This window comes from Colobus angolensis, unplaced genomic scaffold (genome assembly GCF_000951035.1).
Source record: "Colobus angolensis palliatus isolate OR3802 unplaced genomic scaffold, Cang.pa_1.0 Scaffold85, whole genome shotgun sequence".
Taxonomy (NCBI): domain Eukaryota; kingdom Metazoa; phylum Chordata; class Mammalia; order Primates; family Cercopithecidae; genus Colobus; species Colobus angolensis.
In genome coordinates this window covers 3,278,105-3,350,193 of record NW_012122376.1, presented here as the reverse complement: position 1 = coordinate 3,350,193, position 72,089 = coordinate 3,278,105, and positions in this window count along the sequence as shown.

Here is a 72,089-nt window from a genome sequence, read left to right as displayed (position 1 = left end):
CCAGGTCTCCACACAGCTGGAAGCCACACAGCTGGGGCCACTGAGCCGAGTGTGTGTGTACTGGGGGCTGGAGCGGGGGGCAGTCAGAGAAACTGAGACAATTGGGACACATTGGGGAGGCTCTGAGGGGACACCCCATTTTGTCTGTGATGGGCTTGCCCTGGCCTCACCCCTCACACAATGCTGGACATTTTGGACACTGAGGTGGGATGACCAACAAGAAAATGAGGCAAATTCTTCTCTCAAAATCTGTCAGTGAGATACTCAGAGCATTTGGGGAAAATTAACAAAAAACTGCACTTGAAGAAAATGTAGCTGTTTACCCTTTGTGAGCTTCATAGAATTTTTAGTTTACATAGTTGGGGGCAGTTTCTTCAAGAAGAATCTGGAAGATAACACATGTCCAGGCTTGAATAGGCTTGTAAGTTATTTGCATGAATGCACAGAAAGGCACAGCCTGGAGGACCCAAGTGGGTTCGAGGGGGGCACAGTGCAAGACCCTGCTCACTGCCGGCATACGACCTCAGCACATTGCACATGACACTATGTGCCACCCTCGGGGAAGCCACACGTGGTACTCTCTCTTGTTCTTCTCTCATGTGGACATCAGCTGAGGCCATGACTCAGGACTAGTTATAGACAGGGCTCAGACGCAAGACTGCACAAGGCAAAGCCAACTCTCAACTGTCCATACCGCCCAGCCTGTGCATAGAGCAAGTAAGATGGGAATATTAATGACAGGTGGTCTTCCCCTGCTCATGGGGTTCTGTGACAACTGGAGAAGTAGCTGAGTGTAATGTGTGAAGCTACTGAGATGACTTTAGGTTGCACAGAGATAAGCCCTGGCTACTGATGGACTCACATAGTGGGGAAAATTAGTCCCTCTCCAATCCCCTTCAAATAATTCTGACTCCAGCCAGGACCAAAGTCCCAGTTGGGTATTAGCCTTTGACACCCATCTAATGCCATCCTCTGGCTCAGAGCCTTCTGCAAAGGACAGCATCAAGCTAGCTGTTAATAACATTGTCTTGTGTCCACTGTATTTGTTTTTATAGATTTTTTTTCTTATTTTGATCAGGCAATACTTATTCTCCATTTACAGAGTGACATGAAACTTAAAAATCAATGTATTGTTTTATGAAGGGTAATCAATTGAAAGAAAAAGATTAACTAATTAATTGGATAGGTGGTGCACAAAATTCACAAAGGTTTGGAAAACACTGATACAAGACTGACGGTGCAGATTTGGCTCTGAACCCTGGCTCTGCCATTTCCTAATGATATAGTCTTGTACAGGCCATTTAATGATTAGTAATTACATGAGGTAAGAGATATGTGAGTTCTCCTTGATCTGTAAGATAATAGTCAGTGATTCTTTATTGTTACTTAATGTCATTGAATCATTCTATTAAATAGAAAATACCAAATCTCAGTCACACTTGAGTTTTCCTTGTTGCTATGACCACTATGGGTAGACAGGGCATGTGCAGACAGCTACCAGCACCCACACACCGAAGGATCAGACTCGGGGAGGAGTTTTGGATGGAGACCAGAGCAGAGGGGGAAAGGCTGATGGTCCTGCCCTGGGGCAGGAATTTCGGAGCTCTCATCACACTAATAGTTTCTTGATGGTGTCACAAAGACAACTGGTTGTCAGCAGGGCCAGGGCACAAGCTGCTGGTCTTCCACCAAGGAGGGGATGAAACCATCACCACAGTCAACACAATGAACACAAACACTTCCTCCCAACCCTCACTACACCCTCCTCATCTCCAGACAGATCTGCTTTCTGTCATGATAGATGAATATACATTACGTGGGATTTTGTATAAACAGATGCACGCGGTATGTACTTTTTGTCTTGCTTCTTTCACTCAACATAGTTATTTTGAGATTCATCTGTGTTGCTGTGTGTATCAGTAGATGATTCCATTGTAGTGCTGAGTCCATCACACAGATATACCACAATTTGTTTATACATCCACCTGTTGATGGATATTTGTATTTTTGTCTAACTTTTGGTTATTACAAGCAAAGCTGCTATAAGCATTCATGTACAGTCTTTTTATGACCATAGGCTTTCATTTCTTATGAATAAATACTACAAACGTAATGGCTGGGTCATATGGTAGATCTTTGTTTCACTTTTTAAGGAACTGACAGGCTGGGTGCGGTGGCTCACGCCTGCAATCCTAGCACTTTGGGAGGCCAAGGTGGGTGGATCACGAGGTCAGCAGTTCAAGACCAGCCTGGCCAAAATGGTGAAACCTTGTCTTTACTGAAAATACTAAAATCAGCTGGGTGCAGTGGCAGGCACCTGTAAACCCAGCTACTCAGGAGGCTGAGGCAGGAGAATCATGGAACCGGAGGGGCGGAGGCTGCAGTGAGCCAAGATCACACCACTGCACTCCAGTCTGGGAGACAGAGTGAGACTCTGTCTCAAAAAAAAAAGAAAGAAAAAGATAAAAGAAAAAAACTGACAAAATGTTTTCAAAAATAGTTGTATCATCTTACATCCCAACTACCGGCACGTGAGGATTCATTCCAGTGCCTCCAAATCCTCACCAGCCTTTGGTATGGTCAGTCTGTTTCATTTTAGCCATTCTGATGACGTATAGTGACATCACATTGTGGTTTTCCTCTGTCTTTCCCTAATTGAGTAATGTTAAGCACTTTTTCTGTGCTTCTTGCCGTAGCATATCTTCTTTGGTAAAGTGTCTGTTTAAATATTTTTCCCGTTTTTAAATTGGGTTGTGTGTCCTCTTATTATTCAGTTATAAAAGTTCTCTCTATATTCTAGGAACAAGTTCTTTGTCAGATAAATTTTTACAAATATTTTCTTCCAGTCTGTGACTTGCCTTTTTGTTTTCAAAACAGTGTCTTTTGAAGAAGAAAAATTTTTTAATTTTAATTTTATTTTACTATTATTTTATCTTATTAAAAAAACGAGATGAGGGTCTTAACGTGTTGGCCAGGTTGGTCTTGAATTTCTGGCCTCAAATCATCCTCCTATATCAGTTTCTCAAAGTGCTGGGATTATAGGTGTGAGCCACCACAGCTGGTCATAGAATTTTAAATTTTAATGAAGTCAATGTACTAATTTTTTATTTTATAGCTTGTGCTTTTTAAAATTTATTTTTGTTGTATTGAAGACATCTTTGCTATACATATGTCATTAGGATTTTCACCTATGTTTTCTGTGGAAGTATTATAATTTTTTTTACCTCTTACATTCAGACAAATGATCCATTTCATGTTAGTTCTTGTATATGCTATGAGGTAAAGGTTGAGGTTTTTTTTTTTTCTTTTGCATATGGAAATTCATTTATTCCAATGCCTTTTACTGAAAATATTGTCTCTTTCCCAGTAAGTTGGCTTGGCACTCTATGGGCTGATTTCTGGACTCTATTCTGTTCCACTGATCTCTGTGTCTGTCTTCATGGCAATATCATACCGTCTTGATGGCTGTGGCTTTTTAATAAGTCTTGTCACCAGACAGTGTAGACCCTCCAACTCTCTTCTTCTTTTTCAAAGTTGCTTTGGGTGTTCTAGGTCCCTTGCATTTTCATATAAATTTTGGAGTCAGCTTTCTTGTTCCCACTTGCCTTCCTGCATGATGAGGGGTCGAGGCATTTTCTGGTTTAGTTGGGCATCTCAGGAAGGTGGTGAGTACAGCCCCTCTACTATGTAAAACAACAGGCAAGGGAAGATGACTTGTGTCTGTTTCTCTCTCTCTTTTCCTATACTCTTTCCCCCTCACTTGTATAATTACTCAAGGAATACTTCTGGCAATGAAAATTCTTGTTATATAATCATAGTCTATGTCAAGCATGTCTTCATGGTGAATCTCTTTCTCTCATCTAGATGCCAGCAATCAGGATTTGCAGTACAGATGAAGACTGTGGAACACTTATTTTAATGGGCTAGAAGACTTCCTGGCATGTTTTGAGTAAATTGTGCTACTGTCATGTAGAACTGGATTAATGTCTGTCTTATAAATAAGACCCACATGGTATCACTCTGTTTTCAAAGTGTAGCAGCCAGTGTCACTGGTTATATCTCCGTCTGCTGTGTCAGGAAGCATTCTTGTCCTGTTTTATTTTTCCCTCAGAAGCACAGAAAAAGGACCTCATATGAATGGGTCCAAGAAAGCTTTGCCTTATAGCCTGGAGCTGATGTACATAGAATCCAACCCCACCACCCATTCCAGGACACAGAACAGGACAAGGGTGAGAGGTATGAGGTGTGTAAAGGACAATAATAGCCAGTAAATGGCCCTAAGAATGAAGTGTCACATTAATCTTTTTTTTTTTTGGACAGAGTCTTGCTGTGTCACCTAGACTAGAGTGCAGTGGTACCACCTCAGCTCACTGTAACCTCCGCTTCCCAGGTTCAAGCAATTCTACTGCCTCAGCCTCCTGAGTAGCTGAGATTACAGGTACCCGCCACCATGCCCAGCTAATTTTTGTATTTTTAGTAGAGACGGGGTTTTGCCATGTTGGCCAGGCTGGTCTCGAACTCCTGACCTCAAGTGATCCACCCACCTCGGTCTCCTACAGTACTGGGATTACAGGCATGAGCCACCATGCCCGGCCTACATTACATTTTGTCTCCTAGGTGCCTTATGCTCTTCTCCCTAGCATAAGGTGGCCAGGTACAGTTGGCAGCAGGATGTTTAAAAAACTGCATTGCTTCTTAGTCCTTAAGAGCTCTCATTTTCAACCTAGAGTCATGCATTCCCTACATTCTTAAGCATTGACTTAAAAAAATTATCTTGGCCTTCCTATGCTACTCTCATCCCCAAAGAAAACTAAAGAATAATAATAATTTTTAAAAACCTTCATTTCCTGAATTGAGGTCACATAGTGGGTTTTAATAATTTATTTTTTCATAAATGAAACTTTTCTTTTGTGGGGTACCTACTCTGTGCCAGGCACTGGACCATGACAGGGGAACGAGGCCTTACAAAGAGAGGGATAAGCTCATAAATCATTAAAGTCAAAAGGAAGCTGGAAGATGCTTTGTGAGAAGGGCAGGGAGAGACCACGTGGAGCTGCAGGGAGGGCATCATGGAAGAGGAGGCATTTGAGCTGGGTCACTAGGTCATCAGCCATAAATCTTTATCAATCTGTTATGGCAAACAATGACAATCCCACCACATCACGGGCAGGGGACACTTTATGGGGGCCAGGCAGGCACCCAGTGCGTATCCTTACAACAAGAAGTGTTTGTATATCGTGTCTGTATTGCCTATGTCTACTGCCCCCATTTCACAGGTAAGAAAGCCAAGGATTAGGGAGAGGCTCAGTAACTTGGCTGAGGTCGTGCAGCTAATAAGTTTAAGAGCCAGGATCTGAAACAAGGCAGTCTCATTGCATAGTCCAGATATTAGCAGAGAAAATCTTTTCTTTAAGTCAAAGGGACTCATGTTAAACATTTAAGTGGAAGTATTTCAGAGCCTTCAGGATAAGCTTTTTTTTTTTTTGCCTAGAATGTTCAATATTTAAGTTTAAGAGTTTTGAGAAGGCACAGCTCAGCATGCATTTCCTATCAAAAGTGTGTGTGCCTTGGCGACTGTGAAGCCCCTGCCCGCACACAGGCGTGGCGAGGACGGCCGCGCAGCCCTTCTGCCCTCACAGGCATTCAGGAAGCTAAATAAGACTTCACTGGCTACAATAACACCCGTCAGTTATCTGTGCTGTAGTGTGAACAACGAAATTCTTATTATGTACTCAGAATCCACAAAGCCATTACCATGGTAACTCTGTTTTCATGTCATATCTTTAATGAATAGGTAATGAAAGAAATTCTACATTTACAACTTCATTACCAGTTTTTTTTTTTTTTTTTTTTTTAAAGAAGACCACATACACACACACACATACACACCCCTATCTGTAATTTTGCATTATGGGCGTTGTCATGTTTTAGCACATGGTGACCGTCGCAGAGGAATTTTCAAGGCTGTCATTTGGATTGAATGAATGGAAGGAAGACAAAAAAAATATTGCCAAACTCGACCCACCATGCCAAAGACTCTGCTAGTTTCACTTTTTGTCTCGTTATGATTTTAATAATTTTGGCTCAAAATAACTCTTCACCCTTAGAAACAAGCAAGCATGTTCGGGAGTGGAGAAGGGAAATTTAAAACTAACTGTTGGTCTCCTTCAGGCATTCCTGGGCTGAGCTGCCCTTTTTTTTTTTTTTTTCTCAGAGAGGTATGTTAAAAATGGTTGTCTTCCTTAAGACTTTCTTATCACAAGAAGGTTGATGAGATAGGGATCTGATTTGCTGTTTAAGGATTGCTCTAATGTAACATAAAAGACCATCTAATCACGGCATCTAATTTCTGAGAGGAATCAATTCTTGCAACATCAGTGCAAGTGTCTTAAAAAGAACTTTTACAAGAATTATTAACAAACTACTATGTAGCCTCCATCCTGACAGTATGATCAAAATGTGTGCACAGGTCTAAAAGGACAGCAGGAGAGCCATAGAGCTACAGGGAAGAAGGAAGAGGCTTTGATGCTCTCCCAACACACTCCCATACACACGTGTACACACACACATCCATGTACACACATGCACACACACAAGTGTATGGACATGTACACACACATGCACGCACACACGCAAACATGCATGTACACACACGTGCATATATGCACATGTATGCACACACGCACATGTGCACACATATGCATGGACACACGCACATGTACACGCATGCACATATGCACACATATGCATGTACACACATGTACGTACAGCATACGTGCACACCATCACCAACTTCTGGAACATTCCCCTGTAGACTCTGTGTTGCTGCTGCCATTCCCCTCTTCACCCCATGCTGTTGATGGAATGTCTGGGTGGGGTAAAAGCAAAGCTGCAGTTTGATCTGCACAGGAGGAAAAAGTAAAACCTTACCCACCTTCTGCCAATCAGTCCTGTCTCCCCATCTCTACCCTGGTCAAGTTCCTGATTGCTTGGGAAATGCCACAGATTTTCCTGCATAGTTATTTGTCATCATGCCACCGAGCAGTGAAAGCCAGTTAGTTTGTTGGGCAGCAGATCGTCAGTCACGAGATCCCATCATCTGGGGTTTGTGATAATCTCAACAGTGACCAGGTGGAAACTCACTGTGGTCCATTCCTGGAGAGAGTGTGCTAACAAAATTCAGAGGAAAAGGAAGATAGGAGAGAAGACATGTACATTACTTTCAAGTGCCCTTGGAAGAACAGGCTTGTTTGTCTATAAAACATGTCTATTCATAAAAGTCCTTTCTTTAAGAGCTTTGGACAGGGGATTTTTTTTCCATGTAACTCTAAGTGCTTGAAAATAATAAAGCTGCATCTCTCTAATAATCCTGTGTAGATGAGAGGCTGTATGCTACTATGGAGGAAAATATTGCCTGGGCTTCCTTACTAACTTGCTGTGTGGTCTTGGGAAAGTCACTTCTCTGAACATGGTTTCATTTTCTATACCAGGAGTCCCAAACGCCCGGGCCATGGACCAGTACTGGTCCGTGGCCTGTTAGGAACTGAACCGCGCTGCACAGCAGGAGGTGAGCAGTGGGTGAGCAAGCATTGCCGCCTGAGCCCCACCTCCTGTCAGATCATCAGGCATTCGATTCTCGTTAGAGCGTGAACCTTATTGCGAACAGCACATGTGAGGGATCCAGGCTGCAAGCTCCTTATGAGAATCTAATGCCTGATGACCTGAGGTGGAACAGATTCACCTGAAAACCAAAACCATCATACCCTGGGACCCCTTGCTGTGGAAAAACTGAATTCCATGAAACTGGTCCCTGTTGCCAAAAAGATTGGGGGCTGCAGTTCTATGCGTTGAAATGGGTAGGACGAGATGCCCTCTGAGCTCCTTCCAGCTTTACTGTTTTATGAATGCACAGCTTTTCACTGAAACACAGCCTAAGACCCCACCTCATCAGGCAGAAGCACAGAGTGGCCTGAGAGAGAAGCACTTGGGCTCATGTGAATGCTGCCACTAGAAGTGTCCTCAAGACTTCTGACTTGACTTCAGCCCTGTTTGTCATCTCTGTCCGTGGCATCCTTGGTGTACTCAAGGTTCATCTCTGCAGAGGGCGGTCTCTGGTCAGGTCCCAGCTTCAGCTTTCTGGAGGATGCCAGACTGTGTCTTTGAGGTGCCCTTGATGTGAACTTGTGTGAACTCCATTGCCAGTATTCTACATCAGCCTACCTCTAACACACCCTCCGACTCTGAAGCCCAGCCAGCCATTTTTGTGAGACATGGTAACAAACACAGAAATGCAGCTGAGCACCGACTGTGCAGGGCGGGGCTGGCACAGGGCCATGGCACTGGGTTCGGAGTCAGAGCTTCCGGATTTGGGGTCTGGCTGTGTGATCCTGGGCACATTGCTCCCAGCTTCAGTCTGCAAGTGAGAACACGAATGTCCCACCCCCCAAAAATCTCATGGGGGCCAGGGTCACGTCTGAGAACTACCCAAGATAATACGGAGGAATTGATTTGTAAACTATAGCATGCAATAAAAAAGTGGAAGCTTGTGGTTCCAGGAAAACTAGAGAATTCACGATGATCTCCCTGGAAGGCTACCCAGCCTCTAGAAGCCACTTGCAACCTGTCGATCCCTTCAGCATGTACAATAGACACGTTAGGCAGTGGTTCTGTTCTGCCACATGTCTCTGCACTGTTTTCCCTACAGAGTAGCCTTTGCTGCCTCTGACGGCAGAAGCCACTCTTCCTGTCCCTTCTTGCTGCCCACAGCACCTGGTGGGACAAAGGATTCTCTACCACTGCATATACACCAGCATCATTTAATAACGAACAATTACAGACAAAGTGGTTTTCCCCTAAAGAACAAAAAGCCCTTTTGACTAATATATTTATTTCTGGAACTCATTCCTAAGGACACAATCTGAAATAGATGAAAAGTGTTGTATGTAGAGATGTTTGCTGCTAAGTTATTTTTCAGAGGAAAATGTCTTAATTAACTTAAATGTCCACAATAGAAAAAGGGTTAAATAGATTTTAGTGTCTCAACTACATGGACCATCTTAGTCTGTTTGGACAGCTATAACAAAATACCATAATTTGGATGGCTGACAAACAACAGAAATTTATTTCTCGTAGTTCTGGAGGCTGGAAGTCTGCGGTCAGGATGTCAGCATGGTCAGGTTCTGGTGAGGGTATTCTTCCGGGTTGCAGAATGCCGACTTCTCACTGTGTCCTCACATGGTAGAATGGGGGCAAGAGAGCTCTCAGGAGTCCCATTTATGAGGGCACTAATCTCAATCATAATGGCTTCACCCTCATGACCTAATCACCTCTCAAAGACCCCATCATCTAATGCCACCACTTTGGGGGTTAGGATTTCAACATAAGAATTTTAGGGGACACTCACATCCAGACCTTAGCATAGACTACAATCCAGCCCTTGGAAACAATATTTGAAAGAGTGGAAGTGGTTCAGCATCACATTTAGCGAGAAAAAAAAAGAATAGAGTATAAAATAATACATGCACCATTCATTCATTTATTCAACAAATGTTTCTTGAGCACCTACCACGTACCAGGCATTCTCACAGGCCCAGGAAATGGAGTTGTGCCCATGGCAGGTGCACTCCAAGCTCCAGTGGGACGCAGCCATCAGTGGGGAAGTGGGATGGGGGTAGACTGGCTATAAGCAAGCAAATGAGTCAGCAGGAGAAATGCCCGGTGGTGCAAAAGCTCCACAGAGGTGATGGTGGAGAACAGCCCCCGCCCGCCATGAGACAGCCTCCATAGAGTGACCTTTACGCCAAAGTTGTATTTGCCAGATGGGAACACCTGTGGGAATGCCAGTGGGAGAAGCACTCCAGACAGAGGGAAGAGTTGGAGCAGATGTTCTAGGGTGGGGACAAGGGGGGCTCGCTCAAGGAGGAGAGAGAGGGCAGTGTGGTTTCTGTCCTGGAGGCAGCAGGACAGGAGTGAGGGGGGTGGGAAGGAGAGCAGGGGCCAGATTCTGAGGTCTGATGGAAGGGGAGGCACAGAGTGGGCTGAAACTTAGATGGAAATGAAGGAGGATGCAGCAGTGAGCTGGATGCTGGGCGGCCAGGAGACAAGGGAGGCGCGAAGACAGAAGTACTGGCCTTCTCAACATGGGGACGAGGGGCAGGCACCTCCTGACGGCAAATCAGGAGCCTGGCTGGAGCAGGCTAGGAAACAGAGGCAGTGGCTGGAGTCAGTTCCATAAAGGAATCCTGTTGATGAGGGGAGTGGAGAAAAGGGGTGATGCCTAAAGAGGGCCGTGGGGTCTAGGGAGGCCTTTGTACCCCAAGTGAAGATCTAGGGTGGCCTTTTTCTGCTGTTGGGAGTGAATGGGGAGACGTGGATGGTTCAGGAGGCAGGAGGAGGAACAAGTTCCTGAGAAAGCAAGAGAGGACAGAATCCAGAGAGCAGTGGGGTGACGGTGCTCCCCCGGGAGAAGGGTGCTCCCTCCACAGGCCACACAGGGACACAGAGGGCATGGGGCGGGAGCCGCTGGGCTGGGGACATTGGTCACGGGAAGATGAGAATGTTTCTCAGATCACTTCTGTTCTGCCACTGAGGTATGAGTACAGGTGAGACTGGAGAGCTCATGCGGGCCTGTATGTGGGTTTGGGGACAGGGAGAGGAAGGTGATTTCAGTGGGGAGGAGAGGTCATGGGCAGGGAAGTGCTGGGTGCCCACTAAGACTGACGACTGGGAGTTTTAAGTTGCCCTCCACCAGCATGAATGTGAGTTTCTAGATAACTAGAATGTGATAACTACATAATCAGGACACAGGATGACCGCATACTGCATACTGTGTGTATACATAAAACCAAACTTTAAGAAATGGAGGGGAGATACACCAAAATACACATGGAGAGGGGTTTTGAAGTGGCGGGACCACACGTGATATATTTTTCTGTCCTTTCAATATTATATGTCTTCCAAATGTCCTATACTGAGCTTTTATCGTAGTGGAAAAATTAATCACAGCCTTTTAAAAGAAAAAATATGGAAGCAAAGGCGAGGGTAGACACAGCTCCCTATATATCAGATATTTTTATCTGCCAGGGTTTCTCAGTGATACTCCAGCAACATATTCAAATCAGCTGGAAAGTATTTCCACTTAGCTTTTTTTTTAAAGATAAACTTTAAATTTGGATACTTTGCAAGGAAAAGAAAAGTTGTAAGCACGGTGCAGAGAGTTTCCGTACACTGCTCATCCAGGTTCCCCTATTGTCAACATCTCACAGAAATGCGTTCCGTTAGTCAGAATTAAGAAATTACCCTTAGTCCATTACTATGAACCAAGTCACAGACTTTAATTGGATTTTGCCAGTTTTCCCACTAATATCTCTTTTTTTTCTTCCAGCATCCAATCTGATATACCACATTGCATTCAGCCAAATAGCTCTAAAAGATTCCTTGGCCCATATGCAAGAATTGTTTAGTTTTTAATCTATCCCCTAGGGTTACTGTGAGAATTAACTGAAATAATCCATAGGGAAAAGCTTTGTAAACCATAAAGTGCTACATGATATTGGATGAGGTTGACGATCGGTTAGACTCATGGGCTGAAATTGAAGGAAAAAGAGGCTAATAAAAACTTGCATTTGTATATTATCATGTACTATCATCATGTACTTCTTAAAATGCTTGAGGCCTTCGTCTACTAATAAAAAGCTATCACTTATTAAGTGCTTGCTGTACACATCAGGCACTATGTTAAATGGGCTTTACCTCTATTAGTTTCCTAGGACTGCTACACCAAAGTGCCACGAACTGGGTGCCTTAAACCAACAGACACGTATTATTTCACATTCTGGAGGGCAGCAGTGCAAAACCGAGGTGTCAGTGGGGTTGGTTTGTTCTTGGAGGCCCTGAGGGAGACTGTATTCCGTGCCTATTCCTAGCTTCTCGTGGTTGCCAGTAGTCCCTGGCGTTCCATGGACTGTGGAAGCTCCATCCAATCCTTCCTGTCTCATCACATGGTATTCTCCCTGTGTGTGTGTGTTTCTGCATCTGTGTCAAAGTTTCCCACTTCTTACAAAGACACCAGTCATTAGCATACCCTAATCCAGCATGATCTCATCTTAACTTGATTATACCTGTTAAGACCTTATTGCCAAAAAAGGTCACATTCACAAGTTTTGGGTGGAATGGATTTTGGGGGGAACACTCTTCAACCCACTGTGTGTTCCAGTTTATTAACTCATTTACTGTGGCTCATCAACCTTACGAGGTGATGCTTTTATCATTCCCAATTTACAGACAGAAAAACTAACGCTTAGGGCCGGGTGGGTGGGTCACGCCTGTAATCCCAGCACTTTGGGAGGCCAAGGCGGGTGGATCACTTGAGGTCAGGAGTTTGAGACCAGCCTGGCCAACATGGCGAAACCCCATCTCTACTAAAAATACAAAAATTAGCCGGCTATGGTGCTGGGTGCCTCTAATCCCAGCTACTTGGGAGGCTGAGGCAGGAGAATCATTGGAACCCAGGAGGCAGAGGTTGCAGTGAGCCAAGATTGTGCCACTGTACTCCAGCCTGGGCAACAGATCAAGACCCTGTCTCAAAAAAAAAGGAAAACTGAGGCTCAGGAAGGTAAATAACTCGCCCAAGGCTCAAGAGCTTTAAGTGGTTGTGCTCAAACTCCGGCCTCTCAAGCTCCATCTTCTTTTTTTTATTATTATTTTTTTGAGACAGAGTTGCCCAGGCTGAAGTGCAGTGGCGTGATCTCAGCTCACTGCAATCTCCTCCTCCTGGGTTCAAGCAATTCTCCTGCCTCAGCCTCCCTGGTAGCTGGGATTACTGGGACACACCACCACGCCTGACTAATTTTTTTGTATTTTTAGTAGAGATGGGGTTTCACCGTGTTAGCCAAGAAGGTCTCTATCTCCTGACCTTGTGATCCGCCCACCTCGGCCTCCCAAAGTGCTGGGATTACAGGCGTGAGCCACCGCGCCCAGCCAAGCTCCATCATGTTCACCACTTTCCCAGTGTTTTCCAAACTGGGGTTCAAGGATGTGTCTTGGAACTCCTCTATGTCTCAACAATACGTTTTAAATCTCGTTCTTTTATTCTGACAATACTCTTCTAAAGATCATTGTCAGCATATTGTGGAACCTTTCCCCGTAACCAAATATTGAGATGTGACATCCTTGTAATGTGGCTAGAATTGTGTTGATTTCTGGGTAAACCACAAGCAAACAGCAGAGGACTGTCCATGTAAAGTACGCCTCTTGCAAGAAACCCCAAATGACGCCTCTTGCAAGAAACCCCAAATGATGCCAGGGAATGCCGGACAAACACAGCAGTCTGGGAGTTAAGCTGTGGTTGAGAAGGGTGAGGTCCGGGTTTCACCATGAGACACTCAAGAGCACACACTCAGGGAACTCCAGGGATGTGAACGGGACCAGCGGGCACGAGAGTCACATTGCATGAGGATGTTTTAGTTCTGGCACAGCATTATCTGTTACATTAAATTCCTGCTTTTAACTGAGCTCTTATAGGTTTTATGGCTTTGTATTGAATCTTTAAGTTTCTCTTGGTTTTTATAGATATATGAGAACTATCAGCATAAGGAAGTTATACCTAATTTATAGTTTGCACATATTTGAGTAATACTATTATAAGAAGAATTAAGCTGAACACCTCATGAGGATTTGTTCTAATTGGAGAAAAACTACCTTCTGCTCTCTTGCCTTTGGATTTCACTCCTGCGAGCAGCCAGCAGAGTGGGGTGTGCTGTCACCCTGCACTGGAGGGGGGCAGAGTGGGGCACCTAGTCTCAGAGAAGGCAAGCCACTTTCCAAGTGTTGTCACCGGAGTGGTTCATGGAAGAGTGGAAGAGCTAAGAAGACCCACCAGCCGGTCAAGACTCCAAGCTGTAACACACAGAAAACGCAACTCAAACTGCTCTCAAACTTAAAGGGAATCTATTGGTGCATGTTACTAAACAGGTCAGTGGTGAAACTTATTTTAGGCTGCTTTTGATCTGGGGTCCAGGTTTGTGACCAGGACCTGGTTGATATCTTCCTTTTCTCCTCCGCTCTGTCTCTCATAGGTGAGGACTCTGAGGTTAACTCCTCGAGGGTCCTCAGGGGCAGCTGGCAGGTCCCAGGACTTCGTGCTTCTCCTTTCAAGTCTAAGGGGACAAAACAGTCTAGAGGAAGCCCACAAGTGTCCTGTTGGCACCAACTGAGCCCTATTCTCAGAGGGATCCCTGGACCTAGGGAAGAGGTGAGCTAGTCGACTTAATTCTAGGTTATGTGCTCACGCCAGAGCTGGGGGCTGCAGCCAGAAGTTCATAGACTGGGCATGGCAGAGGTGGCATCCCCCAGAAGGGAGGAACCTTCCCCCAGAAGGGTGAGGTTCCTGGGCACAGAGTAAATAGGTGATGGACACAGAGTAACAGATGGCTAGGAGACAAAACCCAGTGGCTTCGATGGCAAGCTCTCCCCTGAATTTTCATCCCAGCTCACCACTTTCCTCACTGAGTGACCTTGAACGAATTGCTTAAACTCTCAGTTTCCCAAATGGGGATCATGATAATAATATCTACATCATAAGGGTGTTTTTGTAAACATTAAATGAGATAACACATTTAAAGTGATTAGCCCAGCGTCTGGGACAGAAGTCCTCACCAAATGTTAGCTGTTATTAATAGTAGTTTTTAATTTGATCTCCAAACAGAAGCAAATAATGAAGAAAGGGATGTCCAGGGTCAGGGCTGATGGGGACTATTCTGGGGCTTGACCAGGTAAAGAGCCTATACTTGTTTGGGATAAATATCCCTGGCCCATCCCTCAGTCACAAAACCTCTTAGAAATGGGGTTAGTGGGCTGGATGTGGTGGTGCACACCTGTAATTCCAGCACTTTGGGAGGCCGAGGCAGGAGGATCACTTGAGCTGAGGAGTTCGAGACCAGGCTGGGCAACACCACAAATTCCCATCTTTACCAAAAATTGAAAAAATAAACCAGGCGTGATGATGGCACACACCTGTGGTCCCAGCTACTTGGGAGGCTGAGGTAGGAGGATTGCTGGAGCCCAGGAGACTGAGGCTGCAGTCAGTGAGCTGTGATCATGCCATCGCACTCCAGCCTGGGTGACAGAGCAAGACCTTGTCTCAAAGAAAAGAAAAAAAGAAGAAGAAAGGAAATGGGTTAGGGGTCGATGGCCAGGTTTCCTTAAGGGTGAAAAAGTTCCACTTCAAGGATGTCCAGTGTCAACAAAGACCTGTGAGCACCTGTGTTGGCTGTATGTGTGAGTGTGTGCATGTGGGGACATGTATGTGCATGTGTGGGACATGTGTGTGATTACGTATGACTGCGTGGACACATGTGTATGTGTGTGTATGTATGTGGGGGATGTGTGTGGGCATGTGTGTATGTGTGCACATGTGTGTGCGTGTGTGTGCACTCGCACATGTATGGGGATCTAGAAGAGTGACTTGAGTTCTTCTAACCAAGCTGAGTTTTGGAGCCATACAGGGAAGAGGACACAAAAGGTCAGGGTGGCCCAGGGGGATGAGGGCCCATGAACCGTGACACCTGCCAGAGGCCGAGACACAGCTTAGGGTTCCCCAAGCCTCACCCTTCCCCTTCCCAATGAGGCTGTGCCCTTGCCACTGCTGACTTTGGTTTGAGAACCAGGAGGACCCCAGGTGTGTGACACTCCCTGAAATCGAACTGCATGGAGATAACGTGTAATTTCTCTCCATACGTGGTGGGAACCTGCGTACGAGAAGACAGAAGAGTAGCAGGAATTCCTCTATTTTCCCTGCAACTCTGGCAGGATCCAGCTGTGCCATGCAGGAAATGAGGCAAAAAAGAAAAGCCAAAAACCCAAAACAAACACAAGCAAACAAACAAACAAGGAAACAAAATACTTGCTGTGCATGGTGCACCTGCTTCTGCTCCACGGAGCCGTGCATCCTCATGGAGTTCTGAATTCTTGGTCAGTGCCTTGGAACTCATTTGAGGGGTGTATGTGTGTATGTGTCGGGGGTATCTTCTTGCTGTTCTTTAATCTACCTGCCACACCGCCATGGAAGTGTAAGCATCTTATGTGTGTGTGTGTGTGGGTGCCCAGCTAGGATCTGTCCCCTCCTTCCCTGTCTGGTACCAAAACAATAAACAGCCTACAGATGGGCATCGGGCAGCAGTAGGGGTGTGCCCGTGGTAGAACCTGTGTACAAGAAGGCAGAAGAGTAGCAGGAATTCCTCTATTTTCCCTGAGTCAGGGTCACAAAGAGGAACAGAGCCCTTGGATGCTCTAACCCCTCCAATTGATCAGAAATTTACAAAGGAGATTTAGATGCTCCAACATTCTTTTTTTTTTTTTTTTTTTGACAGGGTCTTGCTCTGTCACCCAGGCTGGAGTGCAGTGGTGTGATCTCAACTCACTGCAACCTCCACCTACCAGGTTTAAGCTATTCTCAGCCTCCCAAATAGCTGGGACCACAGGTGCGTGCCACCACATCTGGCTCATTTTAGGCATTTTTAATAGAGACAGGATTTCACTACCTTGGCCAGGCTGGTCTCAAACTTCTGGCCTCAAGCGATCCGCCTGCCTCAGCCTCCCAGTAACGCTTGCTGGGATTACAAGCATGTGGTACCTCACCCGGCCAAGATGCCCCCACATTCTTTTCAAAGTTTTGGTTTTCTGTATAAGGTTCTAATTCAAGTTCATGTTGAAAATTTAATTAAGAACCATGAAAAGGAAATGCAAGGAGTAAATCAGTGAGGGTGCCACTGGTGTGAGCACATTGTCTCTGTTAGAACGGCAGGGTCTCTCTCTGACATGCAGTCTGAGGATTTGTGGCATGAAGGATTGACAATCATTTTTGAAGATGAAACTGCAAAAAAAAAAATGTGTAGTGATGCCTCCTCAGAACCATCTGATTCATAACCAGGATGAAAATGGAAGGATAGAATTAATGATACACGCCAAGATTTATGTACAGGGGTGTTTATCGCTGTGCATTCACAGTGCCCCAAATTTGGAAACAGTCTGACTTCCTCAAATAGGGACATGCTTAAATCATGTCACTTTCACATGCTGGACTTGCACGTAGTTATTAAAAATCAAAACTCTCACATTGCCTAACAGAGAGAGACTCTGCCGTTTTAAAAGCAAAGGACGTACTCACATGCACCCACCCTCACATGCTCCCCACATTCGCTTTTTATGGTTTTTATTTAAATGTTCAAAAGTATTTAACAACAGGAAATACCTATCACTCAAGGCTCAGCTTAAGAAAGCAGAATTCAAAACTCTATATATTGCATGATCCCAGTTTTGTGTTAAAAGTACAAAGAGAAAAAGACCAGAAGAAAATCCTCCCATATGGTAACAATGAAAATTATGTCTTCGCCACTGAGTCATGAGATTGGTGGTGGATTTTATTTTCTTCTCTACATTTTCTTTACCAACCTTTTGCAAATGTATATATATATATTCCATTTTTTCTTAGCGATTTTAAGGACTTTTAAAATCACAGGAAATAACATGGGGACACATCAAGGCCTCGGTACATATTGCCAGGAGATTAAAAGCCTGGAAAGTTATCTTGAGAATCCTCACTGAGTTGCAAGAAAATAAAAAGACCAAAACTTCCCTACACTAAAAAATCTTTCCTCCACTATGCTTCTCCCTGATGACTCCAAACTCTTGTCTTCCTCCTTCCTTTGCCATCTAGCCTGCTTGAGTTTTCTCTGTGCCATCTCTCTGTGCACCTCCATTCCTCCCCTCAGCAACATGGACACTGGCTATCTTTAGATCACTGGCCACCTCCTGATATTTAAATCCAGAAGCCCAGACTAATTGCCATCTGTCTTAATCACCTCAGGCTGCAATAAGAATAGCACGGACTGGCTTAAATGACAGACATCTATTTTCTCATCATTCTGAAGGCTGGAAGGTGATGGTGAGTTTGGTTTCTGGTGAGGGCTCTCTTCCTGGCTTGCAGACAGCCACTTCCTTGCTGTGTGTTCACATGGCCTTTCCTATGTGCATGAACACGCTCGGTGTCTGTTCTTCTTCCTATAAGGGCACCAGTCCACTGGATTAGGGCCCTATTCCTAGGACCCCATTTGACCTTAAAGGCCCTATCTCCAAACAGAGTCACATTGGGGGTGAGGGCTTCAGCATATGGGCTTGAAGGGACACAATTCAGTCCATGGCCCCACTCCTGCCTTATTGACAACTCCATGACCACCAGCTCCCATTCAGCTTCCAGGCACCATGCTCCTCTGGTTCTATGCCTGCCTCTCTGATATTTCTTCTCTAGCCCACTCACTGGTACACCTTTTTAACTTCCTTCTTAAATGTTCAGGCGCACAGGAGTCTCCTTTGCTTGCCTTATCCTGAGTGACCTGGTCCATCTCCAGTGACGTGTGTGCTGACGGTGCCCAAATCTCCACCTGTCATCCTCAACCTTCCACCTGGAATTCAGTCCTGTACTTCTTTACTGGGGGTGATTCTACCTCCCAAGGGACATTTGTCAATGTCTGATTATTTCTGGTCATCACAACAGGGATTGAGGAATTCTCCTGGCATTCTGTGGTTGCTGCTACACATCCCACAGTGCCAAGACAGACCCACAGCGCACAATTACCCAGCCCCGAAAGTCAGTAGTGCTGAGGCTGGGAATCCCTGGCTGTATCTTGACTAAAGGTGTCCCCATTTCCTCTGCTTCCCAAGCAAGACCCATCCTCCTCTTTTGTCCCCCTCACACCTGGCTCATCCAAAGAGATCCCCAGCCCCTCACCCTTTACACTCCCATGGCTGTGGCTGAGGCCGTCCTCAGGTCTGCCTGCCACTTGCCTCTTTCACTCCTGACCGTGTGCCACTGCGTCGGAACTTCCTTTCTACAATGTGCATATGACCATTTTGCTCCTCCCAGTTTAGATGCCTGTTGGCTTCAGGACATCATTTCTGACCACATCCCACCATGCAGCCTGGGCTCCTGGAATGAGCCTCTCATCACGACATGCCATACCACATGCCGCCTCTGGCCCACCTGCTGCCTCTAGGCCTGTTGTGCCCTCCCCTTCTACTCTCATGTGACGAGGTCTAACTCATCTCAAAAGTCCACTTAAAACATTGTGTCCTCAGTGGAGCTCTTCATCTGCCCTGACAGGTGGACAGACCATCTTCCTGACACAGCCCTACTTCCCCTCTGTTACACATGTGAACGTGGATTGTCTACCTCCCTGGGAAGGCTGGTACTGGGAACTCTGGAAGGCAGGGGCCAACTCTCCAAGACTCAGATGTCCCACAGTGGGGTTCTGCTCATCACAGACACTTAAAGAAGGCATGTTGAAGAAGCGCCTGCTCAGGCTACCCCAGCAGACAGGTTCCAGCAATCTGTGCGTGTGTGTACTGACTTATACAGAGTCAAATGCCCAGGGGAAAGTGGAGACACGTGCAAACATGTGGGAAGTCGGACATACCGTGATGTGCAATCTCAGGAAAACGCAGGTGATGCCGGCAACTTCTTTGGGCTCAGGGATCTTTTCTTCCCATTGTTTTCTTTCTCCAGAAGAATGTAAAAAACAAAACCTAAAAATAGGCCAGGCACAGTGGCTCACACCTGTAATCCCAGCACTTTGGAAGACTGAGTTGGGTGGATCACGAGGTCAGGAGATCGAAACCATCCTGGCTAACATGGTGAAACCCCATCTCTACTAAAAGTACAAAAAATTAGCTGGGTGTGGTGGTGGGCGCCTGTAGTCCCAGCTACTTGGGAGGCTGAGGCAGGAAAATGGCATGAACCCGGGAGGCGGAGCTTGCAGTGAGCCGAGATCACACTACTGCACTCCAGCCTAGGCAACAGAGCGAGAGTCCGTCTCAAAAAATAAATAAATTCATAATAAAAAATAAAAATATACATCAGAAAGAGAAAAAATTATCACAATCCTGCACTTGGAATGTAAAGTAAAAAGTGGTATTCTTGCCTTTTTAATTTCTTTAATTTCACACCTGAGAGAGAAACACCACCAACAGTTTGGAGCATATCCTTCCAGCTATTCTTCTGAAAGGATATGAAAAAATAGGCACATATACTTTAGTAAAAATATATAAATAAAATAGGGGTATGTTATGTGTATTGTTCTGCAAATATCTTTTATCCCTTAAAAAGGTATCTTTTCCCCAGTCAGTATTATAGCTTTTCTTCATTGTTTTTGACAGTTGCATATTATTTCATTATGTGGATGTACTGTTATGCTTTCGTAATACTACAGGCTTCTGCAATGTAAACTAACATGTTTACATCTAGCACTAATACATGATTTTGAAGGAACCATGTTCCCAATAAAGAGCTATGGGCCTAGATTATTGGCTAAGTCAAGGAAAGTATTAAAATGCATTCACTTGCAAAGGATGCTTTATAATTGAAAATAAAAACTTCTCTCCCTCCACTACCTTTTTAAAGCCCGTGTACTGCCTATTGGAGATTACTGTGATATTTTTACATTTATCATAAAGTCTCTTCTGCAGAGAACTTGTTGAAGAGGAGGCAAGTCTCATGCATTTCTGTCCTCCCTCTCCTCCTTCCCACCCTCCTTTCCACTCATTCTCAACCAAGAAAACCTAAGCATGTATCTGCCTTCAGTGGCCCACAGAACAGGTCATCTCAACACATTTGAGAAGACTTGGTGGCTGGCCTGGTGAATCGTTTGGGAATTTTTGAGTTATGAGTTCCTGACATAGACATATATATCAATAAATTACCAAACAAGCAAAAAGTACTCAGGATCGTTCGCCTGCAGGTGCATTTGTTTATAAACAATTAGATTCAATACAACTACAGAAAGGTATTTTCATTCTATTCTAGCAAATGCAACAATGAAGTTTGGTGGATGGAGAAGTTCTTGCTCCACATAAAAATAAAAAAGTTCAGGCCAGGCACAGTGGCTCATGCCTGTAATCCTAGCACTTTGGGAGGCCTAGGCAGGAGGATCACCTAAGGTCAGGAGTTCAAGATCAGCCTGGTCAACATGGCAAAACCCCATCTCTACTAAAAATACAAAAATTAGCCCGGCATGGTGGTGTGCACCTGTAATCTCAGAGACCAAGCTACTCAGGAGGCTGAGGCAGGAGAATCACGTGAACCCAGGAGGCTGAGGTTGCACTGAGCTGAGACTGCACCACTGCACTCCAGCCCAGCAACACAGTGAGACTCTGTCTCCAAGACAAAACAGAACAAAACAAAAAAATGTTCAGTGCACCGCAGCAATATGTTCTTCTGAACAGTATTCCTGGATTTGTATTGTTTATGAAAATAATCTGCTGCTCTCAGTTCACTTGTAAAGTTGAGTGATCAGTAGCCATGAGAAAAACATTTACATACAGAATTTCAAGACTGAGTTTCTTTTGTGGAAGATAGTTGGGTGGTGTTGAATATCAGAGACCAAAAACAACAGATGAATTACATGGCGCATACAGTCGAGATGGCAAATATCCAAGGAATTGGGATTATGTGGTGAAACCTAAAGGATCTTCTGGCCAATCTCTTCTTCTCACCTCCACAATCTTAATAGAACTTGGTAATTTAAACAATATGCATTCTGACTATGAGTAGTTTGAAAGCTAAGTGACTATAATTCAGAACCTTGCAATCAGAAGTGAGATCGTGTAGGGTTAGGCTGTCTTTAAGACATCAGGAAATAGCATGAGATGTTTCCTGATTCCAAGGGCATACATGTTAATTTAGAGTTTATTTAGGGATTTCTTAGAACTGGAAGGGCTCTTGGAGTCACCTGGTCTCAAGGCCCCTGGCATCAGAAGACCACAGCCTACTGGTAGGATATCTTCTCATGACTCATGGTGGTAGATATAGAGGCCAGAAGAGCAGAGCAGCTGGACATCTACAGGGGGACACCTTAGAAATGAGAGACCCACAGAAGGGCTGAGATCTAAACTCTGCTGAAACCTCTGGATGATTGCTAATGTCTGCACATGCATAGAGATCCCAAAAAGCCTAGCCAAAAAATAAGCAGAAACCAAGGGGCAGGGCCCACCTTGAAAGACAGACCGGTCCTGGTGAAAAGAGCTGTGTCTTTGAATATGTGTGTTCCAGACCTACTCAGAGCTTGGGCAGCAGCAAGCAGAAGCCTAACTGGCTTGAGGCATCAGTGGGAAGAACCAAACCTGGCAAGGAACTGGAAGTTTCGAGGACCAAAAAGAAGAGTCCCAAAATCTGAATGCAAACTGTGTCTAATTGCTGATTCTTGGACTATGCAAGCATCTTCTTCAAACACTTGGCAGGTAGGGGTAAGGGCACTAGGCACTGTTGTAGTTCATGTACTGTCATTAATTTACTGTCTCACCTTGTCGATGGGGCAGGCAGCAGCCAGGTCTGCAGCTCCTTCAGCTCCTGCCAGGTCCTCTTCAGCTTCTCTGATGTCTGAGCCAACCCCATCACTGAATGCAGAAGCAACAAACAGACACAAACTGTTTAACCATCTCCCATAATTATATAAGGTCAAATCCCAATTAAATTGCATATTCTCTATCACCTAGTGGTTCTTGCTGTTGCTGTTGTTTTTAAATCACACTCTGACCAATATGCCATTCAAACAGTTAGCATAAGAAACCTGGAGTGACTATAGTAAGGTCAGATGAAATAAACTTTAAGTCAAAGAGAATTACTAGAGACCACGATGGATAATTCATAATGGCAGTGGGGTTATATGGTAGGAAAATAAATCAGTTATAAATGTAGGTCTGTGTAATAACAGGGTTGGAAGATACAAGAACAAAATGAACAAAACTAAAAGGATAAATAGAAAATATCTACAATTATGGCTGGAAATTTCAATACGCACATTTCATTATTGATTTCAAAAAAGTCAGTAAATACATGGAAGACTTGATCAACACTCTCAACCAATTGGACTTAGTTGAGATTTATTCCATCCAATAAGAGCAGAATACACATTATTTTCAATGACACATGGAGCATTAAAATAAACCATATGCTGGGCTGTTAAACAAGTCTCAGTACATTTTAAAAGATTGAAACAATACATGTGTTCTCTGACCACAACAGAATTAAACTAGCAATCAGCAACAGACTGTATCTCTGGAATGTCTCCAAGTATGTGGAAATTAAACAAACACTTCTAAATAACCTATAGATAAAGAAAGAAATTTCAGGAGAAAGTAGAACTTTTTTTGAATTGAATGAAAATGAAAACACAATTTGTCACAATTTATGATAGGCAGCTAAAGAAGTGCTTAGAGGGAAATGAATAGCTATAAATGCTTGTATTAGAAAAGAAAAAGTTCTCAAATCAATAATCTGAGTTTCCACCTTTAAAAGCTAGAAATAGAAGAGCAAATTAAACCCAAAGTAAATAGAAAGAAGGAAATAATAAAAAGTAAAATTCAGTGAAATAGAAAACAAAAATCATAGAGAAAATAACTGAAACCAAAAGGCTTTTCTTTGAAAACGTCAATAAATTCAATAAAGTTCTACCTAGACTGATTAAAAAGAAAGACAGAAGGCACAATGTGCCAATATTATGAATGAGAGAAGAGACACTAATACAACAATTCTACAGGCATTAGGTAAACAATTAGGAGTTATTATGAAAAACTCAATGCAATGCACGTGATAACTTAGACAAAATATACAAATTTCTTTTTTGGAGTACAGTGGCTCAATCTGGGCTCACTGCAACCTCCACCTCCTGAGTTCAAGCAATTCTTCCACCTCAGCCTTCTGAGTAGCTGGGATTATAAGCGTGCACCACCACACCTGGCTAATTTTGTTGTATTTTTAGTAGAGACAAGGTTTAACCGTGTTGGCCAGGCTGGTCTCAAACTCCTGACCTCAAGGGATCTGCCCCTGCTTGGCCTCCCAAATTGTGGGATTACAGGCATGGGCCACCACATCCAACCTACAAATTTCCTGAAAGACAATATCACCAAAATAAACTCATTAAGACATAAAAATATGAATAGTCCTATATTAATATAAAAAATCAATTCTCAATTAAAATCATTCCTGCAATGAAAATTCTAGATATTAATGACTTCAGTGGTGACTTGTATCAAATATTTAAGAAAGAAATAATACCAATTCTATAGAAAATCTTTCAGAAAACAGAGAAAGAGGAAACACTCCCAACTTATTTTATGAGTCCAATATCACCCTGATATTAGTGCCAAATAAAGACATCAGGAGAGAAAAAGGAATCTATGAACCAATATCGTGCATGAACAAAGAAGCAAAAATCCTTAAGAAAATATAGATGACCCTTGAACAACAGAGGTTTGAACTGTACAAGTCCACTTACCTGTGAATTTTCTTTTGCCTCTGCCACCCCTGAGTCAGCAAGACCAACCTCTTCTCTATTTCCCCCTCAGCCCACTCAACATGAAAATGATGAGGCTGAAGACCTTTATGATGAGCCACTTCCACTTAATGAATAGTAAATATATTTTCTTTTTTATGTTATCTTAATAACATTTTCTTTTGTCTGGCTTACATATAACATACAATATATGGGTTAATTGATTGTGTTACAGTAATGTTTCTGGTCAAAAGTAGGCTATTGAGTTTTGGGGGAGTCAAAAGTTATACGCAAATTTTTGACTGCCTGGGGGTCAGCACCCTTAAGCTCTGTGTTGTTTAGGGGTCAGCAATATTATAAAATCAAATACAGAATAAGAAAATGCATATAGCAGGAATGCAAGGTTGGTTTATCGTTAGAAAATCAATCACTAAAAATTACAATATCAATGGAATAAGGAGAAAACCATGTGGTTAACTCAACAGAAGCAGAAAAGGCAGATAAAACTTGATAAAACTTGTCCCTGAAAACTTTCTGTAAACCAGAAGCAGAATGAAACTTCCTTAAACTGATACAAGGTATTTATGAAAAGCTTATAGCTAATATCATACTCTACCATACTCGATAAAATAGTAAGCATTTTCCTCTCTAGGATTAGAAATAGGTCAAGGATATCCACTCTCACCGATTCTATTCAGCTTTGTACTAGAAATCCTAAAGTTTGCAATAGGATAACAAAAAAAGTCATACAGATTAGAAAGGAAGAAATAAAACCATCTTTATTTTCAGGAAGTATGACTGTATACATAAAAAATCTTAAGGAATCTCCATAAAGTACTATAAGTAATCAATGAGTTTAGCAAGATCCCAAAATACAAGATCAGTATACAAAAGTCAGTGACATTTATATGTACTGGCAATGAACAATTGAAAAATGTCATTTTAAAGTACCATTATAGAAACATCAAAAATACGAAGTATTAACAAAAGATGTACAAGACCTGGACACTACAAAATATTGATAAGTTTTAAAATATAATGAAGAGAAGAGCTGTAACATGCACAGGAACTGGAAGATTCAATACTGTGAAGATACTAAGTTCTCCTAAAATTGATTATAGAGTCAAGGTAATTCTAATAAGGGTAATTCTGATCAAACTCTTAATAAGCATTTTTTATAGAAATTGACAAGTTGATTCTAAAATCTGTATGAAAATTCAAAGGATCTAGAATGGCCAAAACAATTTTTTAAGCAAGAACAAAGATGGAAGACTCAAACTACTGGATTCCAGGCTTACTACTGTAGAGCTGCAGTAATAAAACAGTGTGATATTGGCATAAGGATAGACATATAGACCAAGACTCATTTATATGGTTAGTTGTTTTCCGTAAAGGGACCAAGGTAACTCAATGTGAATTTTTTTTTTTTTTTTTGATGGAGTCTCACTCTGTTGTCCAGGCTGGAGTGCAATGGTGTGATCTTGGCTCACTGCAACCTCTGCCTCCTGGGTTCAAGCGATTCTCCTGCCTCCTGACTCCTGAGTAGCTGGGATTATAGATGTGCACTACCGCAACTGGATAAATTTTTTTGTATTTTAAGTAGAGACAGGGTTTCACCATGTTGGCCAGACTGGTCTCGAACTCCCGACCTCAGGTGATCTGCCCGCCTTGACCCCCCAAAGTCCTGGGATTACAGGCATGAGCCACGGTGCCCAGCCTGAAATTTTGGTCTTTTGAATAAAGGGTGCTGGAACAATTTGTTAGCCATATAGAAAAAATAAATCTCAATCCTTACCTCCTATCATACATAAAAATTAATTTAAAATAGATTGTAGATCTAACTGTATGAGCTTAAAACTAGAAAACTTCTGTATGTCAGCATGAAAGGAAAACTTTGTGACCATCAGCTATAAAAGATTTCTTAGAACACAAAAAATTTAAAAACTTCTGCTCTTCAACAGAGTTATGAAAATGAACAGGTAAGCCACAGTCTGAGAGAATACATATATTCATAAAACACATATCTGACAAAAAGCTGGTGTCCAGGATATATAAAGAACTCTTACAACTAAACAAGCCAAAATTAAGACAAACAACCCATTTTTTTTTTTAAAAAAAGAGCAAAAGGTTTGAACAGACACTTCACAAAAGGAGATCTACAAATGACCAAGAAGCAAATGAGAAAATGCTCACAGAAACAAATCAAAACCTTAGTGAGAGGCCATTAGTCAACCATTTTAGTGTCAAAACAACGAACTGATGATATCAACGAGTGTTGGTGAGGATAGAGCAAGTGGAACTCTAATATATTGCTGGTGAAAATACAAAATGGTACAGCCACTTTGTAAACCAGTTTGAGAGTTTTATTGAAGTTAAACATCTACTTGCCATATGACTTTTAACAATACTCTTTCTACCTAAGAGAAATGAAATACATCTACGCAAAGACTTGTACATGAATGTTCACAGCAGTATTCTTCATAATAGCCCGAAACTAGAAATGACCCAAGTGTCTATCACAGGGTTAAGGGATAAACACATTGCGGTTTATCCATTCAATGTGGAATATTACTCAGCAATGAAAAGGAACAAACTATGGATACAGAAAACAACATGGATAAATCTCAAAAACATCATGCTAAATGAAAGAAGACAGGCACGGAAGATTGCATGATGAGTATTCCATTTATGAGATCCTAGGAAAGGCAAACTATAGTGACAAAAGTAGGTGGCCAGGGGTCAGGGTTAAGGGAGAGGATTGGCTGCATCAGAGCATGAGAGGACTTTGGGGTGATGAAGTGTTCTATGTCACAATTGGATGGAGCTTATGCTACTATGTACCTGTGCCCAAACTCACTGAACCTAAGATGGGTGAATTTTATTGCATACAAATTTATCTCTATTGTGCCTCCCAAAGGCAAGAATAATTTCTGGACAAACAAGGACTTAGGTAGGATATTTACAAAAAAAATTATTCATTCTTCCTTGCTGTACATACACAGCCAATTACCTGAAAAGGGATAGGTAGATTTTTGCTTAAGATCAGAAGACATGGGTCAGATTCTGTTAATCCCACCATGACTTTGGGATGTCAGAAGGGGTTTTCCCCAGGATCTCCCATAATCATGTGTAGCAGCGGTGACTACTCTTTCCTTTCTCCTACCAACAGCTACAACCCTTATAAACCATGGCTTAGATTGGATTGTTTGTAACACAAAGGATCAATGCTTGGGGGGATGGATACCCCATTCTCCATGATGTGATGATTTCTCATTGCACACCTATATCAAAACATATGTACCCCATAAATATACACACCTACTCTGTACCCACAAATATTAAAAATTAAAAAATAAATAAACCATAGGAGGCTTAGAATGAGTTGTAGACCTGCACCTTTTCTTTCTTGTCTAGCATGACACCTTCAGGCAGGAGCAACCCAATGAGACTCTTTTGTTTTAACAGTGTACAGTGGGACATTTGAATGTCCTGTGGTACCCAGTTCCCTTTCCATCCACCATCATCATCTACAAGCTCCTCCTTATCTATTCCAAATTCCTAATGCTTCCATCTTCTCTCATTCTCTTCTCTGTTACTTCCCACAAGGTCAATGAAGCAAAGCTCATAACCATCTTCTGTAAAACAACATTTTCTGTGCTTGAGGAGAATCATTAAATCATACTCCATTCTTCCTTTCTTGCACACTGAGATAAATACTCCTCATATTTGTGAGTTTCCTACTTCCTTATGTTTCTCCTCAGAGACAGGCTCCCGGGAGCCTGGATGGGAGCCTGGATGGGAGCATTCCCTCTGGATGGGAGCACACTGTAGGAAAAGGCATTTTTTTGCCAGGAGCTTCGAATCTGGTATTCCAGAAAGTGGGAAATAGGTTCAACTTGTGTTTCTACTACTTACTCACTGATAATCTTACTCACCGATAATCTTACTCACCAATAATCTTACTGACAGATAATCTTGGGACAAGTAGCCTCTGAGTCTCAGTCTCTCCATCTGATTATTGGATGTCCTAATGTTTATGAGAAGTGCTGACAATGAGCAGATGCTCACCGATTCCCTCCCCAATCTCTGCTCCCCAATCCAGAAACCTGCTGACTCTCCTCCTCCCTCGGAAAGTGTCCCTTGGAGAACACTATGATGGAATTCTACTTACTTGGATGATTAAGGTATTGCTTAGACACTGTATTTTTGAAAATTAATGAAGCAAGATAATAATACCTAGTATTGATATAGTCTTTGGTCTGTTATCTTAATGATGCTTTATGAAGCTACTATAAAACTGTTAAGCAAGATTACTGAAAATTAATTAATATTTATTATACTCCTGGAAGCAAAGTAGAGCCTTTATAAATCAGGTATGGCGAACTAAAGAAAATTCTTCCTGAATTTGCAGGATCCAGTGGCCCTGAGGCTGTTGACTTGTAGCTAAATTAACCCTCAATTTTAGCCAATACTGCTGAAATCAGCAGGGATCCTCAAATGAGAAACCTGGCAAGAACTAAGGACTAAGAAGAAATAACTCAGACTTCACTCAGGACCCATAATCCATTGGAAAGTACGGTACTTCAGATAATGCCTGCAAAATGACAATAACTGTCCTTTTCCCTTTTATTTCCCTTTCTTTTAACTTTGTCACCAGCATCCTAATCTGTTGGCTTCCCATTAGTACAAACCCATTCTTTCAGGGGAAAAGAGAGGAGGGGGTGGTCAGTGGCAAGGAGGGAATGACAGATGCAAAAAATGCTGGACTCAGAGTAGCTCTGACTTAGCAAACTTTCATTTTGTGCTGCAGCCATGCTCTGCTTACCTGTCCCTGTTTTAAACTGGGTGGCCTGGTGGTATCTGTAATCTGGTGACTTAATAAATGAACAGAGACTTCTCAAAAGAAGACATACACATGGCCAACAAGCATATGAAAATGTGCTCAGTATCACTAATTATTAGAGAAATGCAAATCAAAACCACCATGAGCTACATCTCACACCAGCCAGAATGGCTATACTAAAAAGTCAGAAAATAACAGATGTTGACGAGGTTGCAGAGAAAAGAGAATGCTTATCTGCTGCTGGTGGGAATGAAAATTAGTTCAGCCACTGTGGAAAGCGATTTGGAGATTTCGCAAAGAACTTAAAAGAGAACTATCATTTGACCCAGCAATCCCATTCCTGGGTATATGCCCAAAGGAATTGAAATCATTCTACAAAAAAGACACATACACTTATATATTCATCATAGCACTATTCACAGTAGCAAAGACGTGGAATCATCCTAGATGCACATCAACGGTGGACTGGATAAAGAAAATGCAGCACATATATGCCATGGAATACTATGCAGCCATAAAAAAGAACAAAATCCTGTCTGTCCTTTGCAGCAACACGGATGCAGCTGGGGACCATTATCCTAAACAAATTAACGCAAGAGTAGAAAACCAAATACTGCATGTTCTCACTTATAAGTGAGAGCTAACCACTAAGTACGCATGGACACAAAGTGGGGAACAATAGACATCAGGGCCTACTTGAAGGAGGAGTCTGGGAGGAGAGTAAGATAAAAAAACTCCCTATCAGGGCTGGGCAAGGTGGCTCACGCATGTAATCCCAGCACTTTGGGTGGCCGAGGCGGGCAGATCACCTAAAATCAGGAGTTCAAAACTAGCCTAGCCAACATGGTGAAACCCTGTCTCTACTAAAAATACAAAAATTAGCTGGGCGTGGTAGTGGGTGCCTGTAGTCTCAGCTACTCAGGAGACCAAGGCACAAGAATCACTTGCATCCAGGAAGCAGAGGTTGCAGTGAGCTGAGATCATGCCACCGCACTCCAGCCTGGGAGACAGAGCAAGACTCCATCTCAAACAAACAAACAAACAAAAAAAACTACCATCGGGTACTATGCTCATTACCTTGGTGATGAAATCATTTGTACACAAAACACCTAAGATGCGCAATTTACTCATGTAACAAACCTGCACACACACACTCAAACCTAGAATAAAAGTTGAAAAAGGAAAGATAAATGGTTTAGTGTGATAATTGTATTGGGCTACTTTTTTTAAGAAGTCCTTATTTTTCAGATATACATGTGGACATTCATATAAGTGAAACCATATGATATCTGGAATTTTATTTAAAAGACTCCAGAAAAGATAAGTAGAATTAAAATTAATGAATGGAGACTAGATGAAAGAAGAATGACAGAGTGTGCATAACGGTAGATGCTAGAAGATGGGTACAAGAGAGTTTATGACACTGTTCTCTGCTTCTGTGTATGTTTGAAAATTTTCACAATAAAAAGTAGAATAAAAAAATAAATGAGTAATCATAGTTGGTGTCTGTACATTCTTTAATTTACACTATCTTATAGAGATGGCTTTGATGAAGCATAAATATGCTTTACACATGGCCTCTCCCTTATGTATCATTGCAGATGTTCTATTTGAGTTTATTTCAGAATTGGCTTACATGTGATTCTCTAATGGAATATCTTGACCAATGCAGGGAGAGAGAGAGGTGGGTTACTACTTTGTATCTAAAAGCGTACCCTAGGCCCTGAATAGGGGTGTGTGTGTGTGTGTGTGTGTGTGTACTCACGTACACACATAAGTCATATATAAATATTTACATAGTACCATACGTACAAACCATATTTCTAGGGTTTGTTTAGAGGTTGGGACTTAACGACAGTGTGTTGTAGGGGAAGGAATCTGACAGTCAGCAGAACAGCCGTGAGGGTGAATCTTGGCTCTAATGCTTACTAGGTATGTCATGTTGGGAAATTATTGTGAACTCTTAAAACCTCAGTTTCCTTGTCTTTAAAATGAGAGCGATAATGAGCCGAGCAGGGTGGTGCACACTTATAGTCTCACTACTCAGGAAACTGGGGCAGGAGGATTGCTTGAACCCAGGAAGTTGAGGCTGCAGTGAGCCATGATCATGATACTGCACTCCAGCCTGGACAACAGAGTGAGACACTGTCTTAAAAACAAAACAAAAAACAAACAGCAATAACAACAACAAAAACCAGGGCCAGGCACAGTGGCTCATGGCTGTAGTCCCAGCACTTTGGGAGGCCAAGGTAAGGGGATCACTTGAGCCCAGGAGTTCGAGACCAGCATGGGTAACGTGGTAAAACCTTGTCCCTACAAAAAATACAAAAAGTAGCCAGGCATGGTGGTGTGCACCTGCAGTCCCAGCTACTCTGGAGGCTGAGGTGGGAGGATTGCTTGAGCTCAGGAGGCCAAGGTTGCAGTGAGCCATGATCATGCCACTACACTCCAGCTTGAGTGACACACACAGAGAGAGAAAGAACCTGTCTCAAAAAATAAAATAAAATAACAACAACAACACAGTAACACGCCCAGGAAACAGCGAGAGCTGGCAAGCATGTGGGGAAACTGGAGCCCTGTGCATTGGTGGTGGGAATGTCGAATGGTGCAGCTGCAAAGTGGAGCAGAGGTTACCAGGGACTAGGGGGAGGGGGAGGAACAGATGCTTTTTGATGTGTCAGAGTTTCTGTTTGGGATGATGAAGAGTTCTGGAGATGGATACTGGTGCTGGCTGCATAACAACGTGAATGTACTTCATGCCACGGAATGGTGCACATAAATATGCTTTAAATGGAATATGTTTCAAATGTTTTACCAGAACAAAAAAATTTTTTTCCAAGCTTTTCTTCCTGTCTTAGCTACTTTGAAACTACTGTCTTTTAAATATCAAATTTCAAAGTCACCCAGCTCAAAAGGCATGGTTGACAAACTCACTTTGGAGCCGAGGAATCCAGGTTCTCGTCTTATGTTCCCCACTTACTGGCAGTGTGACCTTGGTCACGTCACCTCCTCCTTTCCCTAAGGAGGGTGTGAAACGCTTTTGCCTAGTGAGTTGCTTAGCTGAGGTCACTCTGACTTTAAAGCATAACTATGAATTCGAGTTTTCTTATCTATGTCCCTGCCATAATATGACATACCCCCCCATTCCATACCTTTTTAGAAAGGGTTGCTTTTATGTTTGGTTTCGTGGGGGTGGTGGGAGCTTTTGCATCGTGTTGCGTTGTGTTGTCCCTCACTTTGCATGGTATGGTCACACCCTGATTGCAACGAGGGTTCTTTTCACCCTTCACTTTTATAGACTCTTGAAATTTCTCAGTTAATTGCGTATTTTGCATGTGCGTCAATCAAAATACAACCCTTCACCTGTGCCATATTTTCAGACAATCCTCAGATCTGTCTGGTTTTCTTCTGAGAAATGTGTAATCCACCAGCCACCCCATGCCACAGTTGTGTTACCCTCCTCTCCTCTCCTACCAGAATGTCCTATCTGCCTTAACGGAGACCTTCTCCACAACAGATCCCTCTTCGCCCTTGATAAAAGAACATTTTCTCATTTCTTGGTAGCTTTTCCTCCATATCTGCCACTGCCCTGGAACTAAACACTCTTCCAACGCTGTGACTGTGTGCCGTGCACTCAGCCTTTCCTTCCCTTCACCAGCCAACCTGTTACTCTGCCTCCACCTGCCTCTGCTCAAGAGCTTTCCCCTTACGTATCTAAGTAAGAAGTTGGGAATTTAATAATGTTTCCATTTTCTTCTTTTCCTAATGATACTGTAACATGAAAATCATCTAATTCCAAAGAAAACTTCTGAATTTCATGATGGTTCTTCTCCATTGTTGGACAAACTTCATGGTCTTGTCATCATCTTGGCATTTAATCACGTTGGCCTCACTGTCCTGCAAGGCGATTCCAGTCTCTGCCTTGCCTTTCATTGGCTGTAGTCTCTGGCAGCCTTCAGGGTGCGGTGGGTTTGAACATGGTGGTCTTCTGCTGTCTAGACAGAGAGGCGGTTCAGCACAGTGGTTCAAAACGCATCTCCGAGCCCTACGTGCATGTTGGACACTACATCAACCTCTTGCCAGAGGGTCATTAGCTCTGTGAACTTGGACAGGTAACTCAACTTTCATGATCCCTGGTCTGTAACATGAAGGGGTCTTTACAGTGTCTAACTCACCGCAGGAACTGCCGTGCTAATGCACCGTGGCACTTACCACACGTGGACATCATTCAGGGTCTGGACCATGGGGTCCGCCTGGGCAGGACCTTGCCTCCCCTGCCTTGTCACCGCCGTGTCACTGGGCCCAGCATCCTGGCTGGCGGTTAAAGTTATGTGTGAATGGAAGCAGGCCGGAGGATCAGGACAGAGGAAGCAGGCCGGAGGATCAGGACAGAGAGGACATCTCCCGTGTGCCCTGGGAGATGCCAGCACCAACTCTCAGGTCTTTCCCATATGACCACTCTCCTCCCTGTGGCTGGCTGGGCTCCTCACCCTTGTGCCCACACTAGAACATAGACACCCTCCCTTTCCAACCTCCTCCCTTTGGTCCGGGCACATTCTTCATAGTCAGAGACTTCTCACATTTCTTCTCAACTTGGATGCCCTCATACTTTTCTCTTGCCTCATATGGAAAAAAACACGCCTTGTCCTGCCTAAACCCCACCCCCGTCCCCTGTCCAGACTCACAAAGTACTTTTCTTTCACCTTTTCTATACCCCTTGGCCGCTTTCCAGGAAAGGCAATCTGTGATCTGCCTGCCTTTGCTTACGTTTTTTGGGAACCACGTCAGCCTTTCTAATGAAAGCCCAGTGCATTGTTATAATCTGATATTAATAACACTGGGCTCCCAGTCTTGGAAGGAAGCATTTTCCCATTTGAAGACATGTCTTAGCTGCCGCCTTTCCTGATGTACTGGAGTGCAGGCTCTTGTGCCAGGCAGCCTGGGTTTGAATCCACCTCTCCTACTTCCTAGCTGGGTAACCATGGGTAAGTTACTTAACCTCTCTGTGCCTCATCTGTACAATGGGGATAATAAAAGCTTCAACATCTCACAGAGTTGTCCTGAGGATTAAATGACATAATGCTTGCAAAAAGCTTAGTGTTTTGAAAGTACTAATGTTTCTGGTACATATGTTTGTTATCATCCTACTTACAAGTGGCCATCCTTTTCATGTTTTCTTGTTTCTGCCTTTTGCTTGGCCGAGTCCCCTGGAAATCCCAAGGAGAAGTTGTCTGGAGTGGAGCTCCCTTCCGGATCCTGCCCTGGTCTTGTCCACATTCTTCCTCCCCATCCCGCCATTGCTGTCCTGGCATCTCTTAGGTGCTGGACACACTAGGTGATAGGGAGTTAGGAAATGCCTGCTCCAGCATCAGTGGGAGGTGGAGCAATTCCATTAAAATGCACACTTTTTGTTTCTGTGCCTGTAACAACTACCACCTTCAGTTCCTCCACAAACACTTAACGACTTGTTTCCCGTGGGTCTGGCACTGGGCAGGGGCTGGTGAGGCAGACCCCCTCCTGACCCTTGGTAGTGGATGGTGGTGGCAGATACACAAACAGGACCTCAGAGACCAATGTGGGAGAGCAACAGGAGCGCCACGTGTGAGGGGCAGGCACGAGACCACCCTGGACAGAGGAGGGGAAGCAGTGGCCACAGGGGACCCTGAAGGAAGCGGTGCCAAGGCAGAGCCAGAGATGAGGAGGGTGGGCCAGAGAGGGGAAGGGGGTGGCACATTCCAGGCAGAGGGGACAACTTGAGCTAAAGAATTCTCTGTATGAGGCAAGAGAAAAGTATGAGGGCATCCAAGTTGAGAAGGAATGTGAGAAGTCTCTGACTATGAAGAATGTGCCTGGTCCGAAGGGAGGAGGTTGGAAAGGGAGGGTGTCTATGTTCTAGTGTGGGCACAAGGGTGAGGAGCCCAGCCAGCCACAAGGGGCAGAGTGGTCATACGGAGAAGTCCTGAGAGTTGGTGCTGGCATCTCCCAGGGCACGCGTGGTAACATAAAGCATCCTCGGGCCGGAAGTGATCTGAGGTGAGCCAGAAGTAAAGGCAGTTGAGCATTATTGGAGAGTAAAGGGACAATTGCAGAATGGCGCGAGGCAGACAGAAGATGATCAAGTACTAGCTCTATTGTGGACGAAAGTCTGCTGGAGGACATAGCTTGACGCTCAGCCAACAGCCCCAAAGAAAACTTACCTCCCCACACTGCAGGCCTCATCCTTGGGGGTGGCAGCTTCCTTGGGAGAGGAATCTGCCCCAGTGGGTGCCCTTCTGTCCTTCCCTGTGTGTGGGTAGCACAGAGCTCATTCTGCCCCCTGCCACCCAGCGTGCAGCTATTTAAACACTGGGAATTCTTGCTTGCCCTTTTCTACCCTGGCTACCAGAATCTTGGCTGCAGCAGCCCACTGCTGTGTATTAGGCAGATGTGGATAATGTTAGTTGGACTAATTTAAGATTCAGAATGGCATGAAGAAAACCAAAGGATGCACTGAGGTATTGTCAAGGCATCTCAGACTCTTGACCCTTCCCTGTGACCAGGTCCCCTTTCCACATGGCCTGTGTCAGTAAACTGGTGCACCAACCACCCATCTGCACAAGCAAAGAACTTCAGAGCCATCCTTGATATTTCCGCTCCCATCCATCCACTACCAAGCTCTGCCCATTCAACCCCTAAATGTCTCCCCAGTCCATCTACATCTTCTTGCTAACCCCAAATCCAAGCTGCCATCATCCACTATTTCATTCCTGGACTCCTAAGAAAACCTCCCAACTAGGCTGCCCACCTCCAACCTTGAACTCTCTCAACCCATTTTCCAGCCAAAGCCTGGGGGACTGTTTTCAAAATGGAAATCTGATCACGTCTCCACCCACCACCCATCCCTTCTCTGGCTTCCCACGGTGTTTAAGATCAAGATCTGAATGCTCACCAGGACTGGTGGGCCTTGTGATTCCCCACTCCCCACCTCCCCACAGCCACTGGGTCCCACCCAGCCTTCCCTACCTCTCACGCTCCCCCGACTCCTCCTGGGTCTTTGCACATCTACCTGGGATGTTCTGCACCCACTTCCAGCCTCTGAAGCATCCTCCAGAACTCAGCTCACATGACACCCCCTCAGGACAGCCTTCCCTGCCCTCAAGCCTAGGTAGAGTTCTGGGTTAGAAGTTCTTAGAGCTCCCTGTTCCTTTCCAGCCCTTACCACGGTTTGTTGCTCTTAGTTTCTGCAATCATTCTCTCTTTCACAAGACCACGGCTTCCCTGAGGAGTGTTTTGGCTCACTCTTATCTCTCCATGGCCTATGATAGTAGTAGAAATGCAATATAAATTAATGAATTCTTCATTATTAATTTAGAAGCCATCAGCAGAGTCCTACCAATGGGCTTCTTCAGTGTGGAATTGTATGCCAAATTCCTATAAAAATTTAAAGCATTTTTTTAACTAAAATTTGGGGAGAAATGTCATAATGAGAGGTACGAGGGGGGCTACATTTTGCATATATTTGCAGAAGTGGAGAAATATGTAAAATGACATTCTCTGGAAAAACTCCCAGACTATTAATATTAACCCACGGTTAATACTAAAAGCCAGTTCCTCAGGGAGTTATACTGAACTGTAAAGAAATGCACCAGGGTGTGACATTGCATAAGAGACACTGAGCTTTTCATGACTTTGGGAGAAGGAACAGCAACTTCCCAAGCAGGAAAGACTAAGACAGACAATGTGTTTTCAGCAACTGCTCTAGCAAATTCATTTTCGGTTATAAGATGGTGCAATACCGACATGGAATTCATCGTATCTGTCATTAGGGTGCTAATGAGAAAACATCACACACATATCACCTGAAAGTTGCAATTGAAAGAATCACTGTATCACTGGAAGAAGCTAGAAATGGAGTAATCAACATCAACAAAATCTATTGTTCCCAGGTTGCAAAATTGAGGGATTATTTCTACTGCAAGTCAGAATGAAACCTGTTTGCATTTGTCAGCAAAATGATCACATTTTACACCATTAACATTTGGCAAGACAGAGCACCATCCATTAGCTAATCTGCAGATGCCCCAACCACAGATTCAGGAAAACAAAGAGCAGCACAGAGCCGTCTTGTCTGCACCAAGCCAAAGCGATGAGCTAAACCTGCATCTTGGTTACGACTCAGGTAAGGTGGGTGAAACGGAATGGTTCATTAAAACCATTCAGGAGCTGGTGGTTGCTGGAAAAGATGTCACTAGGATGCATTGAACGTCAGGAGGCACTCAGGCAGGGACTGCTGGCACATTAAGACATGCATGGGGTGGCCAGGAAAGGCTTAAGACATAGCAGTAAATAAAATAAACACCCCTCATTAAATTATGGTCCCCAGGACGGCGAACTGGTATTCACGTGTTTGGTTCCAACGTCCTCTCTTGAGCTCCCAGTGCTGACTGCTGTGCTGGGACCCATGCCATGGAGAGTCAAGGGAGGAGTAGGACTCTGTCCCTTCTTCTCTGTCTTGGTTTTCTCCTGGGGATGTGGCCTGAGTCCTCTAGTTTTAATCCTTGGCAGAATCCAGGAAATGGCTTTCCCAGCATAACCTGTTCCTAACTCCCAGCTCTCCTTCTTGGCTTAAAACTAATTAGCCTAGGACCAAGAATTCACAGGTGCCAGCCAGCCCCTGGCTACTGGACATTCTCCCCAGAGCAACCAGCCTTCACAAGATGCTGCAAAACAAAACTCGTCTGTATGGGAACTGATGTAGCTCAGCACTGGGCAGTGAAGCCCCAAGAGCCCAGAGGGTGCTCCTAACCACTGCTGGAGATCATCCGACATACCCACCTATAATGTCAAGATTAAACACTAGCAATTGGCCCCCAAATTTGTCTTGATAAATGGATTTCTGGAATTTTATAAATATGAATCCAAGAAAATATTTTAAAGTATAAACACTGTAAGATGTATTCAGAGAGAACCGTAATTCAGAATTTGTCCTAGCACATAATAGGTGCTCAAGCATTTATTGAAGGAATGAGTGAGTGAATCCTGACCCCAAGAACAGACATGCCACCATAGAGTCAAGTGAGGTACTCCATCTTCATACTCAAGGTGTCTTTCTTGGCAGAAATGTGGCAAAGACAAGTCTACACTAAGCAAATAAATAGGGATCTGGGGGAAGAGTTGCCACAGCTATCTGTTTTATGCGTAAGATTAGCGATTGTGGAAACTGAGAACCAACGACATAAACTTCCCTTCATCAGTCAATAGGACCTTTTAATATGTACCAGCAGGACAGTGTACAGTGGTGAGAAAGAGGCTAACGCCATACCGGAACCTTCTTCCCCAGAAAACCACACTAATGCGCTCTGTCAGTGCGACAGCAGAGCTATGATGAGCCACCAGAGTGACCTGAGCTCTAGATGATGGCAACGCTATTTTGCGTTTCTGGAATGCTTTGGAAATGTACTCCTAGCCATTATTTCACTTGCACACACAGTATCTCTGCAAGGAGAGGGGCAGATACCGTCCTGTATTGTAAAGGTGGGAAACTGAAGCTCCGAGAAGTTATACGGTTTGCCTTTGGCAGGCTAGGGCACAGGGTGAGTGGGACAGGAGCACCATACCCACTGTCAACTCCATCTAAATCCAGCCGGACATCCAGTTCCACCACGACACCAAATTCTTCCCACCTCTGGCCACTTGTTTGTGCTGTTCCTTCTGCTTAGAAAGGAACACTTCCCCACCTTCACCTTCGTCCCCCTGTTCTCTAGGCAGAGCCCTTCACGCTGTACTTCCCATCTCAGCTTAGACAGATGTTTCACAGAGCCCTCCCCAGGTCACCCCATCCAAATACATCACACTATTCATGTCCTTCTCAGAGCTTATCACAGTGTGCAATTACATATTTATCTCTGTGTGTATTTTTCTGTGTCTGCCCATCTCAGTGGCCTTACACTGCATGAGGGCAGAGACCTTTTCTGGGGTGTTCTCTGCTGTCACCTAGTTCATTGTCCGCATCATCCCCACCCCCCTGGGTCTGTAATGAAGCTCTGGCTCTAAGCCCCAAACCCAGCCTTCCAGACTCTGCAAACTCCAGCTCGCCGCCGCGAGCTGCTCCCCAGAGGGGGCGCTAGAGGGAGACCGGGCAGGCGGCAGGAGGAGCCAGAAGAGACTTTTCCTTTCCTTTTGCTGGCTCTCCTGCTGGGGTTTTCCCAGCAATGTTTTTGCTTTTTCCCTAATAGTTTCTAGGTTTTTTTTTTCTTCTCTCCTCTACTCTCCTCCCCTCCCCTCCCTCTTCTCTTCTCTTCTGTTCTCTTCTCTTCTTTTCTTTTCACATTTCTAGTTCTCGTTGTGCTCCCTCAGGGCTCAGAGGTCTGAGTCTTGTCTCTGTGGGGTCTCTCCTTCAAGGAAGGGTCCAGGTTATATAGTATAATAACAATATAGTATCATAGAGAATAAAAATGGCATAGCACACAACACAACAATAAGGTGATACAGAATCATCTCAATGTTTCCCAACCCTGGCTGGATGGCGGCTGCTTCCTGGCAGTTACGTTCCTTAACTTTTTCTGTTCCCCAGTGTTTGTTTAAGCAGTTTCTTGCATTACATTCTTTCTATTAAAAAAAAAAAAAAGGGTTCTGTTTCCCCAACAGGACCCCTGCTGATACAATCACCCCGTATCAACTGTGGTCATGGTTAACACTGACTGTTGATTAAATTCCACTCCCAGTGTTTCACATGAATTCACCTCACTGTCCCAACCCTGTGAGGTAGGTACAACCATTACCCTCAAAAGAAATGAAGGAACAGAGAGATTCAGTAAGTTGCCTAAGACTTCGCAGCTACTGAACAGCAAAGCCGGGACACATCTGAATGAATCCATGAGTCACCCAAGGGAGGAAGGAGCCCTTTTGCACTGCCTAGAAGCTACATGGACAAGTGTGCGGCACAGCGGTGTGCAAGGGCCTTTCCCTGAGTCCTTTTCAAGGGCTTAGAAGCTCTTCAGTGTGCTTGGGTCTCCAATCTGGAGATTTCTCAAGGTGCTCCTTGAGAAGCACCTTCTCAGAGGTACACCTTTCCCTGCGTCTCAGCACAGCCTCTACCTTCAGCCCATGGGCTCATCAACCAGCACGAGAAGGTGATGAAGGTCTGGGAGGACCACAGGCCTTGGCCTGGGAAGGCCTCAGGCTGACACCACGGTGATGTGGGCGTCCATCCCATAACCCCCTGTGCTGCTTTCTTTGGCTTCACAAGCCACAAGGAGCCACCAGGAAAGATGCTTACTGGGGATGTGATTTAGAGAGATGAAACTTCAGCATGTTGGCGAATGCCTCACCCTTAAGCGAAGCTATGATTTTGGAGTAACGGTTATTAGAACTGACGTGATGTGCTCTGTCTGAGGGTGCTCTGGAATCCAAGAGGCTTTCCTCTACTCTGCAAGATAATGACTTCAATTCACTCACACGGATGTTTAATTTTGTAACATTGCTATTGGGCCCAGAAAAAAACTCCCTCCAGAGCCCATTATTAACATCCCAAAAATGGAAAGCATAATCTCAGAACAAAGAGCTAGAATAATATTTTGCCAGGGTTTTATTTTTGCGTTGTGAAGGAGGAACTCTATGCCATTATTCCCCCTTTTTTTTCCTGCCTTTTCATTTGGAGTTGTGTGCACTAGAACGAAAATGCCTCAGCCGCAAAGGCAACTAGCTTGCGCGAGGGGGAAGAGGCTGGGAGCCTTCATTCCATCACAATCTTGAGTTCAGTGATTATGCCCTTGGTAAAGAGGGGATGTCGGCCACCTGCAAAGGTGAGGCCTGTCTCCAAGGAGGCCCCTGCCTCCTGCACCTTGCCTAGTTGCTGTGTGGTGGTTTGGACCCTGGATTGCCCTCATCCATTTTACCTCTTGCATCTGTAAGCTCAGAATTTAGCATCTCTCGATTACTCCCTCAGATAATCAGCCCTTTTAACACACTGCACTCTAGGCCATCGCTGGGTGAATACTCTAACCACACCTTCCCATTCTCCAGACCTTCAGGCTGGCAAATGGTTTTGGACTCAGTTCCTCAGCCCTCAGCCTGAGAATCTGGATCAGGCCTATTCCTGGGCCTGGATAACCTGGCTCAAACATCTTCCTGAAAATGGAGGAAATGACAGTGGCTTTCCCCTTGCCCAATTTTCTCATTAACTGCGTTGACTCTGTGCCAGCATAACCCATGCACATTGATTTGCACATCTTCCTGGATGTGCAAATCACATCCACGTGGTGGGCCTCCTATGCCACGTCTTATTCTGTGAGTGTGAGGGTTTGGTGTTCTCTCCAGAAGCCATGGCCGCTTGGAGCAAGGCAGGGGGACTTGACGCATCACTCACCTGAAGCAACCCGGGCCAGGCAGTTGTCTTGAAGTGATTAAATAAAACGTGATTTTCCTCGTAAGTGATGATAATAAAGTGGTTTATAAAATACATGTATTTATCAGTACAGAAAGTCGCATTTTGAGATTTATTCAGAAACGTGTTTTAAAACTATAATCCAGAAATGCAATTTAAATTTTAAACAAATACACTAAGCAGTGCAATTTGAACAATGCGATGATGTAGTAAATCTGGATGTGGAAGACTTTCCTTGGATGCAGAGACCAGGAGAAAGAACAGGGCTGACCCGGCTAGGAGCCAGCGCACTAATGCAGATGCTCGTTTTAATTACCCCTTCTGCGTTCTATATGATACGTTAGGTGCTGAGTTAGACAGTCCCTCCGGAGAACTCCACTCCCTCCTCGCCAACCTCCTCCCACCTCCCACTCTCCCCTCCCCACCGCCTCCTCCACACACACTTCAAGCTTTATTTCACCCACTTAATGCACTCTGCTCTGTGTTCAGGTACTTAAAATCTCCCATTACTATCACTCTGGCTCTTTTATGGCTTTTTTTATTTGCTCAATCATTTCACAGTCCAGTTGTTCTTTTCGGTCAGGTGGACTATAAAATACTCTGATAACAAGTTCACACTAGGAGCCGACGGCAGCCTCCATCTGTAATGACCACAGACCCTTCCGTTACTGGTGTGTTCCAAATCAACACATTCGCCATGCTGCCCACACTGCTCCTACCCAAAGAACACATTTTCCTTACTCTTCTGATGGCTGCTCCGAGAAGATCTCCTTTCATGCTCACGATTTTTCTTTTAAATAATCAAGCCTTTTTCACCCTTGCTCCTTAATTACCTGTCTTCTCTAAGGGTATTTTAATCTATTGCTATGCATTTAATATTATTTCTCTCTACATTAGCATCCATAAATATGAAATAAAATCAGTCTCTGTGGAAAGTCTTCTTTGGTGTGCTACCTTCCTCTGTATCTTCAGGGCACACCTTTACAGGCTCCGTACCCAGAGGGGAAGGACACTGGCTGAGGGTGTCACACCTTCAGTCAAACTGCCTGTGGGCTCACCCCATGCTACCACTTAGCTCTTCTGTGACTTTGAGCCTGTCTGAGCCATTTCATTGGTGATATGGCGATCATAACAGTTCCTTCCCACTCTCTCGGGAGTTATCCTGAAGATAAAATGAGATATTGGCTCTTCCTATGTGGGTTAGAGTGGGGCGCTTCTCTCCCTGAGGAGAGGAGAGGATCTCGTACAAGAGCATGGTGCCTTTCCCGTTTGGCTTGTCCCAATCTCAAGAAAGAATTGTCCAGTCAAAGTTCAAAACCCACCATTGCTGCTGCCTGCTCTGAGACCAAACCTGCAGGAGCCAAAGTCAGCTGGCCCTGAGCAGTCAGCCTCTGCAGAAGGCAAGGTGGACATTTGATGTGGTTTGGCTCTGTCCCCACCCAAATCTCATCTTGAATTGTAGCTCCCATGATTCCCATGTGTTGTGGGAGGGACCTGGGGGAAGGTAATTGAATCATGGGGCTGGTTTCCCCCATACTCTTCTTGTGGCAGTGAATAAGTCTCACGAGATCTGATGGTTTTATCAGGGGAAATCCCTTTCACTTGGCTCTCATTCTCTCTTGTTGGCCACCATGTAAGATGTGCCTATTGCCTTCTGCCATGATTGTGAGGCCTCCCCAGCCACATGGAACTGTGAGTCCATTAAACTCTTTTTATTGATAAATTACCCAGTCTTGGGTATGTCTTTATCAGCAGTGTGAGAACAGACCTTAGTCTGCTAAATTAGTAGTAAGCATTGCTTACCAGTTCAGATCCAAGACAACTTTTAGGCTTGCATCAATCCCATAACGATTCAACTTTTCCCTTCACTCTATTGATCCAAATTCTTCAGAGTTTATTTTCCACAAACATATGCATGACTTATAATATCATTGATTAGAGCTTGGTATCAACTGGGCCAAATTCAAGAGTATTAGTTTTGCTATTTTGAAAAATAATAATTTACTACATATTAACTGTATGCCAGGCTAAGTACAAGGTGCTCAACAAGTACTGTTAGCCCATAAAGTCCTTTGATGTGGGCATAATTTTCACCCACTTTATAGATAAGAAAACTGAGGCTGAGAGAGGCTAAAAGTCTTTAAGTTCATGCAGGTAGGAAGTAAGTGGCAGACGGGATGCAAGTCCTTGCTTGCTGGTTGCTACCCTCAGATCTGCTGTCTGGGAGAAGGCTGTGTCTTGCAGGCTCCACCTGGTCCCATGTGGGCTCCATTAGGCTGGCCCCTCACTTCCTGCAGCCTCCTGGGGTCCTGGTGCCCAACCACCTCGGGTCAGAACGCACCAGTGGATTAGGGCAAAGTGATGACAGGTCCAGAACGTCAGCTCCATGTGTGAAGAATGGATAATTCATTCCCTGCAATCGTTCTTCACATTGAACTCCTGCCATGCTGATGACCAGCTGGCATATAATAAGGCGGTATCTAATGACAGCAGTTCATTCATATCTCATAAATCTTCTTCCACATAAAATTTGAGAACTTTTTGCTCTCAATTTGTCCAGCTAAAAATAATAATCCAAAATTGAAATTCTTCCCTCTTCCATCTTATTTCTCTCCAAGGTATTTTATCTTTTTCTGAATAGAAAGCACCTTGAAAATAAGATAAATGAATGAATTCATCTGGAGAACATGAGATCCACTTATTATCCCAGATAACTATATTTATTTATAATGTTATAATGTACCCTCATCCATTTCTAAAGATTATTTCAGATGACTTATAGCAACAAATATACAGGAACCAAGATCATTAAGACACAGACAAAAACTTAAAGACCACAGATATGGAGGGGAAGGTATGATATTCAGCCAAGTGAGATCCTCAGGTAAATGCTACGTTCAGTGGAGATTAATTATCATGGTAGAAATCACTGTGTCTGCCAGTTGTTACCACATACTCTGTTCCAGTTGCTTCATAGGCACCATTTCATTAAAGCCTCCTGATCCACCTGCAGGCAGGTAATATTGTCCACGGTTTCGAAATGGATTAGCAGTCCGGTGGTTATGACAGTTTGCCAAATGCCCCAGCTTCTGCAGGTCCCCAGCAATTCTGTCGGCCTGTGAGATCAGCTTATTCAAGCAACACAAAACTGTATCTCCCAGCCTTCTTGCCCCACCTACATGTCAGGAAGATTCTGTCTCCAGACTTTGCCTCTTAGACCATTGGCTCCCATCCTGCCCCTATTCTTTGAGGCTAACACATCCCCTCAGATCCCTTGCTTGTCTTCTCCCCACCCCTCTGGCCTTGCTATTTTCCAGTCCGTCACTCTTCCTGGACTAGCCTGATCCAAAGATCCTTTGGCCACAGGGCAGCTCGGCCTCCCACCTCCCTCTCTGAGCAGTGCTACCTCCCAGCACTCAGGCCACCCTCCTGTTGGCCCTCATTGGCCTCCACTTAGACCACCTTCCTGCTGGCTCATGAGCAGGCCTTGATCTACTCCTTAACTCACTGCCCGACCATCTCCTACCAAACCATCCTCTTTCCTTCAGGGGCACCTGCTCTGCACAGTTGCCCCTGAACGATTCGTTTATTGTAAGGGCCCAATAAATAGTGTATTGAATAATAGGTAAATCACCAAGTGATAGAAAGATAAGGGACAACTGGCAGAAGCCATGGGCACATCAGACACCCAAGATCATGCCCTGTAAGTGCAGAACCTGTCTGTCAGTCACCAAAGCTTGGGTTCTTGGCATGCTGTGACTCCTTGAGCTATTCTGTGACCACAAACATGCCAGAACGCTGCAAATACAGTACAGTTTCAGGTCACTATCCAGCTTAGATTCCACGAGAATGGCATCCCCTGGAGTTGTGCAGTGCTACAATCCTGTCCTTCCTCTACCATCTCCACATTTAGCAAAGGCTCCTTAGCAGCAGAAAAGTCTAATCACTGTGATTCCAGAAGGCTGGATACACCCCAGTGCCTACAACAAGGATGTACCTTGCTAAGGCACTGCCTGCCCATCCTTGATGGAAGACCACAGTGCTTAGAGCAGAACCAAACTTGACTCCTTTCACAAGCTGTGGCAGCTGTCTCTACCCTGGAGAGCAATGATGGAATATTCCATGGGAGTCACACTTGGCTTCCTTATAATGCCCACTCAATAGATTGTTTTGATGGAAACATCACAAATTCATTTTGTGAAAAGCCAATGATATTTGCACCCAGGAATTCAATAATAGGACATGAAACTCTGGGAAAGAAATAATCAAATTGTCCATCCAGAGTGGAGTTAAAATTGTCATAAACATTGATCCTTCATTGCAGGGAACAGAAATAATAACCAGTTGCTGAAATTGCATAGCTGCAGAGATTTCATTCTCTAATTGTCAAAAAGCATTAAACATCAACTATTTATTTTGCAGCAGAGGAAGCAAAAACAGACTTCAGTGCATCCCTTCACCAGAGGTTGTCCCTAATTGTCATGCATAGATTGCAACAGAGGTTACTGAGAAAAATTGTTTGCATTTATTAATCAGAAGGAGTCAAAGGCACACAAAGATATCATCAAGGCTCCCTTGTGCTAGGGGGAGGCTGACAACTAACATTCCTGATGAAGTGTTTGCAGAGTGTTTGCAATCTGTTCAAAGCCTTTTCCTTTGCAGGTGCAAACCTTTCTATCTGAAACATCAAAGAAACAATTGAAAATTAAACAGAGTAAACATCGCGATACAGGTTTCAATCTTCCATTTTTTAACACAATGGGAGAGGTATAATTAATTTCAAAGCAATATTTGTGTTCTTTCAAAACTCATTTGTGCACATTAGCATTTCATTAGTTGTGTATTAAGCACTGTTGCTCCTTTCCCCCTTTTTTTGCTCCTTTTGTTTTGTAAAAATTAGAAAGTTGAACTACTCCTGAGATGCCTTTTACTCCAAAGCATCCATGCATAGATAATTATCTTGCTCAGCCTGTTTGATCAGTAGAATAAGTCAGAACTGCTTGGGTAAAGTCAGGCAGCAGAAAATAGATTAAGTGAGAAAGAATTCCTTTCTGGTGATAGTAAGACCTTCAGAAGCAAATGCAGCCCCACTAAATTTTGCTAGTGAATAGTGTATTTTAATATACTCATTGTAGGCACTTTTTAATATGTTAATTTACTTTAATTGCTTCTCTCCATCCCCACTCCATTTAGCTTTAAACTCATCTTTACTCAAGATAAATTAAATAAAAATACAGACAGGATATGCTATTTTGTGTCACATCTGAGTGTTAGAAGCATGCTTTTTATATTTTGTTTATGAAACCATATCTGGTTTTTGGACATTATATTCAACTGGCCAGATTTCCTGCATTATCTGAGTTAGACACTAATAACTTTCTCCCTTAAGGTATATTAATTTTATGCAACCTGGACAGGAGATTGACTTTCTCCAGCGGTATACAAGGTCACTCGTGTTCATACAAATATAACCCCTTATTATGTTCCACAAAATGGTACAGTTTAATATGAATTCTGTAGTCAGTAATAGTCTTTTAGCAAATAAGAGTAATGCTGAATGTTCTCACTTATAAGTGGGAGCTAAATGACGAGAACACATGGACACATAGAGGGAGCAACACACACTGGGGCCTTGTGGAGGGTGGAGGGTGGGAGGAGGGAGAGGATCAGGAAAAATAACTACTGGGTACTAGGCGTAATATCTGAGTGACGAAATAACCTGTACAACAAACCCCCATGACACAGGTTTACCTGTGTAACAAACCGCACTTGTATCCCTAAACTTGAAATAAAAATTAAAAAAGAATAGTCCAGGCGCAGTGGCTCACGCCTGTAATCCTAGCACTTTGGGAAGCCAAGGTGGGTGGATCACTTGAGGTCAGGAGTTTGAGACCAGCCTGGCCAACATGTCAAAACCCCATCTCTACTAAAAATACAAAAAATCAGGTGTGTGGTAGCACGCACCTGTAGTCCCAGCTGCTTGGGAGGCTGAGGCAGGAGAATCGCTTGAACCCAGAAGGCAGAGGTTGCAGTGAGCAGAGATGGTGCAACTGCCTTCCAGCTTGGGCAACAGAGTGAGACTCTATCTCAAAAAAAAGAGGAGAATAATGCTGGAGATTTTGACTGAAAACATTTATTAAAAGATAAGTCATTCCCTTAATTTGTCCATTATTCAAGTATAATAAACGTAATTATTCTATCGGTGTTTAAAATCCTTAATTTGTGTAGCTCCAATGGGTGGGGAATATTTCCTAGAGAAAATTCAGCATAGGAGGCTGACTGAACTTTGCCGTGATGATGGGCTGCCTCTGCCCCTCCTCCTGCGAGAGCTGGACTGAATACTCTCTCTGTGCACAGCAGATGCCACAGGGCAGGTAGTGACCCACCGTCTATCTGATCTGATCAATGCCAACTCCACAAGTATTTATTGCGTGCCCACTCTGTGTCCAGCATCAGCCTAGTAACAAGCTATGATACCATGGAATTCCACAGCATTGAAATATGCTCTTGAATGTCACACCCCTTTTCCCGGTGTAGCACTTCCTTCCAAAACTAAGACTGTTTGAACAATGATTTATTTTTAAATTGCCCTTGACCGTTACAGAGTGTTTGAGAAGTGCTGTAACAGGAAGGCCATAAATATTTTATTTAGGTGCCTTTAAAGCAATGGTACAGGATTGCTATTGTGTCCCCCACTCGGCACTAAAAATGGTAGGAGGAATTAAGATTGCAAATCACTCTACCACGTGTTATGAAACTAAGAACCATCAAAATAGCCCATAGAGTGCCTGGTGTCATAGTCACAGCCTTGGAGAGACACAGCCGAGCACATGCAGCTCTTTGACGTCCTCTCTCGCATTTGGAGATGCATTGTTCTCATCATTCTGACTGTGCACCTCCTCTGCTGGGTCTCCAGTATGGGTGTCCTAAAAACCAGCAGCAGGATTAGCTGGCAACTGGGTAAATTTGTAGTTTGACCTTGTAACCAAGGGGAAAAGAAGAAAGACCTAAGGAATGATGAGTCCACCTCGTCTTTGTTTTCAATCTGATCAGTTTCTTTTGGTTGAAAATGCTAATTAAACCCAAATGGGAATAAGTCAAGATGTTTCAGTCCTCAAGCCAAAGAGAGAAGTTTCTGGCTTCTCTACCTTCTGGGGATGAGCAATGAGTATGAGGATTTCTCTTTTTATAACCAGAAACAAGGTTTGAATTTTCCCAAGAGTGGTATGAAACACCCTCTATATTTTCGTTACCCCTGCACTTCCTATGTGATCTGGAATGTCAAGTCCCACATCAAGAAAGTCAGCAAAGGCACCTAAGAGTCTTTTTTTTTTCCCCACATAGTTCACTTTATCACCCTATTATAACTTCTGGCCATGAGCGATATTAACTTCTCAGATAAGGAAAAGCCAGGGTTCTACAAACTCTCAGAAAAACCTAAAAGGAAAACCTTCAGAAGAGTAATTTTCAGTGCCTGTGGGGCTCTCTTCAGGTGTGTCAACTCCATGTCACCTGTGATTCCTACGCCGGCTCCAGGGATGCTTAGAGCGTCATCTACTATCATGCTGAAACACCTGATGAGGTCACTTGGAAGTGCACCGGTTGAAAACTGACAGCCTCTCTCAGGAAGACAGTCATTAAAGAACACACTGAAGTTCCCAGTAATTTATTTGTTCAAGATGTCCTGGAGGTTGTATTTTGAGGCTGGAGACAGTAGGCAGAGAAGACAATTCTGCAGCTGAAGGAGGCCTACTCCCTGGAGGGCTCACAGCTGGAAGATATTTACATCCTGGGAGGCTTTCCAGACAATAGAGGGCACATGCTTCATGTGCCCAGTAATGAAGGTTAAGTCTAGGGTAGCTTTGTTTATTTGCGAGGTCAATACTTTCAATGACTTCTTTTCAAAGACTTCCTTCGGAGAGGAGAGAACTGCTCTGATGTGGAGTTATAGTGTCTCCAGTGAGAAATGCCACGTTCTTTTGAGAGCCTAAGGCCGCTTACTGATCAAGAAATACAAATTTCATTTTACACGGAGCACAGGGATGTGAACTGTGATGAACACCCAAAGTGTGTAGCCTCCCAAAATTTCATATGGTTAGGGAGACTTGAAAACTCTTAAATTCTGGGGAGATTAAAATTTTCTATTCTGGTCAAACCAAAATAACACAGGATTATTTGATTCCTTTTTCACAGTTCTACAGTGACTTGCTGTGTGACTAAAGGAGAAAGCATTCACTCATTCGTTTATTTTACAGGAAATATTTGAGTAAATATGTACTGTGTGGCAAGTCCTGAGCTAATTTCTAGAGGTAAGGAGGAAAATGCATGGTTCTACTTCCAAGGGGCATACACCTAGTGGGGAGATGAACGTGAAACAATCGAGAACAGCATTCAATGACAACAAGCATCAGCTAAGCTTCAGTCAAGGCCTGGATGTGCTGGGCACTGGGGACCCAAGGGGACAAGAGAGGCCATTGCTGGCTTCCTGGGTCACAGGCATCCGTCATAGGACAAGGACATGAGACAGAGGATTAGTGACCGAGTGATGATGTGGCCAGTGCCATGAGTCCATGGAACAGGGCAATGACCCACGTGCTGGGAGCCGAGGGAAGTGACATCCAGCGCCAGCAAAAACAAGGCCATCAGAGAAAGAAACATGTTCAAGAATTATATTTGTGACACTTTTTAAAAAAGCATCAAACTGGTTATTGTGTGAGAAACCAGAACTTACTGAACGGCCGTACACGGATTGTGTGGTTTAACATCGCCTCTGTGTTTCATCACATTTCACAGAGAGGAGCCGTCCCCACTTCAGTGCTTTTGCTTCAAAGTCTCACACTGGTTCTGGGCTGGTCCTAGGTAGAACTTGCTCATTGTTTGTCTTGTCCACCCTGCACTAGACTATATACTCCAGAGTGAAGGTCTGCTTTGTTTTATTCACAACTAGGTCCCCAGCCCACAACAGTGCCGGCCTACAGTATGCACCCAAAACGATTTGTTTAATAACAAGTGAGTTCAACAGGAACCTAAATAACTACAAAAACTATAACGGAAATCTCTGCCACCTGGGGAAGGTACAGCACATACACATACATGCTCTGAGACAGAAGAAAAGGTGCTCAGATGTACTTTAGCTCTGAGTTTCAGCTTGGAGCCCATTGTCTAGTATAAGGCTTTCAGTGACTCTGCAACGCGGATATTGGTACTCCCATTCTGCAGATGAGGAACCTGAGGCCCACAGAGACTGAGTGAGTTGCCTTGGGTCACACAGGGAATAGGAGAAACAGGCACTGGCTCAGGGGTACTGGTCGGTTATGGCCCAAGTCCCATTCTGACTTGGGACACAGTACCCAGATATTTGATCGAACATGATTCTGACTTTTTCTGTATAGGTGTTTTTTGGATGAGGTTAACACTTTAATTGGTGGACTCTGAGTAAAGCCAATTGCCCTCCTTAATGTGGGTGGGCCTCGTCCAATCAGTTGAAGGCCTGAATAGCTCCAAGACTGAACCCCCCTGAGCAGGAAGGAATTCTGCTGGCAAATGGCCTCAGGACTCAACTGCAAATCTTCCCTGCTTAACCTGTCAGATTTTGAACTCTCTTTTGGTTCTGTTTCTCTGGAAAACCCTGACCAATATAATTTCTGAAAGAAAATATGATTTAAATTCCAGCTGATAGGACTTCAAAGTCTATATTCTTGCCACTGGGCCATGGCACTTCCTAGATAAAAAAGCAGGAAACAGCCATGTTAGGAAGTGAGATACAAAGATGTGTAGAGGCTCAAATAAGGAGTGAATCCATCAGTCTCTTGCTGTAGTGGCTCAGCCCTTTGGTGGCCACTCTAAGCTGGGTCAAGTTCCAAACAACAGAATTTCTGGGCCAGCTGAGGCTGACAGTGACAAGAGAGGGATGATTTCTGGCAGAGAGGCAAGTGGATAAAAAGATCTTGCCCAAACCTGGTATGTTGTAAAACTCCAAATTACAAATTGATGAGATCTGACATCAAGATACCCTACGATTTCCTAGTCCATCTTAAGTCCCTAATATTCAGATAAAGCCTGATCCCAAGACAGGCATAAAAGGGCTGTGATAAAATTGTTGTCACTCAATGAGCCTGTGACAATATAGGTAAAAATGTTGAGAAGTTTGGAAAATTTAATCCAATTAGTAGCTTAGGCTCTTAATGTGCTATTATGTCCAAAAATGCTTTCAAATTGCCACATTTTTAATAGAAAGAAGAAAAACAGGGATATTTTATTAAATATTTATCTCATTAATAAACACAAGATAATCATTGCTTTTTATTTTGAATTAACTTTTCCATTTGGGTTCAATGCACATTTCAAAGACATAGTCTTTTCTCTGGATGTGAGGGGACTTAATTACAGAAGCACAATTGGACTTCTCCTCTGTATGAAAATGCAGCAAATGAAATTGCTTCCCCCCACCAATGGTTGTTGCTATGAAGACACACAATTGAATATGACAGTTTTCTGCTGCCCAAGAATTGTTTTTGGATGAAGTTTGGCGATTATATGCAATTATAGAACAGTACATTTTCTATGACCATTCATGTTCAAGGACTTATTTTAAAAATAAAATGAAAGGCTAAGTACAGAATAAATGGAACCACGATAACAAATGTCCTTTACACCTCTGTTATATTGGTATAACAAAGATAACAAAGATAGAGTTGTAGCAGAAATCAGTACACTGTAAGCTAATTCCGTCCATGGGAAAACCATGTCCACACAGCATGACATCTTTTTATATCTCCTTTTCTATGCCCTAAATATTCACTGTTCTTCCTCTATATGTAGTTCTTTCTTCTTTACTATGTGGCCAGAAACCGTGAAAGCTGAGGAATATGGCGTCGGGTTGATTGGAACCAGCAGCCCCCGGGGCTGAATGATTGCTGCTGCCTCCTCGCCCACTCCCCTGGTTCCTGGCAGTTAGATCTGCAGATGGTTTCCCCCAACAAGAACCAAGGCTTAGGAATGTTGCCCAAAGCCTTGCAGACTGTGCACTCTATAGTGGTTAGGGGGTGGGGTGGGAGGGAGAGGTGGACGAAATTCACCCAGCTTGCAGTGCAAATGGAGGCCCTGGAGTTGCACCATGTGGTGGCACGCCTCACTTTCCAAACCTCCCTGCTAGAGGTAGGGTATGTGCAGCCCCCATTTCCTGGTCTCTAGGACCCACCTTGCAGCTCCTTGCCTCCACTGACCCCTTGGTACTAAGGGTCCTTCCTGGTTCCCAGCCCTAGAGCCCTTTGCACTTGGGTTGAACTCTGGATTCCTGCAGCTCCTAAGCCACGGCACCCTTTCCCCCAGTCACTTTGGTTGGCTCAGGGTCTCTCAGCTGGCTTCTCAGTTTTCCCTACATGGTTGCAGCTTGTTCCTCCCACTAGGATGGAAGGAAGCCTCGCCCATTTGCCCCATCTAGCTCTTGCTAAACTCCTTCCACAGGGGTTGCATCCTGCCCTAATCCTCCCTGGGGCTCATGGTCAGATCTTCTGGAACAATGACTGCTGCCCAGCAGACGTCTGATTTGTCTCTGCTGGTTCCCATCACCCTGGCCAGATACTCAAAGCTCCCAGAATCTGAGCTGGGGTGGTTGCCCCCTCAGCCATGCTGTTTGGGGTTGCCAGAAGGTTCTCTTTAAGAATCACCTCTCTCCCCCAGTGATGACTGGGCTCCTTTGACCCGGCTTCCAACTCATTCAAGGAAGCCAGTGCGCCTCCAGCCAATCTGGTATGCTGTCCCATCTCTGACAAGTGTCCCTTGAGAAATATTTCAGGAAATAATTTTTTTTTGATCACTACAGGCAATGATCAAAGAAAACTAATTCCACTGTGTTTGTTACAACATCAGTGAAAGAAGTCAAGACTATAGTCTCAGAAGGAGTATAAAGTATGCAATAAAGGCCAATGCATAATTAATGAAGAGCATGTCTCTAACATAGTGCTCTTCAAAACCAAGCACACAATGTGTCATTATTCCTCACATCATCACAGGCGGTGGGCAGATGCGAGTTGCCTCTTATAAATAAGGATATGGGAGAAAAGCCAGACTCTCTTTCCAAAGGAAACCACCACTAGAAAGTAGAATGAATAATTCTGAAACTCAGTTGTGATGCAGTTAAAAATGTCAATATAAATCTCCATTTCACATTTTCACTAATCTGAAATAATCACTGGGCATGTCTGTTTTACACTTACGGTGCCGAGAATCCCAGTACCGCCCCAAGTTCAAACCAGTTTACGAGTTAGGACTTGAATTATGACAAGAAAACCACTCCAGTTTCTTCCAAATGGCAACATGGCCCAGTCGGTAAGAAAGAGCGGAGAACTTTTCACAGTGACCTGTTATTTCTGTTCCAATCCCAGCTCTGCCACTACTTCTCTCACACAGCTTCTTTGGAAGGGTTAAGTTAGCTGATAGATAGATTGATAATTGTCAACGTGCAGAGCTTGCGGTGAGCTGAGATCGTGCCATTTCACCCCAGCATTGGCAACACAGCGAGACACTGTCTCAGAAAATAATAATAATAATAATAATTGCCAATGTGGTAATATCTATGCCTGGCATATGCTGAGCATTATAGAAATAGTGCTTTTACTCTCACATTATATTCACATTTCATTGTCACCCCAAAGTGGAAGGAGTTACCCAGCTTGATTACCCTTCTTATTGACTGCAATTGATTCAAAAGGCTTTTTTTTTTTTAATCAAATGTATTCTCAGAGTTAGGTAAGTTGAATATATGTAACAGAATGGTTAAACAAGTTCTAAAAGCAATGGGATATTCTGAAAGAGTCACAGACTCAAATGTCTTCACACAGGTAATAGGAATGTGATAAGTGGCCTGGTATAAAACATGAGGAAAAAAATATTTTAAGCAATATTGGCTAAAAAAGTCACCTTTAGGTGATGTGCAGTGGGTGCTAGTTCATGATGAGTTCATTCTAATATATTTATTGAAACATTTTAAGTATCTTTATCAAGTCACTGCTTCTCTCTCACACTCACAAAGATTTTTAAATAACAAACACACTAAATTGCATTCTTTGTGAAGGCATTCTTTCATTTTGATATTTCAAAGGGGCCTAAAACGGATTCTAGGTTGCAAGTGAGTTTATGGAATCAGTCCCCTTATGTTTCAATGATTCTAGTAATTCCTGTAACTCCTCAGCCTGCAATTGGTGAGATGTATTTGTGCCTATCTATGTAAATCTAATTCGTGTTCTTGGGAATTAGAGTTTTCGTTTGTTCTCTTTTCTCAATTAGAGTGGAAATTTCTCAAGTGTAAGAACCATAGTTCTACTCAGCTTAATAATCAAATGTATCTATTAAGTGCCTAATTGTATCCAGTGCTGCGCTAGACAGACAGGAAGAGATTTCAAAGCTCAGCCTTGCCTCTCATGCTTGTAGTCCTGGGGGAGCTCACACTCTCTGAAATGCCCCGTTGTATGTCACCATGTCTGTCGAACAGTGCTCTATAGGACAGCGCTTTGCATCCATTGTTTCATTCAGTCCTACAAAAGCCCTATAAGGCTGTTCTATTGCTATCCCCATTTCACGGATGTAAAACAAAGCAGAGAAAGACTTAAACGGTGACAAAGCTGCTAAACGTACACTTAGAACAGCAACCATGCTGTGTCCCCTGTGGTCTGTCCTCCACAATCACACCGTGTGCGGTAGACCTTCTGTGGCTGCAGCACTCCCAGAATTCTCGCCCAGACTTCCTCTCTCCCAACACAGATACTTTTGGCCAGACTAGTTTTTGAACACGTGTAGTAATAATAGAAGGGTAGGGTTAACTGGGCTTAGGAACCTAATTCTTCCTCCTGTCCTTAAACCCTAGATATAGTAGGATTTTTTAAAAAAATATTAACTCTATAGCATTGGGAAGAAAAAGAAATGTTAGTGTTCCCTGAGTAAAGGAAAGCAGACAGGAGAGGTTTTATGAAGAAACAAGATTGGAGGATATCATGGCAGAAGGAGACACTTCTGAGAAATCTACAGATTGAGCAGACACAAAAATAAGTAAGGCCATAAGACATTGCAATAGCACAATTTATAAGTTTGACCTAATCATTCTAAAATGGAATTTTCTAAACCAAACTAGAGAATATATATTCTCTTCAAACATTCGAGAAGCATTCACAAAAACAAAACTTGAATTATGCAGAAAATAAAAATCTCAATAAAGTCCCCAAAGTAGAAATCTCAGTGGCCACTCTTGCTGTCTGTACTGCATTAAAATTTAAAATTAGCAGTAAGGGGTAGGAAAAGAAAATCTTTGGAAATGGGAGCAAAAACACATTCTTTTAATTTGTTCTATATTACTTGCGATTGTTATTTAGAAACAAGTGAGAAGTGCCACGTGTACAAATACGTGTATATGTATACACATGTAGCAAAGATGTGAAGACAGGCAATTTTACTAGGGAGTAGGTGGAAATGGAAATAACAGAATGGACTTTTAGAAGCAGAACCAACAGAATTAGGGAGTGGAGCTGACTGGCCCTCCTCCACCGCCACTGTCTGGGCTTCAGCATTGCCTTATCTGAGCCGGACAGACAAGGTCTTGCTCACCAGTGTGTCCCAGTGCCTAGCACAGACCCACACCCAAGCCAAGTGATGAATATATTTTTGTTGAAAATCTGTATTTAGGCCTGTCCATTCAGCATGGCATCCTACCCAACGAGGCCACTGAAACTTAGTTAAAGTCCTTTCCCATCTTCAGCAAATATTATGCCTGGCCAAGCTTTGAGAGGTAATGACCATCTTATATTTATGTATTCTCTGCCGTTGGCAAAGCTCTTCAGTGTAAGTTACCAAGCTTTGATCCCGAAGACAAGATTATTGTTCCCATTTTTCAGATGCCAAAACTGGGACCCAGCTTAGCAGAACGAAGACTTGGATTCACTATTCGAAATGGAAATTAAAGTCTATGCAAATAAGTAAATAAACTAACATTTACTGAGTGTCTACTATATGCTAAACACTGTGCTAGGTGCTTTTAAAAAGTCACTGTTACCTTATTTTGTCCTCAGAAGAACTTTGCAAGGACATTTATAATCTATATCTATTTTCTTTTCTTTTCTTTTTTTTGACAGTTTCGCTCTTGTTCCGCAGGCTAGAGTGCAATGGCACGATCTCAGCTCTCCACAACCTCCGCCTCCTGGGTTTGAGTGATTCTCCTGCCTCAGCCTCCCGAGTAGCTGGCATTATAGGCATGTGCCACCACGCCCGGTTAATTTTGTATTTTTAGTAGAGACGGGGTTTTTCCATGTTGGTCAGACTGGTCTCGAACTCCCGACCTCAGGTGATCCACCTGCCTCGGCCTCCCAAAGTGCTGGGATTACAGGGGTGAGCCACCACGCCCGGCCCTAATCTATATCTGTTTTCTGTATCAATAGGAAAACAGATGGGAATCTGCTCAAGGTCACATGGCCAAGAAGTTGAGGAGCCAGGATTTGAAGCCAGGTCATGGGTCAAGGCTCATCCTCTTTTCCCAAGGTGGACCACCCCTCATTTGACCCAGGGCTTCAACTTAACCATCATCGGAGCATGGACAAGTAAAACATTTCAGTGCAATTTAATTCTGACCTAGATCTTTCCTAGAGGAGGATGCTGCTGTTGTCATTTGAAAGTGATACTTTATGAAACTAACTAAGCTAAGGAACTGTTTGAAAAAGCAAAATGCTATTGATTGCTTAATAGCTGCTGCATAAATCACCCTGGGACACAAATCATCCACTGCTCTTCAAAGAGCAAGAGCCCGATATCTGCAAGAAGCTGAACAAATGACCACACAATGCATATTAGGATTCAGTGGGAAAGACGCACAATAAAGGCGGTTTATAAATATTTCATAGGCTTGATAGTTATCGGTTCTAGAGTTCTAGTTTTTATAACCATCATAATCAGTTATTTTTAAGAGAATATTCAGAAGAGAATCTTAAATTCTGATAGGTAACTATAATAATATTATCAAAGCACAAATCATGTGGGTTCACTTTATGTGAAGTATAGTCTAAAATATATCAATTTATTGATTTAAGAAATAGGTCTGGAGACAGAAGCAATCCTTGGGAACCTCCCAACAGCAAAATAGATAGCTGTAATTATGAGTGTAACACCCACTCTGTGTTTGCCACAAATTTTACAGCTGTAAATTTAAAAGCTACTTAGTGCTCCACAGTTTAAGTGTTCTAATACTGGTATCAGTTTCTACCTAGCCAAGAAAATTGTCCCAAAAGGGCAAACTCCACGCTCCCATTCTTCAGAGAGAAATGATAATATTGAGGAATTTATTTGAGGACATAGGATAGGTTGATAAGTGAGTGCATTTGTTCATTCTTTTACTCATTCACAAGTTCAAGGAGCATTTTTGGAATAGCTACTAGGTACCTGTAGGTTACCTGTTTTGAGGAAGGAGATGAGGTGTAGGCAAGCTAGAGGTGGTATGATCCATTCATTAGTATTCCTTTAAAAAACTTTATTTTGGTACAGTCCATATACAATAAATTGCACTTGGTTTAGAGTGTACAATTTGATAAATTTTGCTACATGTGTACACTGGTGAATTTATCATCACTATCGAGATAATGAATACATCCCCATCCGCAAAGCTCTCCTCCTGCCCCTTCATAATCCTTCTCTCCTGCCTCTCTTGGCACACCCTCCACCCTAGTTCCCCAGGCAACCCCTGATCTATTTCTGTCATTATAGATTAGTGTGTATTTTGTAGAATTTCATATAATTGGAATCACACAATGCATACTTTTGTCTGACTTCTTTGACTCAGTATTATTATCTTAAGATTAATCCACATTGTTGCATGTGTCAATAGTTAATCGCTTTTATTTCTGAGTAGTATTCCATCATGAGACTATACCACACTGCCCTGAGCTGAAATTCCACAGTCTCCCACTGTTCCTTCCAAGCCCCAGTAGTTTCAAAAAAAACCAAACACACATCTCAATTTGTTGCCTGCCTTTGGTCATTTTCTAGAATCATTCTGAAGTGATTCTTTTTGACCATTTTATCTAGTTTTATGTTGTTTTTTTGGAGAGAAGATTGCCGTTTTTTTTTTTTTAATCTATCCCATCAGTGCTCAAGTCTCCATATACTCAGGATAAATTAGAAGTGTGGTGCCAGGATGGAAGAATCACGGGCAGAGCCAGCCCAGCAGCAGCCCTGTGATCGTGCCGGACCTTGCCTGGGGATGGGAAGGCGCAACACAGTTCAGAGGAAGAATCAGCAGCACACAGGCGCTCGGGTGAGATACTGAGCAGACATTCCTCAAAGACCCATCTGTAAAATATCCGACTGGTGATTTTAAACTAGTTTTTCACTGTGCCTTTTCTTAATCCACTGATAGGAGGACAGCGATGCCAACCAGCACTTGTGATGCAACAGACTTTATTTTCAAGTGAACAGCTCAAATCCAGCATCGCTGAAAATCTGAAGTGTTCCACGTTCCCTGCCAAGTAAAGGCATCACATTAAAAAAAAATCAACATTTTCAGAAAGTCTTTTTAGTTTTCTCATTAGGACAAAGATTTCTGAAAAGACAGAGGCAAGTTTCTTTAGACATCACATAAAGCAAAGTACGCTCCAGGGATAACTGCAAAAATGAACTAGGGGAGACCGCAGCCAAATGAAATGCGAGAAGCAACTGTCATATTCCAAATGGTCAATCAAAAGCTGGAACAATGTGAATGCAACAGAAGTCTATTACGAGGAAAATAATCATCTCAGGACAAGGGACACTTAATGATTTGCACATTTAAGTACAAAATAAATATTCATCCATGTCCAGGGGATAACTTTTCAAGCTCTAACCATTTTGTGTGGCTGAGAATATTACCTGCAATAGTGTGGGCCCTTTAAAGTGAAAGGAGAAACAAATAATTCATCTTCATTTAAATTTCAGTACAATTGCAAAATACACTGGTCTGCTAGAAATGTGAATGATACACTGAGGATATCTTTTTTACATTCCAGAGTATCTCACTGTTTGGGCAGAATGGTTCTCTTACTGGAATTGTTCACAAAGCAACCTATTATATGGTGAGAGGTACCCTCCGGGCACCATTGAAATTAATATGAAAGGAAAAATCAAGAATGCCAAGTGCAGTGCATAAAACACAGGTAGGTGGTGGCAGACAGATAAGCAGCCTAGGAGGTTTAAGTTGCAGAATCTGAAGCTGCAGGAAGATGTGTTATACAATTTACATTACAACCAGTCACGATTTTAGAATGGGTAATGAAAAGCTCATATAGTTAAGTATTGAGTCCATAAAAAAACACAAAAAGCTTTGCAGCACAAGGGAACTAAATGATGGGTAAATAGACAAAGAAGGTAATCAGGGAGCAGGAGGAGAAGGCCGGACGTGCTTTCACAAAATTCATCTGGTTTTGGCAAGTCCACCTGCACATGGCACATGGCAATGTCTCTACAGTTAAATTACGTTCCAAGCAGGACTTGTCAACCTTGGCACCACTGATATTTTGGGTCAGATAAGTCTTTGTGATGCACCTGTCCTGCGCACAGTAGGATGTTCAGCAGCACCCCTGGCCTCTGCCCTCTGGACACCAGTAGCCCATCCTCCCTCCGTTGTGACAACCAGAAAGTTCTCTAGACATTGCCAAATGTCTCCTGGGGAGCAAAATCGCCCCCGGTTGGGAACCATTACCTTAAAGGAAAGCAACAGTGGAAACAACTCCAGTGAATTATTTCACTTTGTGATCATATGCACTTCCTCCTTTAAAGAGCAGTCATTATAATAAAATGTTAATTTTGGCCCAAAAGTCCTATTGCACCTTAAATTATTCTGGAGGTAAACAATCAATTTACATGAGTTCTAGAAAATAGTTTTGCTGACTACTACCCCAATCTGTCTTAAAACAACTGGGAAAGTGTTTGGTCTTCTATCCATTAGTATAGTGAGCAATGCTTTGTCACAAAATAAAACCATATCTAGGCCCTCCCAAGATATGGTGGCAGAATAGTAATTCAACAGTTTCTTCACTTGAAGACATGTAAAAAGAAAGCCAGGTATATTTTCTAAATGAGAGAGAGAGACAGAGAGAAAGAGAGAGAGAGAGAGAAAGGCACATTTAGACTTCCTGTGAGCCACTGAAGCAGCAGGGATGGGCTCATGGTCACTAGTCGTCAGAGGTATGGAGGAGTCATTTTGATTCCTCCCCAGTAAGTTACTCTTTCCAATTACATGCCAGCTGTGTGGTTATCACTGTATGTTAAACTAGTTTCTGCTGTGTTTTTTCCCCAACCTAGAAATAGAATTCTACTATCAACTCCATGAGGGCAGGGATAATGTCTTAGCTGCCTGTTCACCTTTGTATCTGTAATACCTAGCCTGGTTCCTGGTCCACAGCAATCACCCAATACATGCTTCTTGAATGAATGAATGCGGACAGAAATGCCCATTTACAAGCAAATAGGTTAGAATATCAGTTCCTTAACAACAGGTCCTTTTCTTATTTCTGTGCCACAAACAGCTCTGTGGTTGGTGCATATTGGGGGTTAAGGTTAAACAGTTGTTTGAGGAACTCAGCTGGAAATGCGAGGTCTCCGCCTATGTTGTCTGGACAACAAAGCCCATCTGGTTGAGTCTGGGGCAGATGTGCTTCTGGGGCCCTTTGTTCTAACGTGTAGCGCATGGTCTGGTGACCACACTCACCCTTTGGGCTATGTCCTTGCATAACAGAGAGACAATAAATATTCCACCATGAAGACCCAAATTAAGACCACTTGTGCAGAAAGATGCCAATACATGCTTTGCAAAAAGACATTGTCACCTTATCTGACAGGTGAGGATGCAGATTTTGTCCCTCAGCATCGAGGTCCTGTTACTAGAGAACGTCTGAAGTGCTACAACGGCTACCCATACACAAGGCGTGGCATTACCGGCCGTGCTGCAGTCTAGGCAAAGGCTGCAATTAAATCATCTGAGGCATCACGGAGTTATCCTCATCTTAAATGGCATTATCTCTCCAATTGAAACTTGAACAACTCATCTAAAATGAAAAATCAAAAATGTGCCAAGAAGCAGAGCTGGAGGAATGATGATGTGGCTCTTGGGGGAGGCGCTGAGATTCTCTCTAAGAACAGAGGGCCCGGCGAGTGGCACGCTGGGATCTGCATTCAGCTGCCGGAATGACAGTGCCCAGAAGCTACTGTGAATGGTAATGACAGGCTATAAAATACCCCTTTAAAAATCCAGCAAAAGATAAAGTTGGTAGATTGTAACAATGCTGCAAAAACCAACCGTTAGCGGATTAGCACAGGCACAGCAAGAAAACACAACTAAAAATTATTCAATCAGACCAAATGCTTGCAGGGAAACTAGGCCAAAAAAGCAATCAAAATCAAATAGAAGCAAGGTGTGTTTATATAATTCAGCAGTTCAAAAAATTGAGAAATGCATTGCAAAAATATTTCAAGGGTTTCCAGTCTTCTTTTAAGGGGAAAAAAAATGAATGAAACCTTCATTAACATGAAGAAAGAATAACACAATTCTCTACTCCCTCCCCCGATCCAACCAGTGTTACTAGGAGATGTCATATTTCCTGTGAGAATTCCAGGATGCAATCATAAAATACAACATACATTTATACAATTTATGCTAAGTTTGGTTATATGGTGTACGTGGCAGACCTCTTGAATTAATTGCATTAAATGTTTTCAGTTATAGAAAGAAGATTCATGACTCACAGAGGCCATAAATGAAGCATGGCATACAGGTAGTAATTACCTTGAATTGCATTCTTGAGTCTTTGAAGATAAATTAACCAACAATGAGAATTTGATAGCTAATGCTGCAATTAGTTACAGGTATAGTGCAGTGACCTATATAACTTACTATTTTTAAAAGTCTAAAATTTACACAGGTTAATAGCATAAAAGATTCTTCACTGTTACTCATGGCAGAAATGCAGTTCTATAAAGGTACTACAGTGGCCTTCTTATAATAATTGCTTAACTCTTCATAAAGAGATAGAATTATTCATGGTAATTCTTTGGCTATGAATAGGAAAGGCTGAGATTAAGCTAGCTTTCACTAAGCAGTGCTATGTCCCACGCACCTGGACAAAGGACACCTCATTCAGCAGTTCAAATAATTGAGAAATGCATTGCAAATCCCTTGGTTCTGTGTGGTTAGATACCCTCCCATTCCACAAATAAGGGAATGGCAGGGGTGGGGTCGGGGGGAAGCAGTGGTGCTGTGGCTGTCTCAAGACCACTTGTATCTACCCTTCAGCTCACTCTCATCACTGGGCAAAGGTTGGATTGTGTCTAAATGAGATGCCTGCCAAAGCATTCTTGGTGAGTTAAGAGGTAGGGCCAGTGTACCGGATATGTGCTTTTGCTGCCAAGCATCCCTTCTTCTGGGGAACGAACTCTCCCTCAGTCCCTAATAGTCTTGCTGGGCCCATGAGGTTTGAGTGGAGTTGACCTCTGAGTCCAGGAAGGAACATATGACCTTGATTGGGCACTCAGAGCACAAGATGAGGCAAGGTCGATCTGATAATCTGTTCCCTGGGTTCTCAAGCTCAAAGGAGCACACAGGCCTGAGCTACAGCAGTCACGTTGTCCTATGTGGGGTACCTCTGCCTGAGAAAGACCAACACGGGAACATGGGAAATGGAGAGACACAATGATATCAACATCATTTTAATTGTACCCTGAAGCCAACTCTATCTGAAAAAAAATTTAGTTAAACTGTATACACTATTCCTATTTTATGAGTTTTTCCCTAATGTCCCTTTTCTGCTCCAGGATCCCATCCAGAATACCACATTTAGTCATCAAGCATCCTTAGACCTCTCTGGGCTGTGACGGTTGTGCAGACTTTCCTTGCTTTCATTGACCTTGACAGTTTTGAAAGGTGATGGTCAGGTATTTCGTCGAATGTCCCTTGATTCTGGTTTGCCTGATCCTTTTCTCACGGTTAGACTGGGGTTAGCGGTCTTGGAGAGGCAGACCACGGAGATTAAGTGCAATTCTCATCCCACATGATATCAAGGGTACAGGATTTATCATGGCTGCTGTGAGTGTCCTTCAGTAACAGACCCCCAGGGACACACTGCAGGTAGACAAGCTGGGTTTCTTTCTCCATGCAGTGAGGGAGAACAAACAGCATGGGGAGCTGTAGGGTGTCTCAGTGGGAGGATGTTAGAAAGAATCTATTATAGGATTTTGGCTTTGGTCGGGTGATTTGGGGGTGGGTCTAAGGAAGCGGAGGTTTCTTCTAGGTTGTATGCTGTCAGAAAGCAGGGCAATTCTATGATTGGGTATCTCAATAACTCTTATCTATCAGGAGGCGAAACTGGGGCAAGCTCCCGCTCCCCCACGATCATCAAAATGTTATTGGAAAACAGATACCAAAATAGGAGATCACTGCTATATGCCTTACAGAATCAAGCATAATTACATCATCTAGTTAGATTAACTAGAATTACTGAACTCATAAGGTTTTCCGCAACAAACACAAAGTCAGGAAGTTGTGTAGGTGATTAGCGTTACTTGCTGGTAAATGAGCATCCTCCTTTTGGTCTAGTTTTTCCCCCTGCAGGCTGGCACAATCCTGTTAAACAGCCTACATAAAGAACTACTGTCTAAGGATGGATGGAAATCCAGTTAATCTTGGTGCAACCTGGACATTCTATATCTATAAAATAGGAATTTGGATTTTGAACTAGCTGCCGCTTTTTACGTTTTTTTCTTATTTCTCTTCCAAGGATGGATATAGTAAATCCTCTAGCCAAAGCCATGCTGATCCTTATCTATACCAACCTACCTATATATAGATGGATATAGCGATCAAAATCTTATCTATAGGGAGGGGGAGACCAGCGCAAGGAAAAAGCTAGAATTGGTAAAGAGGTAGCAGTCACTTATTTTGGCTGATAGACGGGGTGTTTGGTATTTTTCTGGGTGGCATAATGACCTTGTTATTGTCTGCGCTTAGACAAAATTATAGAGTAGCCTTGCTTTGTCTCATTTTATCAGTCTCAGAATAACTTTGAGTTTGGCATTCTATGAGATCGTGTCTAATTGGAAAATTGTGTGGTCTATCTGACAGCCAGACCAGCTTTGGAATGTCAGTTTTTTCTGTCTCAATGCTAACCCCGATCACCTTTCTTTGCCAAATTCTTTCACCATAGAAGTACTTTTCTGTCTCTTTGTATTCTCTAGCCTTTGGAAGAAAGTGACAAAGTGTAGCTGATGTTTAAGGGGTGGGGAGTTATGCTCTACCTCCTTGAGGGGTTAGCCCTGAAATTGCAAATCTCTTTTTTGCTTAGGCTGGTTTGACTTGGGGTTGGGGGAACCCCAAACAGTTCTGATGCCTGTTTTCTGGCCTCAGTGTCCCCCTTGCTGGACAGCTGCCTTTATCAGGGCCTGGCCTCCTATCTGGAATTCTGGTTCCTGCAGCCCAGATCCTTCTCTCTGGATCTGTCTCTGCTAAGATACTGTGAGATCCAGTCTCAGCATGGGGAGTGCCTGGATTGGCTTTTCTTCTCCTTCTGGTCACCTGGCTCTGTCCTCTGTCACCTGGAGTGACTCCCCCTGCACTGCTCCCCTGGCTCCAGGTGAGTAGGGCCCCAGCAGTAGGGCTTCCACTGGGAAGGGTCAGTCCCATGCCTATGCCTTGGATGAATGGCCTCAGGATGCATCCTCTTGAAAGCACAGAGACCTGGGACAGAAATGAAAGCAGGGTGGACTCAGGGTCAGAGAGGTGGGAACACCTCAGTGGCCATTTCTGTGCCTGGCTTCCATGAAGATGCAAGTGGATTTCCAAACTCTGGAAAGAGTGGTACCTTGTAAGCCATCACTCTCCTCCTTCATGAATCAAGTCAACTCCCACTTTTATCCCTCCAAGTGCTCTTGAGCCTCAGGGCACCAGGGGGAGGTTCAAATGGCTACTGCTGGGGCAGACTGCAAGGTGTCCCCTCTTGGCCTCAAGCCAGACAGATGTCAGCTGAGGTGGATGAAAGGTGGCTGGTGTCATGTCAGGAATATGTGTGAAGTCCCTCAGACCAAGGTCTGAGTCCTGCCTTTACCAATGGTGACTGTGGACTGTGCACGTTACTTAACCTTGCCAATATCCAAAGTCCTCATCTGTGAAATGGAGATAAAATTAGAATGAAAAATCTAAAAGTATTATTCTTCAACTATTTTAAATGACAAAAGCATCAATGTCAGGTATCAGCCTAACTAGTGGCCTCCACCCCACGGACCTGCTGTTGGGAAGATGAGGAGAGAGGCTGGTGCTGGTATCCATTCATCCATGCCAAGCACTTAGCATATGTTAGCCACTGGGGCAGCTCTGCTTATTTTAGTTCCTCTTATTAATGAAAAATTTATTACAAAGTCACCAAGGATATTTCTTTAAAAACAGATTAAGGAAGATGACATGTCCAGACCGATGAATTGGATTCTCAGCTTTTTCCAGGTATCATGTTGTAGGTGGGGGTGTCCTGTATCAATTAAGAACCTGTTGGGGGTCCATCCTACATATCAACTAAGAACCAAGCGTGCTTCTGGGATGCTGAGGTGTCCATTACACTCCAGGCAAGGATTAAGTCTGAAAATTCGGCCTGAACAGAAAATCAAGTACTACTCAATGTGTCTGTCTAGAAACAACAAAATATCATCCTAATGGGAGAAGAATATCTAGCAAATGAAGAAAGCAGCAGCATTCTGGCTGTGAGCTGGGATGATCTAAAGAAAATAGGCTGCTCTTTAAAAAAAAAACTCCCAAGGAAAAAAAGTAGAAGCTTTTGTTCTGCACTAGAAAAGATAGAGTTCTTTCACTTCAGCAGTCAGTTGCTGTACGCCACAAGCATCCTTCTGTGTAGGAAAATCAATAAAGACAATAAATAAATGGCAATCCCATTGAGGGCTGCTTACTAAGTGATTAAATGTTTCAAACCCTAAATACTTGCATGCTTCAGGGATACAAATCTGAATGAACATATGTAAATGGAATTAATGCTCAAACAATTTTCTAGTTACTTAGCACAACTGTGCAATTTATCAATACTGCCATAATTTACGTTTGAATATTTATCCTTGTTTTCCTAAGCATAAAACCTTTAATCTACTTTTCTGACATAATTTGAAAATAAACGTGGGAATCTTTTTAATCACCTTTGGCTTTTTGTGGGCGGTGAAAGGAGACCAAGGAAAGTTTTCCAGAGACAGTTGTCTAAGGTGAGGCTGGACGATCTCAGATGTCTCTACTTCCCCCCGGGAAAGGGCAGCACACGGTCTTTCCAAATCCACGATGAAGTTGGTGCTAGGATATCAGATTTAGATTCCACTTTGTGTTACAAGGACCCTGTACTGGGCTGTTCTTGCACTGCTCTGAAGAAATACCTGAAGCTGGTAATTTACAAGAAAAGAGATTTCACTGGCTTATGGTTCTGCAGTCTGTACAGGAAGCACAGTGGCATCTGCTTCTGAGGAGGCCTCAGGAGGCTTCCAATAATGGCAGAAGGCAAAGGGGGAGTAGATACATCACAAAGCAAGAAGAGGAACAAGAGAGAAAGAGTGGGGGCATAGGTGCCACACAGTTTTGAATGACCTGGTTTCACGAGAATTTACTCACTACGATGAGAACAGCATAAAGGGGAAGGAGCTAAACCATTCGTGAGAAATCTGTCCTCGTGATTTAGTCACCTCCCACCAGGCCTCATCTCCAACACTGGGGATGATGATTTAACATGAGATTTGGGTGGGGACAGATATACAAACTACATCAGACCCTGACAGTACAAATAAGCATTTTTATGGCTTTTTTTTTTTTTTTTTTAAATATATAAGAAAAGTCCTTTGAGTTATGCTGAGGGGCCTGGGGGAGGACAGAGCACAGAAATGACCAGAATCTTTCCACATATTAGCACTGAGGAGAAGGTCTGACCCTGAGCCCAGATGTTGTTTTCTGTTAGCTCTGGAACCCCTTTGGTGCACACAGGGTGGGCGCTCAGGGTTACCTTCTCCTTGCACCCTGCCTCGCTCCAGCAGGGGTTCATGTCCCGTTCATCACTACAGACTATAACTATATCACCTTGGCTTGAAATTATTGTCTTTTAGACGCTTCCCAAGTGTTTTCTAAACTTTGATGCAACACAGAAATGCCTTGAAGTCCAATGTCTTCAGCTCTGCTCCCTTCCTCTCCCTGCCACTCACATGGAAAGGAAGCAAAGCAGTTGCTCTGAAAGGTCGTGAAGATGGAAAATAGCCTCTTCCACCTGCATCCCTCTAGCAAGAAAGGAGGCTTGGGTTTGAATTCCAGCTCTGCCTCTCACTCATTAGTGATCCTGGAGAAAGTTCTTCTCTTTGAAACTCGGTTTTATCATCTGTTAAAGAGGAGAGAGGACAGGTGGGGGGAATGGAAGTACAGAGTAGGGGAGGGAGAGGAGGAAAGAAGAAGGAAAGGTGGGAAAGTTGGAAGAAAGGAGAGGGGAGAAGTGGAAGGAGATGGGAAGGAGGGAGGAGGAAGAGTCACCTGGTTCCTTCCAAACTTGAGATTCTATGTCTGGGAAATTCCCTGATCCTCCAATCCTTGTTTGCTAACCCTTCTAACTTCTCAGAGGCCCTGCTAGCCTCCTCCCACCCACTCACTGGCTGCATTGGGATCACAGTCATTCTGTCCCAGAAAGCCTAACAAGTTAGAATTCGGATGCAGAATTTTCACTGTCTATGAGCCTCCGAAGTCCCCGGTACCTGGGAATCGGAAGAGGAGAGCTGGGTTTGAGCACCAATGGTGTGAGTGTATTTCTGTGTCCAGTGAAAATTAAACAATATGGTATCAGGAAATGTAGACATTGATTTTAATAATGGATAATGGAGATCCAAGCAGGAAGAGAAATACTATTCAAAGTTCATTCGGTTATAAAAAGTAAATAACATAGTCATCTATGTTAAACTCTTAATCATATGTCACTGCCATGCAGAATCATGATATCCTGAAATATATGCTCAATTGTTTAAAATTTTAATAATGTTTTTATTATTTATATGAAATTAGGCATGTCATTCACTTCAGTAAAAAAAACAAAGTTTAAAAGCATATACAGTGAAGTCTTCCTCTTACCCTATCCCTCAGCCATCCAGTCCTCCCCAGAGGCAAACAATATCACTAGCTTCTTATGTGTCCTTGTTTATAAAAGCAAACATATAGATTCTTCTCCTTACCTTTTACATACATAATGACCCACCATAAACTGTGTACATTTCATATCATTTACAAAAAAAAAAAAATCAAGTGGTCACATGGGCTTAGCCCTCATAATTGTCTGTTTATTAACTTTAACAAACTTCGGCATGTTTAGATGACCACTGATGCATTATTTACATAATAACCACATATACAGAGCTCACAACATCCCAAGCATTGTTCTAAAATCTTTATAAGTATTAACTTGCTTGATGGTCTTCTACCCCACAATCTGACCAATGGATCTATTAAAGGTATCTGAAAGGAAGACTCATTTTATCTAAACTGGTAGTTCTCAAGGGGAGCTATGCCACCCCAGGGGGCATCTTGTAAATTTGCAGTGGTACTTTCTGGTTGTTACAGTGATTGGTGAACACCCCTGGCAGTTAGTGAACAGGTCTGGCAAAAGATGGGACAGTCCCACATGGCAAAGCATTATCCTGTCTTCAGCACAGCTTTTAAATGTCCTATTGCACATTCAGGTAGGTAAAAAATCCACTTGTGATGATCCAATCCCAGTACCTAACACTGGTCAATATCTAAGTACAAATATTCCTTGCGTGGTTTTCATATATACCACTGACATTTTCAGGAAGGTGACAATGATGTAAATTGAGGGCAGATGTATTTTGTTTCACTGGGCACTTTCTCACAAGTTCTTCACCATTTCAGAATAACATGTTGCTAATAGCAATTCTTCCTGTGGGATGTGAATCATCAAGGCAACCAACACACCTGCATCAGAGCCAACCATGTCCCTGCTGACTCATTGGTCTACATCAACAAGAAGCGTGGGCTCACTTTTTTTTCCTCTACCCCGGATTTGGAAACAAGAGACTTAGAGGTGAGTGTCAGGATTTGCTTTCAAACACCAGGAACGCTCTTTCCATTCAACAGACCATGACCAATATCCAAAATAAGAATCACCCAAGAACTGCGGGATGTGCGTGGCTGTCACCTGAGTACGCACAGTGTATCTTGCATTTTTCCTGTGAATGCCTCACCTCCCCTTTCTGGGCAAGTGGGAGCCTGGGACTTGATCTAGGTAGGACCTGTAGATGTGGGAGGGGCAGGGTTTCTAAAATCTATATCCTGGCAGAGGTTGACCTAGGGAGAAAGAAAGAGCCCAGATGTCAGGCCAATGGGAAGAATGGAAGAAGAGGGAACAAGACTGTAGACTCAGGAAGCAGAGCCAGGAAAGATTCCTAGAGAAAGTGAGGGTAGAGAGACCTCTGTGATAACCTGCAGGGGAGCCAGGGCATAAGAAGAAGCTTAAAGGATCCTGCATCTCCCTCCTGGAACCAGCCTATGGTAACAACCAACTAACAGGGGGGCAGATGGCCATTTGCAGTAACTCCCAAAACCAGGGTTAAAGACTTCACAATCTGGTTTTGCAGACATGATGATGATTCAATTATCCTCCTCTACTTGGGCTGCACTACTGCTTAAATTTGATAAGGCAATGAAGACCAAGGAAATGAACTTTTAACATAAAAAGACATAGATGGAATGTTAATTGACTCTTTAGGGATTTAAGATTGGTCAGTGTAACCTGAAAACAGTGGATTGGTTTCCTTTGGTGTAAGACTGAAGATGAAGTTAGCGTCCCCTTTTCCTGTTGGTGGGAAGGACAGGAGGTGGAGAGAACCTATGGAATGGGGAAGGCTTGCGGGCCAGCAGCATTTAAGGTGCAACTGCACCCCGGCTCTCCACCTGAAGGATGTCTTCTTACCCGGTGGGTCTCAGCTTAAATGACAGCGTCATCGGAAATACACTCTCGAGGAAATTTACTAAAACAGAATGCCCACGAAACTTAAGATAGACAGTCAGATGATAAAACATAAGAAGAACACAAAAAGGGGATGGGAAATTAGGGAAAGAAATTGAGGGCAAAATAAACCCCAAGGCAGAAATAATCAATCCATTATTAACAATAAGAAAAAAAGTTGGCTTTGCAGAAAACTAAGTCATAGACTTAAGGAAGAGATTTGCGAAAGTTGAACAGAATACAAAAAGAAACAGAATAGTGACAGGTAAGGAGGGCACGCCACAGAGGTCAATATACAAACACCAATGTCCTGAAACAGAGAACACACCAAAAGATGCAGAAAGACAGATTTAAAGGATAATGGGGAAAACCCTACTGAGGTGAAAAAATGGAATCTTCCCATCAAACAGACTCACCAAATTCAATGAAATCATGATCAACAATAGGAAGACATATCTTGGGGAATCTACTGAACTTTAGAAATAAAGAAAGCTGCACTAATTGAAGACAGGACAAGTCTCTTCAAACGGTAAAAATCAAGCTCAGCTCAACCATGTTTAAGGTCAACAGATATTTATAGATTTTGGAAAACAGATAAGTGACCCAAGACTTCTGTTATGCAGTTAAACTGGCACTCATACATAACAACAACACAAAGACATTCGCAAATGTGCAAGGACTAAAGAGAGATATTGTCCTTATATATGAATAAGCGCAACTGCTGAATAAACTCTGGTGAACTCAGAGAAGATGTAGACTAGGTACACCAATGTCTAAAAGGATTTGAGGTAAATATCAAATCCACATCAATAAAGCTAACTAACTGTGGTGATTATGTTATTAACAGAATGTAAGTTTATGCATGCAAAAAATAAAATATTTTACTGGAAACATTAAAAATATTTATAAAACTTGCTACTATAAAGTGAATACAATGTTTTATATAAAAATTAAAATGTAATAAGAAAAGACTGGGATAAAAGATAAATACTAAGTAAAACTATCAGAAAATACCAATTAAACTTAGGAAGAAAGAGAGGGAACCAAGCAAAATAAACGCAAGAGTCCTAATTTCCTCACACTGTTCCATATCCTAAATTCATCAAAGGAGAGAGAGTTAAGCATATTGTTTAAAGTTGTAAAGGTAGCCATTAGTTAGGAATTAAAGCAGATTAAATATATTCCATATGCCCCCAGGACAATAAACAATCAAAAACATATAGTGAAAGAAAGAACACAAAGGAAAAACCAAGGAAGCAAAAAACCCCAAAAACATTAAATAAGATTAAAACATTGAAATAAAACATAGCTATTATGAAAATAAATGCAAATGTGATAAAAGTTAAGTTCTATTTTTTTAAAAAAAGAATTTACATTTGGGATAAGAAACTAAATCCAGCTATCTGCTGTAGAAGACAAACTTAGAAAGTAAAAGGATGGCCAAAGCTCCAGCAGGCAGCACATGGAAAGTAGTAGGCTTTATAAAGCAGTATTAATATTAGACAGAGTTGAAGTTAAGGAGAAAAGCATGA